The sequence below is a fragment of the Aulonocara sp. 'chitande type north' Nkhata Bay genome, linkage group LG9, assembly GCF_057382095.1.
Source record: "Aulonocara sp. 'chitande type north' Nkhata Bay isolate Kocher_YH1m ecotype deep benthic linkage group LG9, A_spYH_male_GT1.1, whole genome shotgun sequence".
NCBI lineage: Eukaryota > Metazoa > Chordata > Actinopteri > Cichliformes > Cichlidae > Aulonocara > Aulonocara sp. 'chitande type north' Nkhata Bay.
The window spans coordinates 31762076-31814327 of record NC_141352.1 but is presented as its reverse complement, the minus strand read 5'-3'; the positions used below and the strand labels follow the sequence as shown (position 1 = coordinate 31814327).

General features: G+C 40.0%; 1 protein-coding gene across 1 annotated transcript; it reads left to right on the top strand.

Annotated features, from left to right (window-relative positions):
* The first annotated feature begins 23756 nt into the window (after window positions 1-23756).
* olfm3a (olfactomedin 3a) lies at window positions 23757-51641 on the top strand. The gene is made up of 6 exons (XM_086306974.1): window positions 23757-24000; window positions 42448-42591; window positions 42986-43141; window positions 43963-44182; window positions 49488-49594; window positions 49859-51641. The coding sequence occupies exons 1-6, from the start codon at window positions 23881-23883 to the stop codon at window positions 50534-50536; spliced, it is 1425 nt and encodes a 474-aa protein (XP_086163100.1). The 5' UTR covers window positions 23757-23880; the 3' UTR covers window positions 50537-51641.
* The last annotated feature ends 611 nt before the right edge of the window (window positions 51642-52252 follow it).

Sequence of the window (52252 nt, the reverse complement as noted above, 5' to 3'; positions counted from 1 at the left end):
TTGCTGAACATCATCAGGTATGTCTCAAGGTCTGCAGTCTTAATCATGTCATAGACTGACTGCAAAGACAGAACCATGTAGGAGTTTTCTGGATGAGTTTAAGGAGTCCGAGTGGACAGACTGGTATCAGTCACTCTCAGAACATCCTTGGAGAAAAACCTTGGACTGTTATCAGTGATTCATTGAATAAAATGGCCTGAATTGGTAGCTAGTGTATTTGTTCTTGTTCTATATTTGCCTTTTAAAATCCTCTAGTGGACTTCAAGGTCACACAATTAAAAAGAAGGGTATAAAGAAGCAGAGGGAGTGATCAGAGAAGCACCCGAAGTGATTGTGAATAAGCCCTAAGGCAAATGCCAAGGCTCCCCTCGTTAGAAAACCTGAGACTGTCAACGGCACATCCACTGGGAACCATAACAAAGCTCACCCCATGCAATGCTTCAAAGACACACTCTCATTTGAATAAGTTTAGATGAGTTCTGCGCTCCACCCTCTCATTCTATGCACCGGGTGCTGCAGCCGGTGCGTGGCCATGAATCTCGAACAGGACAGCAGGCTCTCTGACCTCACTACCAATAAATTTTAGTACATCTCCTGGGAAGTAGTGAGCCGATACGCTCTTAAATAGCAGGTAAGGGACAAGCGTGAAGATTGTGTTTACCAGCCAAGGACACGGGATTCAAATACCCCAGGCTGGGGGAAGACAGGGCAGGCGGAATAGATCTTGGCAGCACCTGTTAAAACATTTAACAAGTCGACTTTTCAAAAGTAATTTCTTTACTTGAAAGGGCAGGAATACATCTGAGGAAACAAAGGGGCGATACAGAGAGGGAATTGAGGCTCTGCATTTACATTTAATTATAAAGTTGTAATAAAGCTGATGTCAGACAAACAATACCTCGAAGTAAACAAGTTCAGCAAAAACCTGCATAGTCTGAGTGTATTATAAGCATCTTGAGTGAAGTCTGTGGTCTGTCTCTAGGATTACATCAAATATTAACTCTCTGAAAATGCTGCAGTTACTTCTGCTTACTTGGTCAGTTTGTGTGTGTGTATGCGCGTGTGTGTGTTTGTGTGTGTGTGTGTTTACTATACTGTGTCATTAAAACTCACACTACATTATTCCCATCCCTGCTGCATCTCCCTCCCTTCATCTTTGTTCTCTTACTTGGAGCTTTTAACATTCTTTTTTTTCACCTGTTTTTTCAGATTGTTTCCACCTGCTTCCACATATCCTCCCCCCTTTTCTTTATGCTAACTTACACAACTTCTCTCATCCTGTGATCTGGAAAATCATCCTCCATCATCATCATCATGGATAAGCTTTCAGTTTTTTAATTGAACTTCAAGGTGAAAGTAAAGAGGCAGCTTTTGGAGGAGCTTAGAGAATGGGAACACATTTGTATTCTACAGAGATTTGTTATCAAGTGGTGCGCCATGTGACAAAAAGCCACGCCTCCTCAGTCTTGTGACTGGCTGAAGAGCCAAAGTCATTTGGCAGCTTTGGCTTTTCATCTCTTCCTTCTCCTGATTCCAGCTCTCACTCACATATTGGCTAGAAAGAGCTCAAAACTGGAGATGAGAGTCGAGTGAAAAGATTATGTAGACATGTTAGCTGAATTAAAGGCACCCTTCTGCTTAACTGTCTGTGTGTCCTGCATCCTTTCTGAGTGTCTCTTTGTGCCGTCACATTGTCCCCTGGGGGTTTGCTGTGTAGGAGTTACCTAAACCCTAACCCAGCAACTCATCAGCCACCTGTTGTTATTTCACTGTCAACCTTTGTTAGCTTCTCCCACAGACTTTATCCAAGTACCTTTGGTTTATTCTACCTCACTGACTGCTGTTCATCTTTGCAATCAGGTCCTTTTTACTGAACTCACAACAGCAGTTTGTGTAGCAGAATAATACATAATGATACTTTTTTTCCCCCGGTCTAACAAATCATTTTACTCCCCTTCATATATAATTAAATATTGCATTAAAATATTATTTTTAAACTGACTGTCCATTTTTTTGCATGCTTATCAAACATCTGTGTTAACGTTATATGCATTTAATTTGCATATTAACTACTGTTTTTCAGTATGTACTTGAGTGTATTTCTAACAAATTTCCTGATATTATACTTGGTCCTTTCACATTTTTTTTAATTGAAGAAAAAGGTCTGAATAGTTCTTCAGTCACAGGATGGCTGGAAAATAAGAGAAAGCCATGAAACTCTGACAGGATTCACTTTCACATTCACTGCTTCCTTCTGCAAAGAATGCCGTTTGCTTTTCACAGGTAAGAATGTTCTACACAAGGTCGCACATATCCACCCACCACTGATGGATCTGATCTTTAGCGTGCACCTCCTCGACAGCCTTATTCACATCACGACCACTTGAAGTCCTGACGTCCAAAATAGTCTACCTGAAAGACTGACATTTTCATTTGGACATAAACTATACGCCACTGAGATGCTGTCATCCTTTCAGAGCCAGCTGCTTTCTTTGTTTGTCAATATGGCTGTAGATGGTTAGCCTGTTGGGTTCCTATCACTATTTTTTCTTTTATCATTGTTATTGAAATTGTGTTGCTGAATGGTGATGACCTTCAAATGACTAACAACTTTCTGACTCATTAAAATTGGTTTAGAAATCTACAGAAAATCACCCTGGTAAATATCACTGTGTGTTCAACCTGTAATGAAAAACTTGTTTTGAACCAAATCTCTTAATTGAGCCAAAAATTGATGATGTTTCACATCAACAGTCTGAACCTTTGACCTGAGAACCCCCTCCATGGCTGCACAACGTGGACTATATTGTCCTACTTGACAATGCCTTTATGTTTATTAAGTGTCCGCTCTTATCCCTTATGTATTCCTTACATACATTAACACAGAGGTTGTTTTCTGATTTTAAACAGGCCCTCGGTGCAGTAAATGACATGATGGAATGTGGCTGTCCTCATTCAGCCTTCACATAACATAACAATTTTTCCACAACATTCAGCACAGATTGTGTGAGGAGAAAAAAAACCACTGGAGTAGAGGACATTAATGTTCTTGGATATGAAAGCATTTGTTCCTGCATTCAAATGCTGATAGAATTTCATTTTATGTCCATGCAAAGTTCAAAATTAAAGACATCAACCTTGTTCACACATTGCAAATTTCATTTAACAGCCTCATCACCTCAACGGATGTTGATTAAAGGTGGTTGTAAAGAGAGGCAGAGGTTTCAGCCTCTCACTATTACTGCATTTATTGACAATAAATTAAAGTAGATGAAGACCAAAGACAGGAGTAAAGGATATTCTTGCATTTAAATGTGAAAAACTTGGGAGGCATTTTTCCCACTGAGACTTGAAATTAAGACCCTCGGGAATGGAGGTGAATTGAAAGCAATCATTGCTCATTTGACCGCGATCCATCTGGCCTGACATTTTAATGATACATCTCCAGAGCAGTTTCATCTCTGTGTAGCCTGAGCAACAAAAAAAAGTGTCACAGCATTTCTCTTCTCAGGAGGCCGAAGAAAATGAACTGATCTTCACCTTAATCTCACAAACACTTACACATAGGAGAAGATCGTGGATGCTGGAACCTTTGAGATAGGGCATGTTGACATGGAGCCTGACATTTTACCTGGAAAATTACATCTATGGAGCACGCTATTCTGTTCCCTGTAGAAGACAGAGGGGGGGGGAAACGAATCATTTCTGTGACTGTAGCTCAGGTGGTAGAGCAGGTCACCTACTAATCAGAAGGTTGATGGTTCAATCCCTGTCTACTCCAGTCTGCATGACACTTAAAGTTTCGCTCAGAGCGTGAATGTTAGATAAAAGTGCTTCTGTGAATGAGGCAAGTTGTGTAAAGTGCTTTAAAAGCCCAGTTAGAGTAGAAAAGCACTGTACAAGAACCAGCAGTCTTTTATTGTAGTTTAGAACTAATTAGTCATAAAATTAATTAGGTTGCAAAACAATTAGGAGACAGGTAATTTATAAAAATGTAGAAAGCAAATTCATGATTTCTTGCTTGATGTCTCTACTCTGTTAAATCACAGTGAAACAATAATCACAGCTATTAAGAATACTCAAAAGATGGCAGCTGTTGTTAACACAATGAATAGGTGCTAAGAATAAGGTGAAAAATCGTTGCCTTGTTGATGCCACTCAGTTCTCTTCAAACGAACTTTAAGGGGATTTTTTAAAAATGCATGCCTAAAAATTGTATGGGTCTTAGCTTAAACATTCACACACATTTAGCTTTAATACTTAGGAGTTTGTGTGATGAAAAATGTCTAAATTTACTCTGCTGTTTTAGCCCCTTTCAGTTTACTTCCTTCACTAAACCTCTTTTTCCAGAAGGACTTTGAACAATCCCCTAAGAAAAGTCCTTGTTGAATCCAAATTTTGGTTAATAGTACAGCTGGAAAGGAGTGCAGGAGTCATTCACAAGTAAAGGAGTGTGGCAAGATGTGCTCTTCACAGCCGCACAATGGGTCCACATGTTTCTGACAATGCTCTCGAACATTTTGCATTAGATGGAAGCAATTGATACTGAAGATGGGTTAGTGCTGGACTAATAAGCAGTGTTGGGGTGTTTACTCATAAAAAATAATTTGTTGCACATTACTTGTTACTTTTCTAAAAAGTGTTGCATTAAATTACTCAGTTACTCACTGGAGAAAGTACTACTCATTAGATTATATTCGTATTACTCCATAAAAAGCTACAGTCCCAAACACCAATACAGATCCTCCTCCTAATAATAATAATAATAACAACAACGTATACTTTATTGATCACCGTGGGGAAATTCCTCTCTGTATTTAACCCATTCACTCAGTGGGTAGCTATTGGGCACCTGGGGAGCAGTGTGTAGGGACGGTACCTTAGGGTAGCCGTTCAGTGGATTCAAACCCTTGACCTTCCAATCATGGGGCCACCACGCTACCTGCTGAGTTATCCCTGCCCCTAATGAGGACACACTATCTTTCTTTTAGTGCTCACATGTGAACATAATGTTGACAACACAAGGCAAAATTGAAAACCAGCCTAACTAGACTTCAATGCGATCTCCACAGTTATTCTGCTGAGAAACATGAACAGGTAGAAATGAATGCTGCAGGTCTGACCTCTCATTGCTGCCTATTTAAGTTCAGATTCTGGATGTTGGGTTGGGGGTCAGCATACACTCAGCTTGAACATCATTCTGGATTTTTGGCTAGCTTTTTGTTAGCATGCTGTATGTGCAAATGCTTGCAGAGAGCCAAAGTTGTGTTAGCAGTATAATGCCATTGTGTTTTTGTTGTGGTGGCAGTTTGCCATTTACCATTCCACACTTCTTCTTTCGTGCACTAAGAATAAAAGAAATGTTCATATCTTCACTCATGAACAGCTGTAGCCCACACCACCATTTTCCTGCTGCTGTAAGTATCAGCTGATGAGCTGATACTTACAGGAAAAAAAATTAAGTGAACTTACAACAAAATTGTAACTGTAATTTGATTACTGATTTTAGTGCTCTAACACGTTAAATTACTTCATTACTAAAAGATATGACGTCATTACAATACTTGGTGTGCCAAGGTGTACCGTGTACAAAGTAACGGGGTACACTGGACTTTTAACTGCTGCCAGTGTCCCCTGTGTGAAGGCCAACAGCAGCTTTGGTCCATATTTTTATTGTTAATTTTGCTGAATTGTAATCCACACTGATTCAGCAGTGTTTCAGCATGAGCAAGCTGACATTTCCCCAAGACTTGCCAGTCATGCAGCAAGAGTAGTGAAATTACTTGTCCACGCATCTCAGTAGTATACAATATTTCATGTCAAAACAGAAGAAGAAAAAACACAGAGATCTGAAAAGTGGGCTGAAAAGAGGAGAGGATATAGAAAACAAACTAATTATATTTGCAGCAAGGATCCAGGCCACTGTGAATCATTCAGAATCTGGTGAGTAACAGTGGGAATAAATCAATGGAATAATTCACCCATGTCATCAGATATACTCAGGGTGTTCTTTATAAGCGCGATATTAAACTTAAGAGTTCTAGTTGGCATCAAAAAATTGATAGTAGATTCTTATATCCAGACATAAGTCTGCACTAATATTCATAGAGTGTACATATTTTAGTGTTTATTAGCAGTGCTTTGTGATCTCTGTCTCAGGGTTTGGTCTCTCTTCCAAACAGAAAAGCAGCTCTCTTAAAGAAGTGAGTGAGCAGAGATCCACGCCTTTGGTATGTTGAAAGTGAGGCTGCATTGTGTTAGCAGGACTTTTCTTAATATTTACCTGATACCACTATGAATATGTAGGCTATGCTTATTCACTGGGGTTGAATTATTAGACATTACTACCATTTTGGTGGGTGGCCAGTTAGGATCAAATAACAATACAAATAATCCGTTACCATGCACAAGTATTTAGCCACCCCTCATTTTATGGTTTTGAGTAAAGAACCTATATTAAATAGTACGTTTTGGCACTTTGTTGCTGGCGATCTGTTACAAAAACATATCATTTGTTCCCATTTCTTTAGCAGAATCTATTAAAAATGCCAGTGATAACAAACAAGGTGATTAACCAGTTATATGCCAAAAAACTTGGTATGGTGTGCTCTGTGCTCATGAACATTTTAAGGAAATGAGAAAAGTGGGTGACAAAATAAGTAGTAGGTAGATCTAAAACTGTATATGGTAGAAGAACCTATGAATCTGAAAGTCCCTAGGAAATAGGAAAAAAATACAATAAAGACCTGACACAGGTCCTGAGAGACGCAACTGGCTCTTCATTTGATCTGAAATGGCCTCAATGGAAGGGCAGCTGTTTTGTTCTTATGTCAGTAAGTAGTAAAGTTTAATTTTATAGAGCTTTTCAAGAACAAAAGTCACAAAACGTGTTACAATATAAAATGAGATACAACCATTAAGTATGAATAGACAAAACTAAATTAAAAAACTAAAGCACACATGTGCAGGTAAATCTTGGGCTTCTTTTAAAGGTATCAACAGCGGCCACAGAAAGTGCAATGGAAGCAAGGTCCACAACCTGGGAGTCACAACCTTTAAGTCTCCTTGTCTCCACAGTCTTCTTGTGTCCTTAACTTGGACCTGGGCAGCACCAACAACCATTGATGAGCTGACCTTAGACATGGGACCTTTTAGATGACCTGGTGAGAAGCCTTGCAGCAGCATTCTGTAAGTGATCCAGGGATGTTTTCCTTAGGCAAAGGAATAATGGATTGGAATAATCGATGCATGATCAGGTAAAAGCATATATAATCATAATGATAATCTTGGCTGTTTTTTAGAAACTTGTACAAAACAGCCAAGATGCTTATCAAAGCTGAATACTGATCAAAACACCCACATTTTTCACAGGAGGATGAAATGAGTCCATGGGAAAAAAAGCTAAGAGAGACAAAAATGATTTTTTTAAAGAGAAATAATTAGCTGCCATCCAGTTCTTTAGAACATTTTTGTATATTCTGCATGATTTATATAGATGGATATCATCTGTGTAACAGTGGTATGTCATGTCCTTAAAATCATTCAGGATGTCCAAGTGGAAGCACGGGAGTGACAGGGAGAGAATCAATTCAGCGCTAACCCAAAGATGCTGGCAGAAGAAAGACCTAAAAGTACAGGAGCAAAATATTAAACTCTTTGCATTAAATCACCCAAAATTGATTCTGTTCATCTGGATGTAGCGTTTCCAGTGGGAGGAACGTTTTGTCACTCATCCAAGTGACTTCTCCAGTCTCTATGCATTAAAATATATATAAAAATTCCCCACTCGCCCCTGTGGGCGGTCAATCCTTCAAGCTCGGGTCCTCTACCAGAGGCCTGGGAGCTTGAGGATCCTGCGCAGTATCTTAGCTGTTCCCAGGACTGCGCTCTTCTGGACAGAGATCTCCGATGTTGTTCCCGGGATCTGCTAGAGCCACTCGCCTAGTTTGGGAGTCACTGCACCTAGTGCTCCAATTACCACTGGGACCACTGTCACCTTCACCTTCCACATCTTCTGGAGCTCTTCTCTGAGCCCTTGGTATTTCTCAAGCTTCTCGTGTTCCTTCTTCCTGATGTTGCTGTCATTCGGAACCGCTAAATCGATCACTACGGCCGTCTTCCTCTGTTTGTCTACCACCACCATGTCCGGTAGGTTAGCCACCACCATTTTGTCCGTCTGTATCTGGAAGTCCCACAGGATCATATATACATACATACATACATACATACGTACGTATGTATGTATTGTCACGGTCGCAGAGAGTGTGGAGAGTGTGGAGGACTCAGGTGCAGACACAGGCGTGGACACGAAAACTGAGGTCGAACGAAAAGCGAGCCTTTATTGTGGCTGAAGACAAGGAGTGCAAACAAGGCAGAAGCGCAGTGACAAAACTAAACTATAACTAAACTGGGGAAGTGATACCAGGATAAACTATGAAGACACAGGAAACCATAACTATGAATTCAAAAGACTGGCTGTGACAACATGGAGAGTGGGAACACAGACGACGCGACACAGACTACATGAAACACAGAGACTAAATACACATGAGGGATGATCAGGAGAAGTGGCCACACATGGGAGCACAGCTGACACACATGAACCTAACGACAGGACAGGACATTTTTGCACATGTCGAGGAGCGTGTCAGGCTACATTTCACTGTGTGTTATACTTGTATAACTATGCATGTGACAAATAATAAAGAACCTTGAACCTTGAACCTTGAGAGGTGAAACTGAATACACTGACATTGAATACAGACTTTCAAAGTAAAACACGAAACATGGAGATTAGACATGACATGAACTAAACATAACCACGCAGACATGACGCATGAACCAGGGAGACTTAGTACAGGGGGAGATGACATAAACAACTAAGGAACAAGACTAAACAGCAATCTAGAAATTAACTAGGTGAACTAAGCTAGGCACAAATACAAAAGATACATAAAACTCAAACACTGGGTCGCTCGTGATTAAAACAGTGTAGGAGTTCTCTTAGATAATGATGTTTAAGATGAACCTGGAGCTTTCTGGATTTCCACAAATGCTCCACTTTTTGTCAGCTACACTTGAAACAGTCAATACTTTCATTCATCCAGGGTAAGGATTTAGCAGAAGGGCCATTTCTGGTTTTAAAAGGAGCTGCTTCGTTTAAAACAGATAACCTGTAATCATTAAATGACTGGACCATGAAATTTGCATAATTGTTCAGGAAAACAAAAAAGGATAATTGAGGTTAAATACAGCAGAAAATGTATCTACTTAAAGATGATGCGAGAGATAAATAGATGGTAGGATGAGTCAGATCTGAGGAGGAATTAAAAAGAATACATGTGTGTTCAGATATAAAAATAGTCCGTGTTCAGGCCCAGAGAAAAACATGCTCTAAAACATGTTCCTTGTTATGAGTGTGGCCTGCTGCTTGCTGAGTCAGATTAAAAGATTCCATCGAATTAACGATTTTTGCTGTAGATTTATCTGTAGCATCAAATATGTGGGAACTGAGGAGGTCAGGACAGAGGTAAAGCAATGAGTGTTTATAGGTGCCTGTAAGACACAGTGGTGGTGTTGGGGATTTTGTCAAAATGGACTGGGAATGCATAAAAAAGTGTGGTCAGATTTTAGTCCAGCATGCAGTGTTATCTGGAACGTCTTTTTCTGTATGTCAATTATCCCAAACACACTGCCAATGCAGTAAAATCACACCTGGTTAGAAAAACACAATATGGATCAGTAACAGGCATGGACTGACATCCCCAGACCCCGCACCTCAACATTATCAAAGAAGTGTTGATTACCTCGACAGAGAACCGAACCAAAGGCAGTCAACATCCAAAGCAAATCTCTGGATGTATTTGAAGAAGCTGGGAAAAACTATTCCTGAAGACTGCTTAAAGAAATACAAGAAAGCTTGACTAAGAGAGTTCAGGCTGTGTTGAAGAATAAAGATGACTTGGTTTTTTCCCTATATGCTGCATTTACATTTTTGTTTGTGCATGTTTGAATAAATCAATAAAGAAATGAGAGACACAGCAAAACTGAATAACTTACTGTCTGTGTCATAATGAGCAAAGTGCTTACTCTAATTTTATTGTGCATTACTACTCTATAAGTACCACACAGTATACCTTTCTATAATGTCAAATGCGTACATAGTAACCTTTAACCTCAGCATCTGTGGGAAATCCAGACAGAGAATCCTGCATTTCTTTCCCTAAATGCACAGCTATTGGTAAATTAGCTTTAAGTATAATGGAGAAATATATATTCCCTAATAAAATTGGTTTTCAGCTAATCGAACTAATCCTTTGGCTAAATTAGCATAATCTTGTAAATACCAGATACAGGGGCAGAATGCATTACACTCTTAAGTTTGATCTTAACTGTCTTAAATATCAAATCTGACTAACAAGCGAAAACCTATTTTATTATCGTGAGTAATAAAGAGATCTTTATTTGGCTCAAACAAAGGAGGAGTCATACTCAAGAGGCCACTCAACTTCCAGCATTCAAGAGCCAATTATCCAAGTATAAGCTAATTGGCACACTATACATTGTAATTAGCTATGCGCAGTAGGATCAGTGTGTTACTGAAGGTTCTTGAGCTTCATTTGAATAGAAAACACCATTTCAATGAGTCTATTTTATCTCTCACCATGAGAATTTATCAAAACTTCCTTTCATAAAGCCAAGAATGCTAATCAGAGCAGAGAAGAGGTCAAATAAAACATGTTTAAACTTTATTCTCACATAGTGGGTTAACATTAATCTGCAAAATAATGAGCTTTTGATTTTCAAAAAAATAATAAATAAAATATGACAACTATTTCCTATTAATGACATCATCTGAAGCAAAATTAATGACTCACAGTGATAAGGTACACTAATACAGTCCTAGCTTTGCAGCTAAATGCTATTCACTGAGCAGTTATTTCTGCAAATGGACTTTTTTCAGCCTGACATATGAAAGTGGAAGTTTTGTTAATAAAGTCAAACTGCATTAACAAGTAAAAGACTAGCATAGCTATAGCAATGCCACACATCTGTTTTTGATTTGATTTTGATTACAGGAGTGGATTTATTTTTAAGACTGTATGCACGCACAGTGTATGACAGAGCAGTCTACAGGATACACCTTGCTATCCAAGCTAGGCAGCATTTTCGGCTGACGTTGCACTCTTGTCCAAGTATCATCACCTCTTGCTGCTATAAAACAATAGTTTCATACTGTTGTTTTCAAATGATGTCACATAATTAAGGGAAAATACAGCTGAAAGGCAAAATGAGCTCCTATTTGTGCTTTCTAGCTTTTTTATCAGGACTGTCTAGCCAAAATGCTAACAACTGACCACTCAGTCTTTGCACAACAGCTAGGAAAACATAGGGTAAGCCTCTGAATGTGAACACACTGCTAATGCTGTCATGCAAATGCTGTGGCCAAATTCCACAATCCCTCCTCCATAGTATAACAGCCAAGGCTGTTAGTATGTCATTTATTCGTGTTTTGACTAGGTTCATGTCATACAGGGAGTGCAGAATTATTAGGCAAATGAGTATTTTGTCCACATCATCCTCTTCATGCATGTTGTCTTACTCCAAGCTGTATAGGCTCGAAAGCCTACTACCAATTAAGCATATTAGGTGATGTGCATCTCTGTAATGAGAAGGGGTGTGGTCTAATGACATCAACACCCTATATCAGGTGTGCATAATTATTAGGCAACGTCCTTTCCTTTGGCAAAATGGGTCAAAAGAAGGACTTGACAGGCTCAGAAAAGTCAAAAATAGTGAGCTATCTTGCAGAGGGATGCAGCAGTCTCAAAATTGCAAAGCTTCTGAAGCGTGATCATCGAACAATCAAGCGTTTCATTCAAAATAGTCAACAGGGTCGCAAGAAGCATGTGGAAAAACCAAGGCGCAAAATAACTGCCCATGAACTGAGAAAAGTCAAGCGTGCAGCTGCCAAGGTGGAGGTGGAGTACTGGTTTGGGCTGGTATCATCAAAGATGAGCTTGTGGGGCCTTTTCGGGTTGAGGATGGAGTCAAGCTCAACTCCCAGTCCTACTGCCAGTTTCTGGAAGACACCTTCTTCAAGCAGTGGTACAGGAAGAAGTCTGCATCCTTCAAGAAAAACATGATTTTCATGCAGGACAATGCTCCATCACACGCGTCCAAGTACTCCACAGCGTGGCTGGCAAGAAAGGGTATAAAAGAAGAAAAACTAATGACATGGCCTCCTTGTTCACCTGATCTGAACCCCATTGAGAACCTGTGGTCCATCATCAAATGTGAGATTTACAAGGAGGGAAAACAGTACACCTCTCTGAACAGTGTCTGGGAGGCTGTGGTTGCTGCTGCACGCAATGTTGATGGTGAACAGATCAAAACACTGACAGAATCCATGGATGGCAGGCTTTTGAGTGTCCTTGCAAAGAAAGGTGGCTATATTGGTCGCTGATTTGTTTTTGTTTTGTTTTTGAATGTCAGAAATGTATATTTGTGAATGTGGAGATGTTATATTGGTTTCACTGGTAAAAATAAATAATTGAAATGGGTATACATTTGTTTTTTGTTAAGTTGCCTAATAATTATGCACAGTAATAGTCACCTGCACACACAGATATCCCCCTAAAATAGCTAAAACTAAAAACAAACTAAAAACTACTTCCAAAAACATTCAGCTTTGATATTAATGAGTTTTTTGGGTTCATTGAGAACATGGTTGTTGTTCAATAATAAAATTATTCCTCACAAATACAACTTGCCTAATAATTCTGCACTCCCTGTATAACCTTCTCATTTGTCATTATTGCCCCAGAATTCTGAGTAATTTTGATGTTAGTCCTGAGAACTAATCCTGATAATGCTGAACTGTTTATTAACTTACATTAGCTAGTTAACTGGCAACTTTGGCCTGAAAATGAAGAAATTCCTCATCCACGTTACTGACACATCCTGATGTGATACATATAACTGCATATACTTTTGTACACTTTGATGACAGAGTAACCGGAGAGACTTTAAAAGATGTGGCATATATAAACATCGCCAAAGTGGAAATCTGGCAGGCATGTCACTGTTTTTAGTGGTTAAAATACTGCAACAGTCCCAGAGGTGAATTTACAAGTGAATATTGTCAGTGTGCAATTAATAAACTCTATAAAGAATTTGCAGTTTGTTCTCACATATGTGTTGGAACAGTGGATTGCCCACCAGGGCTCCGCACTGGAACTGCAGTTGTGACTTTAAAATAACCTTGTATGATGTCACAGTGGCTTCATCCACCACTTTAATACTATACTCATATTCACAGCCTTCACTGTATCCATTGTATATGTATACATATATTGGCAGATCACTGGTAAAGTTATTGTCTCATCAAGAATGTGGTTTTGGCATCATCCCATAAAACCCAGTATTGTACGGTGGATAACTGCCACAAACTGGTGCTGTAGTAATGTGCACTCCTGTATTAACAGTGTGCTTGTCACTCATTGCACATCAGAAGAAAGGTTATACTTAAATGTACACATCAAATAAATAAATTCAATATTTATTTCATTTTCTAAGTTTTGAAATAATAACTAGCAAAATGTTTAATCGCTAAAAGACAACCTCGGTATAACTCCACTCAAAGTTATTTGCTTTTTGGACCCTGCAGCTCTGCAAAATGAAAAAAGACCCCTCACAATGAACTGCTGTTTCTGCCTCACTATTTTTTCCTGTACCAACAAATACCACTTGATGTTGCTGAGCAACTAATGCCAGAAAAGAGGAAGCAAGCATATGAAAAAGGAATAGCACAGCAGAGGGAATGACAGTAAAAGGATAGCAAAGCAATAGCATATAAGGTTTTTAGATGAGCACAGCAAAAGGAATGCAATTCCTGCAAAATGGTAGGGTGAGAACAGAAGAAAGGGGAAATAGAGGAAGGAGTAAAAGAACAATTTGGGGGAAAAAAGGATATTGGTCTATTAAGCTTTGGCATGAAAAACACAATTCACATGCATACTCACTTTTTGTAGCTTTCAGAGCTATGGATGGTGCACTAATGTCTGCCTGTGTGATGTTTCTGGTAAGAAAAGAAGAGAGTCTTGACAAACTGAAGAGGATGTAAGAAGCATTGTAAGTTTTAATGCTTTTCTCAAATAGGGTATAGAGCACCAAATGCTAAACATGCAGTGCTGAGCAAGTCTTGAGCTAACCTATTTTCTTTATATTTTTATAGAGTTTGCATGTTTTATAATGAGCTTGAAAGTCAACTTTCTTCTTCAACACATCCTGGATTCTCCTAGGCAAGCTTTCTTGTACTCTCTTTAAGTAGTCTTCAGGAATAGCTCTCCAACATAGAAGGACAACCGAACCTCTTTTGTGCCTTTTGTTCTATTCTCTGTCGAGATTATCCCACATTGCTTCAACAATTACAAGATCCAGGCTCAAGTTTTCAGGTTATGGGTCTTCAGGAATTACCTTGTTGGCGAAAAACTGCTATTTTATGCCTGTTAACTGTGTTAGTTTTGATATATTTCATATATATCTAACATATATTAGTATTAACTGTACACACACTTAAGTAGCATCTTTATTGTGGAAAGTTATTTAAAGAAAATCAGTTTATTCCTTATTTCCTCTGATTGGAGATAAACACCTTTAATCAGCTTACAGTGTTTATGCTTGTGTGACATCAATCATGTTACAGAAAAGAACTTCAGCAATTCAAGTGTAAAACTAAAACTAAAGTGTAAAACAGAGTGCCCCCTGGTGACTCAGATGTCCCCCTGATTTGCACAAGTGCTGCTCTTGTGTTACCTTTCACTAAAAGAACACAAGACCCCTATAGATAGAGTTGGATGTCTCGAGACCGGTCTTGGTCTCGGTCTTGGTCTCGTCTCGACTTGGTCTTGGTGTTGTCTTGGTCTCGATACCCTCTGGTCTTGGTCTTGTCTTGGTCTCGGATTAGGCGGTCTTGACTACAAGTCTACCTATAGCTCTATGAGATATCTCGAAACATTTTTATTTTTCATTAATGTGAACAAACACTTTTTTCTGACAGACACTTGTCATGGACAGGCTGTCTACGTCTTTTAAACCAGACTGGAGAAATCCATGGAGGCACATTGTTTTTATGGTATAAATTGGATGCAAAGCACTTTTTTTCAAATATTATGTCACTGTTGCCACTATGACGACAACAAGTTAAAATGTTGCATTGCACAGTAGAACTCTATAACTCCTTTGCATGAAGCAGCACATCATGCTTCGTGGTATGCTTCATCTCTCATGGGTGACTCAGTTTAACAACCACTCATTGATTTCTTGAAAACACATTCACAGGTTCACAGGTGATGAATCCTACAGCCTTTACTGCTCTGCTGACCTTTCCTTTGGCTTCACCATGAGCTTTATGTTATCAGTGGATTAAAGTTACTTATTTCAATTATTAGTCATGTTCATATGGAATCCACACATCGCTTTTGGTGCTTTTTTCAAACTTTTTGTATAAACTGTAATGAAACTTGCCTTGATGAGTAACGAACCTATCTCAAACATATCTTTCACAATTCTTTCACTGCAGTAGAGATCTGGTGCCATGAAATATCAGACACAAAGGATCTATAAAACTGCGGCTCTTATTGTCTGTGTACCATTATATACTTTACATGCCCCGATCATACCGCTGTGCCCTGCTTTGGAGTGTCTGATTTTTGGAAGTGAGACTGGCAGCTTCAGCTTGAACAAGGTAAGTACTAAACAGTTAAAAACACCGTCGACATCAGTGTTTATCTAACAGCCATGCTGCTACTTCAAATATCTGGAGGCTTTACAGATACCTAGTACCTCAGAAAAAACAGTCCATGCTGGAGTGAAAACGTGCCCATACTAAGATGTGTCCATGTGAAGTGCTCACACTTCCTTTGGACTTGGTGTGTTCTTATCATCCACGGCTTAACTATCTTTAAAAGTCGGCCCTTCCATGCTGAGCTAAAGCTCAAGAGTCCCCTTCTGAACAAAACCACTGGGAAAACAAAACAAAAAAACCCACTGTGGCTGCTGGTAAATCTTGTTTACTGAGACTCTGACTGGCCAGCTCCCCAGACTACTTATTAGATGCCCTACAAAGAAAACTAATGTAGATGAACATACACACACACACACACGCATTCACACACAAACATTTATCCCTCAGTGATGCATTAACCTTTAACCTCAGCTTACATCTGGTAAGCACACAGACATATGTGCAAACATGTCAGCTAATGTGAAATAACACTAATGGTGTCTCATACACCAGCTAAACGGCTGATACATTATGGACGTCTGTACTTCTGTGTTTTGCTGATGACCTTTGATAAGTCCAAAATAGAACTGAAGACCACAGGGAGATGAGAAGCAAAGAGAGTGTGAGACTGAGCTGTTTCAAGGTGTAAAAAACAGCGATCGGATGGAAGCTTTAAATTAGCAAAACAAATAGCACTATTCAGAGATGGAGCAATGAATGACGCAAAAGCATTGTACATAGATGTGTGTTAACAGCTTTGCACATGACAAACAGCAGAGCCTGGAGTTCCCAAACACAATCTTCTTAAAGAATATAGAAATAAGCCCATTGCTCTCCGAGCAGTAGCAGGTCTGTTTAATTTTAATTACTCGAACTTAACCGTCTGAACCGGCTCTGTTCTTGCTCCATTAAGACTCCATTATACTGGTGGGAACAGGCATCGCATCACTTCTGGTATTTCTTTTCTGTTCAACTACAGATTTAATTCCTTTAATTGTCCCAGGAAAAAAAAACTAGAGGTCGCATTTAATTAAGATGCAAACACGGATGCAAGCTGCTTTTCCTTTCACTGTCAGTGTTTCTTCATTTAAAAAAGAAGGGCTGAGAAAGTCTTTGTGGGGCTCATTGGTAAGCAGTGTTTATGGTGGTGTAGAGAAAACTGCTTCACTCCCCATTGCTGTAAAACTATGACCAACATTTCTGTCTGCTACTGAAGAAACACTGTGCTGCAGTCTGAATACAGCAAACCACCGGGAACAGCAGACTGCTGAAAAACATCCTTTAAGGAACTCTAAGGAATTAGAAGTAAAATATGAGGGGGTGAATAAGCAAAGGCCACAAAGCACAATGCTAATCTGATCTCACCTGGTGTAATCTAATTGGTTTGGTGGGGAAAACATGATCCAGACTTGTTCATGGTAAAGGTTTTACACATTTATTCTAAGAGCATTTGGGGGCATCACGAGTGAACCAGACACAAGCTTAGTGTCCACCTATGGTGTGTCCTAACTGTTTTGTTTTAAAAGCTTTATAAAGAGTCAATTAATATTTAACCTTTCATATTCCCGATGTTTGCACTTGATGAAGGTGGTTTCAGTTAGTATGGACTTCTCACTTCTTTGAACTACCTTCAAACTACCCTCAAATTACTATATTCCCCTGGAGATCTCAATGCTTTATTGCCTTTTTACCTTTTTTGGGTGCTATCTGTTTAAGTTGTCCTGTTGCTTTTGTCTGCTCAGTGTGTTTTATAAAGGTTTTTCTTTCTTTCTTTCTTTCAGGTAAAACTTCTGAAAACTAGAGTTTAATTTTAATGACACTGCCTCAGAGTATAAAAATGTAATATTTACAGCTTAAAATTAGATTTTTTGTTTTGTCTTGTCTTTTAAGCACGTTTAATAATATAATTCAGAAGTAAAACTATTTTTTCTGGTATTTTTGAAATCTCACTTTGGCATGAGGATAAGGAAACTAAAGTGTGTCTTATTCAGAGAGCTCAAGATTTTGCTTGAATGTTACTGTTGACTAAATCTGGGGGTGTTTTTTCCAGGTGAAAATAACAATAATAACTTTTTTAAGGCTTAGAGCTTGGGAAGTGAATGAAGAATGTTTTCTTCTTTTTATAGACCTCCTTCTATATATGTAAATACATATTAAGATGGGTGAAAGAAAGATAAGGTTGAATTGCATGTCTGTTTGATCTGTGTAGCAAATGAATCAAAATGACCTTATTTTAATCATCATGTACATTAGCCATAATCCTCTGCACAATTCTACTTAGCTACCCCGTAATTCGTAGCAGCATGAATAATAATAACACGATATTGGATGTGGCTTATTTGAATGAATTTCAGAATTAAACATTTCATCAGCTACACCAGCATCTACTGAACTGCATTCTGAGTAGGACAAACTGGAGATTTAAGTTAATTTTTTAAGGATTGACTGACCTTGTACGGATGAAGAGGAAAGGTGACCAATCAAAGTTGGCTGGGATCAACATTTCTAGCACAGAAATAATGTTGAGGCATCAACCAATCATAAGTCCCTGTGTTTACACAGTGTAACACTGCGCATCATTGCACAGTGGCAACAGTGTCACTGGTGACACTTTGTCTTTACTGTATGTCACTTTTTCTATTGTGCTTTCATCCTGGCGGCTCTTTGATGCTCAAAGCGAGCATGTCAGCATGCTTATGTTACATCATCTCTAATTTATATAGATAGCTATAAGATTATATCCCATTATATTTATCATCCCACTTTCGAGTGTTAGCACACCAAGAGGAGTCAATTACCTCTAATTACATAGTGATGTGAATGCCATTTTTATGCCATAAAACTGTGATGCTGCTAATAATTATACATGGCTGAAGTTATTAAAATTTTTCTAGAGGCAATATGCAAATTCTGTGTGAATGCAATGTAATGCTTTTCTAGTCTTACTCTCTATTTAAATTGTTTTAGATCACAAGTCTAGACGCTATACACTAGGACTTTATCCACCTCTCATCCATTACCTAACAGGAGTCACTGTTTACCCTTTCCGTGTCTTTGGACTGTAGGAGGAAACCCATATAAACAACTAGAAACAGGTAGAAAATGCTGACTACACACAGAGAGGACAATTGAAACTGGAAGCTCATTGCTATGAGGTCAAAGTGCTAACCACTGCACCCCCGTTACAATGCCCAGAAGTCTGTAATACTTTGTCTAATCTAAAGATAACATGGACGTGAAGGTTAAACCAAAGCAAAAGCCAGGCTATCACTAAAGTATTTAGCATTCATCACATGTGGACCATGAATGTTTGTGCAAGATTTCATGGAAATCCATCCACGAAATACGTATTAAGATCGGTCTAAGAAAGATAAGGTTGAATTGCATGTCTGTTTGATCTGTGTTGCAGCTGAATCAAAATAACCTTATTTTAATCATCATGTGCATGTACATTAGCCATAATCCTCCTTATTTAAAGGTTAAAGTTTGTACAAGTTCAAGTACAAATGTATTAAAGCATCGAACTGATGACCCTGTGAAGAACATTTTACTGATTTATGCTTTTAGTTTGCTTCAAAGTATGCTTCAGCATTCTCACCATGATCTCCAATTCATAAAATAGCAAGGATGAACTTTTCACTTTTAGTGCTTTGCTTTTTGAAATATTTATCTTAACGTGGGGAGCTGCAAACGTAGAAAGTGAGTGTGTGTAGCTGCTTCAATAAAAAAATAAGAAATTTAGAAATTTGAGAACAGAGCTCAAAAGCTTTCAAACATCCTGAAGAATAAAGGATGCTCGTAACAACCGGCTTGTTGTCTAGAAACATAGATCAGTGTAAGACAGTGAAGAGCGAGAGAAGCAGTCTGGATAGACTGAGACTGACAGAACTCAACGAGAACCCCCAACACAGTGTCACAAACCAGATGACCAGATCATCAACAGCCCTGCTGACTACCACTGCCAGCATGGCATTATATTGCTGCTTTCCTCTCATCACTGTACCCTGCACCAGCATCTCATCTCCCTACTGCTGCTTCAGTTATGAATATCTCAGACATGATATATTCGTGAAACTATATGAATGTAACCACAGAGCTGTGCAGTAACCAACTTTGTAAATAAAAATCTCTCAGCCCAGGTTTTAAATAAGAGTCATAAAGAAACAGAGGCCCTCATCTTCTCAAGAAAATGTAAGGAACCACAGTCTATTCTCAATGATGGCTTTTTATTATTACAAAGCCTGTTTTGCATCTGCTATTTCCTCCCCTAAAGTTTAGTATATCACATACATGCATGAGGTGGGAGAAAAACACCTTCTTAGGCCGGAAAAGCTATTTTGCATCAAGTAGATATACTCTTTTAGCAAAGTCTGAGCCACAGTCTTACAGCCAACACAATACATATCTATTCCAGCATGATTTTTTATACATATATTTTAAGTGTGTGAGTCCCAGCTCTCAAGTATGATACCTGAACCAAAAGAACAGAAGTAGACAGTATGGACCAATACTAAGCTTCTCTTTATATATAAAAATAATTTGCATTATTATTTGTCCTGATGGCATTTAGGTAACCAGTATGGAGACATACTGGTGATACTGGTTAGTACTCATAAACAAATTCTCTGATGTTAGGTAAAATGAGTGTTTCAAAAAACTGTTTCTCTTTCTTTTTTTTTCTTTTTTTCTCAAAAAAAAAACTGTTTCTCTTAAAACACTGTTTCAAGTCAAATTAAATGGGTATTTTCTCATTGAAATCGCTCTTGCTCAAGAGCTATTTTCTAGTAAATCTCCCATTTTACTTTTCTAGTAAAGTGGGAATTTGTTATTTGAACATACAGTTATGTGAAAAAGAAAGTTTTCACAGGAGTTTTATGCATTATTGTGAAAAAGTAAATGCACCCTTGCTCTTTCCATAGTAATTAAAAGTCGCATCAAGTTGCAACCAGGTTCTGTTAATTAAATGCATTTGATTATTTGATCATCAGCAAGTGTGAGCACCTTTTGTTCGTTGGTCTGGAGCATGGAGTGTGTTAAAACAACACCACAATGTTCCCAGGAGTGGACATGCCAGCAATTCTAGCCCAAAGTCAGACCGTGTAGTGTTCTAAATTCAAGAGCTACAGCTCAGATGCTACAGGCATCAGTTAGCATGTTAAACATTAAAGATCATGACAAAAATATTAGAAAAAGACTGAATGGCTTGCTTAGGAGGGTTTCCATGTGAAAGCTTCTTCTTTCTAACAAGAGGATTGTAGGTTTGCAAAGTTACATCTGAACAACCCACAAAAGAATGACCTTTGGACAGACCAGACCAAAGCAGAGATGTTTAGCCGTAATGCATAGCACCATAATTACATATTACACAAACACCCAGCACCAAGTGCCACACACCAGGTAAAGGGTTGATCATTTGGGTGTGTTTTTGCAGCTGCAGGACCCAGGTACTCTGCAGCCATTGAGTTGACCAGAAACTTCTTTTTATGTCAAAGTATTCTAGTGTCAAATGTGAAGCCATCTGTCCAACAGCTAAAGCTTAGCCCAAATTGGGTCATGCTACAGGAAAATGATTCCAAGCACAGTATCTACACAAAAATGGCTGCAAAGGAGAACTGAGGTGCTGCAATGTCCCAATGCTCAATAATGTTGTAAAGAACAGTGGACCAAAATCCCCCCACAATGATGATATAGACAATGATTACTTAAAGCTGTTGTTGCTATGAGTGATTCTAAATCATGGGGTGTACTTAGATTCTCACAGGACTTCACGGAGTCCAGTAAAAACTTTCTTTTTCACTCATAATCCTCCATCCACTATATCCACAGATCTCTAGCTGAACCACATGTGTACAGATTCAGTGCACTGTACCTGAAATATTTAGATATTCAACATGGACAGATTTCTCCATTTACTATTAAAGCTTCTCTCTCTTTCTCATCAGTTCAGTCGTGCATCTGCACTGCTTTCCTCAGCTTTTTATTTTTATTTAATTTCGCGTTTTTCCTTTCAACAAGTGCGCTGTGCACCACAACTGCATTTCCATATATACAGTGGGGCAAAAAAGTATTTAGTCAGCCACCGATTGTGCAAGTTCCCCCACTTAAAATGATGACAGAGGTCAGTAATTTGCACCAGAGGTACACTTCAACTGTGAGAGACAGAATGTGAAAAAAAAATCCATGAATCCACATGGTAGGATTTGTAAAGAATTTATTCATAAGTTAGGGTGGAAAATAAGTATTTGGTCACCTCAAACAAGGAAAATCTCTGGCTCTCACAGACCTGTAACGTCTTCTGTAAGAAGCTTTTCTGTCCCCCACTCGGTACCTGTATGAATGGCACCTGTTTGAACTGATCATCTGTATAAAAGACACCTGTCCACAGCCTCAAACAGTCAGACTCCAAACTCCGCCATGGCCAAGACCAAAGAGCTTTCAAAGGACACCAGGAAAAGTATTGTAGACCTGCACCAGACTGGGAAGAGTGAATCTACAATAGGCAAGCAGCTTGGTGTGAAAAAATCAACTGTGGGAGCAATCATCAGAAAATGGAAGACATACAAGACCACTGATAATCTCCCTCGATCTGGGGCTCCACGCAAGATCTCATCCCGTGGGGTCAAAATTATCATGAGAACGGTGAGCAAAGATCCCAGAACCACACGGGGGGACCTGGTGAATGACCTGCAGAGAGCTGGGACCAAAGTAACAAAGGTCACCATCAGTAACACACTACAACGGCAGGGAATCAAATCCCGCAGTGCCAGACGTGTTCCGCTGCTGAAGCCAGTGCATGTCCAGGCCCGTCTGAAGTTTGCCAGAGAGCACATGGATGATACAGCAGAGGATTGGGAGAATGTCATGTGGTCAGATGAAACCAAAGTAGAACTTTTTGGTATAAACTCAACTCGTCGTGTTTGGAGGAAGAAGAATACTGAGTTGCATCCCAAGAACACCATCCCTACTGTGAAGCATGGGGGTGGAAACATCATGCTATGGGGCTGTTTTTCTGCCAAGGGGACAGGACGACTGATCCGTGTTAAGGACAGAATGAATGGGGCCATGTATCGTGAGATTTTGAGCCAAAACCTCCTTCCATCAGTGAGAACTTTGAAGATGAAACGAGGCTGGGTCTTCCAACATGACAATGATCCAAAACACACCGCCCGGGCAACAAAGGAGTGGCTCCGTAAGAAGCATTTGAAAGTCCTGGAGTGGCCTAGCCAGTCTCCAGACCTCAACCCCATAGGAAATCTGTGGCGGGAGTTGAAAGTCCGTGTTGCTCGGCGACAGCCCCAAAACATCACTGCTCTCGAGAAGATCTGCATGGAGGAATGGGCCAAAATACCAGCTACTGTGTGTGCAAACCTGGTAAAGACCTATAGTAAACGTTTGACCTCTGTTATTGCCAACAAAGGTTATGTTACAAAGTATTGAGTTGTATTTTTGTTATTGACCAAATACTTATTTTCCACCCTGATTTACGAATAAATTCTTTACAAATCCTACCATGTGGATTCATGCATTTTTTTTTCACATTCTGTCTCTCACAGTTGAAGTGTACCTCTGGTGCAAATTACTGACCTCTGTCATCATTTTAGGTGGGGGAACTTGCACAATCGGTGGCTGACTAAATACTTTTTTGCCCCACTGTATATCCTACCGAACAATCATTCCCCCATCATTACTAAACTGATAAACCATTACCTCTTCAGCATTCGGATAATGATCTCACACCTGAAACCTCCTGTCCCACAATGGCCTCATTAGCCATTTAAGACATTATCTGCGTGAAGGTTGTGTAAATGAAAAATCTGGTCGCTTTTCACAAGGCATTCAGCACAGGCAGATAGATAGAAGTGCAGTCACATGGTTGGAGCGCCTCCCCTGCAGCTTGCTGGAACTGAAATATTTGAATATTTCCCCCTGTCTCAAAACTTTTTTTTCCTCGGCACTGCCCTCAGTCGGAGCGCTGTGTGTGATGTCGCTGAACGCGTGGTTGCAGTGCCGCGGTCGGAGCGCTCTCTCTGCGGTCCCACAGCAATAAAAAAAGAAAGAAAAACGCGTGAGGTGAACAAAAGGACAGGAGCTCCATGATAAAGGACTGTATCTTGGAGAAAAGTGGCTGGCCGGAGCCCGTCAGCATGCGGGTCCTGTTGAGCGTCCTGTACCCGGTCCTTTCCCTCACCATCTTCGGATTGTATCCCTCTATGGTGAGTTTGATTTTTTGACACTTGTTCCGTTACAGAGCGAGGATGTCGTTTTCCGCGCACTAGCCTGCTAAGGGGTGAGGATGCACAACCTGTAGTTTCTCCACAGTAACCCTCGCACTGATAGATGCCACAGTTTGTTCTACGATGGTATGCCCAACTTCGCTCTAAAGTCGCAGTGCTTTAACGGGATTTAATGAGGTTCACGAATGTGCAGGAAGTACAGCACGTCGGTTTGGGTTTGGTGCGCATAGCTGCCCTTATTTCCATGAAAACTTTGAATAAATATAATGCCTGGAACCATTCTCTAAAATGTAAACTGAAGCCGTCCCACATTTTTTCTAAATGCAGTGCTAGTTAGTAGAAAATGCGTTTGGCTTATTACCAAATACACCGTGCGTTCTTTTCTTTCTTTTTTTTAAATTCACCTGGGTCTGTTTTCCCAATAAGCCAAAAAACGGCCACGTAGTTAATTTGTTCAATTTCTTTATGAAAATAAAAGGAAATCATTCTTTTGTGAATAATACATTTTGGTTCGTCACCCATCTTGGCCACTTGTGGATGTCATTTCGTTTGAAAGCTGAACAGGTTGTAATGCAGTTGTGAGAGGTGCACAGCATTTCACCGTAAGCTATGGGCTGTTTCCTGTCTAATAGATGTGAAGCTTCAGCCCTAAGCCACCATCCGTGCCCTATATGGTGAATACTTCAGCAGCAAAATCTTCCACAAAGGAGCGTCTCGCTCTTTTGTCAGTGACGCTGTTTCTGTCAGGATTTGTTGGTTTGTCTTTGCGTTTAACCTTCAGAAAATTGGAGGAAAGTAGAATTTCAAGTGTAGTTTTTTTGCTCAAAAATTCAAGTCTGAAGCTCAGTTTATCGAGCTCAAGGTTTTCTGTGGAGCTGTCCACTCTGTGGTGCTGAAACTGTGGTTCTTCCCAACTGGAAAACCAGAAAATCGACTTCATCCAACATTTGTATGCAGTTTCCAAAAGCGCAATAAGAACACTCTATGCTTTATTCATAGGGGTGAGTTCCTTGATCCTTTACTAGTCTTGGAACAATTAGGTGATTAATCAATTAGCGCACAGACAGAAAATGAATAGGTGGCAGTTTTTTTAATGAGTTCATTCTTTATGTCATCAAGATGACAGTGTCTCCTGCATATACGTCCTCAAAATACTGCCTCATTTTTCTCCTTCACATGATTTCATGATTCCTCTGTTCTTCATCTCTAACTTTTATCTGTATACTTTATAAGTTAATCAGTTGATTAGCTCATCCCTGCTATATACTGCATATGTTTTCATTATTTCATCACTAGTGAACTCTGTAAATCTGCTCGTTGGTATTCTCTCTATATTTTAGATGTTTTTTCTGCAAAGGCAGTTGTGGTTTCCTCTGACTATCATTCAGTTCGCTCTCTATCTTTTATCTCTTTGTGATTAAATCGATGAATACACCGTTGCCATTGAGGAGATATTGTGCTTGATCAAGAGCTGCATGCAAATTGCTTGCATGGCCCCAAAGGCCTTTCAGCTTCAGTGTTTAAAAATGATCTGGAAAGGGAAACCTTTTATGGTATTACACTAAGCTGGAAATTATTAAGCTGTCACTCACATGCTTTCAGACCTTATACATAATGCTTTCTTCAGTGTAGTAAGTGGTGGCAGCTGTTACTTCTTGGCATTTAAGTTTATTTGTTCATTCTGCCTTCATTACCCCTCAAATGTTCAGTTGGGCAACTTGAAAATAACCTTTTACAAACCAGACCTTGGACAAAGAGGCTAGAACTAAGGCTAATGGTATGAATTTTCCTTTGTTGCGGAGTGGCACAATCTGGTTTGGCAGATATTACCTCTGCAGTGTAGACAATGGATCCCTAAAGAGCTTTTGTGAGAAAATGAAATATTTGCATAGTGTAGTTTTCCCTTATGGTCTGTGCCAGCCGGGTAATTACACAGTGGCTGCTAACGGCACAGTGTTACTCTCATTATGATCAAAATGATGACTGGGATTTGTGTTTTATGATTACACGTGATAGTCTGCACCCAGAGGACGTATCGATTGAAGAAGAACGAGAGACGTAATTGACCTGAAGAGTCTGACATCAGTCCTGATGCCAAAAATTAAACTGCCCACTTCAAATTCAACACCCATATCTTTCCTCATAGTCCAAGCTAATAGCAGCAATTTTGTCTATAAATAATCACACAGTGCTTTTATGTAAGGTGTTACGTGTTAACATGTTTTAGCGAGTGCTTAACACGATAGGCTTTTTTTTTCATGGCGAGGCTTAAAGTAATCAATGACTGACATGTCTTTTGCGACAAAAGGGGCAATGCTGTTTCCTGTGGAAAGTTTTTTCTTGGTGAGACAAAAACAGCAAATCCCTGTCAGTTTCCTTAGAATAATTAATTCTTCTTTGGATATAAATGACAAATGATGTGCACGACTGCACAAAACATAACTGGTGTGAATAATGTGAATTTTTCTGGGGATTTTGTTACAACACCAGTGGGATGGAGCTTTGTGTAGGCACTTGCCCTCTCTGGTAGCCATTGTGAGTAGGTGGCAGGCAGGAGTACACAACCTGCAGGAACGCACACACACACACACACACACACACACACACACACAGAGTCCAAATAGTCCCTTTTATTAATATAAATGCCAGGTTTGTCAGTTTACAGAGATGCTGTTTTCAGCCTCAGTTTTGGCTGAAATGTTTCAGGTCACTTAATCAGGTTTTGATCACATATGAATAATATGAAATGAAAAATGATCATGGGTGCATGGGAGAGCATACTGTGACTGATCCAACACTGATCATTAATCATCTTAAACACAGAAAGGCATTTATGTAGCTATTGTTTTGCGGGGCTGAAGGAGGCTATCTGTCAGGAACTGATGTTGTCTCTTGCTTGTTTGAAATCAGTTTTTCAGCTTGGATTAGCATTTATATGGATGATACACTCCGGGAAATTTGTTGAGCACAGATGCCATATCAAAAGATGAGAGGTGCCATAGGCACACACCTACTCATATCCACACAGTGGTTAAACAATGGAGGTTTTACACTTCACATGACTATTTCCACCAGGAGCTAAATTAAAAATGACATCTTCTAACTATGTGTCAACATAAACCAACCAAACTGTTAGCCACAAGTCGGCACTCAAAGTCATTAGTCTGATGCTGCTTGTTTCATGATGGAAGCAGGAAGGAGGTTGTCAGGGCTCTTGGACTGGAAATAAAGAAAGCAAGTCACCGATGATGGATGGGGACAGTTTGTGCAAACAGCAGAATAAATATGAGGCACTTTTTGGACTAAGAGATGTTAGACCTTTTGAGTCACTGAGAGGTTGTAATGACTTTTCTGTCAGTTTTTTAAAAAAAAAAAAAATAGTTTTGTACCTGTCTGTTGAGAAGTATGTGGCAGGCTGATGGAAGAATTCAGTTGACCTTGTGTTTGTAGCGGTTGAATTCATCCTTTTGTTTAGCAGCACGGTGTCTAAATACAGACAACTATAGACACCCACAAACAAGCCCTGAAGAAGTTTTTACTTTTGCACCTTTGCTTCTCCCTTTTCTGGCGACTGGCCATCATATTCACTCAAAAACAGATACTTACCAAGAGATTGCAGTTATGTGGGCAATTATCAATCGCTTAAAGTTTCCATCTTTTTTTATATAGGTGATGATTATAACTCTTGAAGTGACATTTCCTCGTTTTATTTTACTTGTAGTTTTTTTCCCCTCTCATCTGAGTGACTGCAGCTTAGTTAATAATAAGTCTAAGCATAATTACAGGAGTTGAAACATGATGTTGAAACTACCAGGGGCATAGTTACAGCCCTCTCCCTGTTCCCTTTTTGATTACTATAATTACAGCCCAAGCGGTCTGTATATCAGCTGCATATTACTGGATAAGAGCTGAAAGGCTTAACATGAGAGGACTGGAAGACCTTTTTAGCCTGGAAAAATGGATCTTATACTTTCAGAGGTATTTAGAGCCAGATAAAGACAATAATTCCTGATGTCTTACTTAGATGCAGACAAACTGGAGCAGAGTTGAGTTTTTAGACTGATGTCAATAATTTAAATAGTCATTAGAGTCAAAGTAAACATGCATCAGAATGCATGAATTTCTTTCTAAGCGGTGTTTACCAGATGTGTTTCTAAAATGGGCCAATAATAGGATTGTTCTTAGTAGAGATAGGCATGTCTCCAAAAAGAACATTTTTGAAAGAGCAGGTTTGAAAGGTTGCCTCTGAACAAACCACAAGATATTTCAAAAGACATTTGGAACAACATCCTTGGGCAGAAAAGAGCAAAGTGGAGATGTTTTAATGTGCACCACCTCATACCAGCTGTCAAGCACCGTGGTGGAGGGGTAATGATTTGATGAGAATCTGGGCATATTGCAGTCGGTGACTAAGCCTTGAACTCCTCTGTATACCAGAATACCAATGCTACAGCCAACTGTGAGGCCATCTGTGACAGTTAAGGCGTGATCTAGAGTGGGTCTTAGAGGAAGACAGTGATCCCAAGCACAGCAGCAAAAATCCAACAGCATGGCTGAAAAAGAGAAGAATCAAAGTGTTGCAATGACCCAGTCAAAGTCCAAACCTCAACCAAACTGAAATGCTATGGTGGGACCTCGAGAGAGCTATGTGCAAACAAAAGCCCTTAAACCTCAATGAACTCAAGCATCCATCCATTCGCTTCCGCTTATCCTTTTCAGGATCGCAGAGGATGCTGGAGCCTATCCCAGCTGTCATAGGGCGAGAGGTGGGGTACACCCTGGACAGGTCGCCAGTCTGTCGCAGGGCCAACACACAGAGACAGACAACCATTCGCTCTCACATTCACTTCCACTTTCACACCTATGGGCAATTTAGGTTGATCAATTAACCTAACCCCACTAATTGCATGTCTTTGGACTGTGGGAGGAAGCCAGACTCAAGCACTCAAGCAATGCTGTAAAAAAAAAAAACAGTCACAACAATCACTTTTAGTTTTTGCTGTTACGTTTAACAGGGTTCTACTAGCTTTTGAGTCAGGGCTTTATTTGGCTTAATATGTTTTCATATGACTGTTGCCTGCTACAACACAGCTGAAACTTTCATGGACCTCAAATGTGCATCATTATAAAGCCACTCATGTGCTTTACTGTCAGTGTTTATTTAATACACTTGTTCACAAGCGTTTTGCCCAGTACATAGGCACTGGAGCAGGAGGAATAAATGTGCCGTGAAATTGGTCTTTATATTTTTGGAACTTGAACTTGAACGGGTGCTAATGTTGGAATCCAACTGGGGACCTTTTGCTTTTTAGGTAGAGATGTAAACTACCTTACAGCCTTTTGTTCAAAGTGCAAAAGAGCTGCAAGATCAGTAACATTACAACAATGAATCTGTACATTCTTTAGTACTGAACAGAAAAGATAACAATCGTTTAAAAGGTATTTCCCCATTCATCAGGTATACGAGTTTGCTCTTGGTGCAGATGCTGTAACATCTAGAATCCAGAATGATGACTCCTTATGCACGAATGGGTCACACAGCAGGTTTCTGTAGTTGCTGTGGTGGTTTGAGTGCAGTTCCAGCTCCAGCATCAAAGATGGAGAAGTGAGGGTCACCGTTGAAGCCTCTAGGTGCCACCTTGTCTTCTGTGTATCAGAGGATTCCTTTCATGGGTTCCTCAGCAGCAGCCTCAGCAGCATTCTTAATGTTGCTGTACTTAGCGGGCTTTTCCAGATAGTGTGGTTGATGACAGACCCTTTGGGAAAAGATACATGGGAATTCATATCAGTCAGTTAACATTCAGCTTGTAGATAACCTTGCCAACAGCTTTGGTGGCTTCAGTGGAGGTGGGAATGATTTTATCGGAGACCGTCTCTCTGTATTTTACCAGATGAAGTTAAATTCCAAGCCTGATTCAGCATGTTTGTTATAGTCTGCAACCAATGTTGTGCATGTAACTGATAACAGATGTTGTAGAGCGCATTACAGCAGACAGGCACACAATCAGTGTTACATGCTTGCTCTTATAATATAATTCCAGAAACTCTTCAATATCAGTGACTGATCTTAGTACAGTTCAGTGTACTCATTTTTAACATGCAACAAAATACAGAGTTTAACAGGTTACGCTATAATAGGACAAAGATTGTTTAGGGTTAAGGTTAAGCAAAGAGTCATTTGAATTAATTGTGTACAAAATAGATCAGTACAAATCCAAAGTCTGAAGTTTAACCATCAGGTATTGCTTTTTTTCTTCAAAATCATTTCTTTCTTCTTCCACTCGTCAGCACACACACCCAGCTTTCATAAGAGAGAATCTCACCAATTCCTTCATTGGCAGTGGCCTCAGACAACCTTAAAGAGTTTAAAAAGTATTTACCAAGCTACATACTGCTATACACTGGCAGTACTGTCCATATCTATATATGCTGCTTTATTGGAGCCAACTAGTATAAGCATATTCCCAAAAAGTTGTTAAGAGACATTTTAAGGAACTCATTAACTGAAGTAGAAATGTTGGAGTTCAGTTTAAGGAAAGTAGTTAGAGCAAATAAATTGCAACACAACTTCAAAGAACCGCCTGAAATGCACTGAACATACTAATATGATGGTTTTTGTGGGTAAAAGGCAGTTTTTAGACTTCGTGCTCTCTTGCTTTTACATCAGGATTTGGACCAGAGGCGGACATTTCTCTTCCCAAGGGGTCACATGAGAAACTGGGAGTGTTATGATGGGCTGCATCAATAAGCTGAACTCAGTTCTGCTCAATGTTAATTTTATCTCTTTATAAACAGTTACTGGTGAGAGTAGATGTTACAATAAGCAAATAAAAATATGAACTAAGCAAAATGTTCAAAATTTTGAAGACTTTTAACTTTATCCAGTGTGCTATTGCTATAGTTCTTGTAGTTTAATTACTTCATCTGCTGTTTTTCAGTTCCCTTTCCTTTGTTACTGAGTAAAATACAGTCTTTTTTGGGACTGAAAAGTTCATTGTCTGAACAATATCTGCCTTCCATTCTGCATCTGAGAGCTCTGGAAATCCATAATTTCTTTCTCACAAAACTGAGGTCCTATGCTCTTTTTAGTACTTTGCCCATCCTGAGCTACCTGACAGATATGTGGTGGCCTATGTCACCATGTTCAATCTCGTAGTGCAACAAAGTATTTGTGATTCTCTTGCCCTGATTAAGTTAATTTGTTAACATCAGCGACATGCACGACACATCCTGGTGTATAATAGAATTAAACAATACCAATTTCAGGGTTCACTTCAGTCCTTTTATCTTCTATTGTATCTGCTTCAAAAGTCCTACATTTTCCAGTCAGATTCAGACACCCAGCAGTTGTAAAACCTACTAGTTTGTCCCATTTCAGCCCAAGCCTGTCCATGCATGCAGTTGAACAAATTACTCCCTGTCCTATTCTCTTTCACTGATCACACTGCTGCTAGTTCTTCCTAAAATCAAATGTTTTATTCTCCTATGTACGAAGATGAGTAACTGGGTTGTGTAATGGACACTACATCACAGCTTTCATCCAGAGACGAGAAGAAAAAGACAACATTTTCAGCTAAAGCTCCTTGGACCACCTTGTTACGCTTTGCCTGGAAAGGCAAATACATTAGAAATTCTTCTTTTTTTTCTATTAGCACATCAGAGTCCACCAAATACTCTTTGATAAATTGACCGCTACATCCCTGCAGTGCAAAGCTTGGTAAAAAAAAAAAAAATAGTGCTTGCTGCTTTTACAGTTTTGCTAGCAAAGATTCAGATCTCTATTTTTGCTCTACATTATTGGTCAACTTATTCTGCTTCTCTGTCTTTAGTCTTGTAATGGAGATCCAGATTGTAAAATCCTTAAACACACAATCACACAGCGTTACCTCTTGCTTCTTTGAGTGAGTACTTAGGCCAGTGTTTCTCAACCACTATCACATAGGTGTGCCATAAGAAATGATCAGGTGTGCCGATGAAGATTGTCTGGTTCCAGCGGTTAGTACTCTAAGCGACCAGTGTGGGTAGCGGGAGAACAATTACATTCTCTACCACTAGAGGGCAGTACAACTACGTGCTCTAATTCAAGGGGATGCCAACTGCCACTAAAACAGAAGAAGAAGAAGAAGACGATATTACATAATTGTCATCCTGTGAGTGAGAAAATACATTATAGCAATAGATAAATATTTGAGAAGAAAAATTAGTCAATATGACCTGGATGACCTGGAAGAAAATTCCGACCCAGATGAAGGCCCGAGCTTGAGTAGTGGTCAGCAGAAAGCAAAAAAGGTACACTGGGGACAAACCGAGCCAATTCCGCTATGCCTGGTGCACGTGGTTTATCAGTATGCTTTTTGTGACATTTTTGTTTGGTGGTGTGTTTTACAAAAAAAGCAGAAAAAAATAGTAAAGCATGTTATTGTTTTGATAAATATGCAAAATTACAGTTATTTGCTTGCATTCCTGATCAGAACCATTTGGGTTAGTGGTTGAATATTAAGCTTGATTAATTTCTGACTTTTTACAGGAATCCAGTGTGGCTGCTCAAATGTTGGTATGAAAACGTAGTTCAGTGAATTCACTTTTTTGTACGTTTTAAATATATTTCAAAATGATTTGAAATCATATAAATTTCTAAAGCACAGTATGGCGAGCTCTCACCTTCAAAATAAAAGCAACATAACCATATTGTGATTGGGATTTTCCACAAAACTGCAAATAACAGTATAGGCATTCTCTGATGGGGAGTTTTTAAAAGAGTGTTTGTTGACTGAAATGGGACAAACTGCTTGATGTATACTTATTTACATTTTAATCCTAATTTTCCTGACTACACACCGACTGGTTATGGAGAATCAGAAGACCAGATGTGGTCTAGGGGCTGCACAGCACCCAGGTCTAAATTTGTACTAGAAGAATCTGCGTTGTAGCTTCAGCATCCTACCCATCCTACTGACACCACCACCACCGTAGAGCATAATTAGGAGGCGAGAATTCAAAGGGTACTAAAGAGCAAGAATTCGTAAAATGTGACCATCTACAGATTCTGTGACATTAATATGGCAGCAGTGTCCTTTTTCAAAGATTCAACCTTCTTATGTAATACTAATGAGCATGCTCTCATTTTTACCCTTAGAAGCTGCCAAGACATGTAATTGCTAATGACACAGATTTGATTTGAACATCAATTAAATGGAGATTCTTTTTGTGGCAGACTGCTTTACAAGATTTACTACACATTAACTTTAAAATAATCCTCGTTGGGTCCTGAGACTGGATGTGAGTGGCATTTCAAAAAGGCTCCATAGCTTTAGCTCTTATGAATCAGCTGAATGTGGACACTCCTGACAAAGACCGAAAGAACAAAGATTCTAGTCTTGGCACCCAGCATCCGCATGCTTTTCTCAGCGTATCCCAAAATAAATTTACATGGGAGATCTCCTTAGTATTCTGCTTGTGTATGCATGTGCCATTCACAGTGGCCTGAAGCTGTCCACTGGCCTTACTTCACTGATAATGTTTGATGACCGTTTCATTATCATCCTCCGTGGTGCCTATGACTGACATGTCATCATATTCAGTAAGAAGACTCATCGAAGTACCCCCCCGGAGAAGAAGCACAGGCGTGTGAACAAGATAATGCTGTGGTTCATTCAGAGACTGTCTAGGGCAAAATGTGCAGAGCGCCTGCAAAATTATCTATTCAATCGTCTCTTCACTGGGGTCAGAAAAGGCAAGAAGGTAGCACGCCTCTAGAAAAAATAATCTCGCTGCCTTTCACTATAGTCACATCTGAGAGAAAAGATGGCTTTTGCTTTTTGCTGCGTCTTCTTTTCCTCCCTTTTTTACTCCACAGTATGCGGCATCTCTTTGTCACTATCTTTCCGAAACCCTTTTTTGGTTTTAGGATTATTGCTGCTCTTTCTCCTGTGTTTTGGGGCGTCACCATTTGTCAGCGCTGTTTTGGATGTCTGCATTAGACTGCTTACAGACTGCACATGCAAGTTCATCTTCCCGTGCCATTAGAGTTAAAATGTTAAGTCATTTAAGCCGTATGATCATCAGTTACAGCACCGACATGCGCATTCCACTCCACTTGCCTCCAATACCCTGGTGGCTTTTTGTTTGGACAGGCTGATAGATGACTGGAGAGATAGCATCTGTTTAGGTCTCTGTCTTGTCGCAGGCAGAACGGCAGCCTTATTGTGATATGAGATTTAGCTTTGCCGGTATCACTGGCAGCTAGATTTGTTTCTATACATATTTACGGGTCTTTTAATGTCACACAATGCCAGCTTTAATCTGAGTTTAAAGACAGGAAATGCAAAGAATATGGGAAACTTTTCAAACATGTATGTTTGCCGTAACTTCGTGGAATTCAAATGTTCGACAACATAATGGACAAAGACGAGCTGTAGTGACAACTAGTAAAGTTAAGGTGTGTGACAGTGAAGGGATTTCCAGTCTGTCACCTTCTTCTGTCAAGACTTCACACTGTGGAGATGGAAGTGCCACTTCAGACATTACCATCTGAGAATGAACCTCATATAGTCATAACTCCATATTTTACAGTACTGTGACAAACAAGTGATGACAGCTTATCAGAATTAGACTATTTGTGGCTTTTCTGCAGCTCTGACTGATACTGTTGAGGGAGTCAGTTACCTTGCTATTAATCTGTATTTATAACGCATTGATTTCTGCTGCTGTCAATGACAAGCTTTTAATTTTTTCAGCCCCAGCATCTCACCTGGTTTATTCCTCTGAGGGGTTGCTCACAGACTCATACTGCTAGAGCGTAGCAAATAGAATAAGCCATAATGAAAATGGCTAAAGAAATTATATCAAGAGACCAAAGCGATACACAGCAGGGGGAAGGGGGGTTCATTTAGTGCAGACAGTCAGCTATGGTATATAGACTTGCTGTGAATCTTGGCAGCGGCTAATACAGATCTACTCAGCACTGAACAAAATCATTCCGCTGCTAGAGCCCTTGAAAAAGAGCTACAGTATCCTCTATCAAGTTATACCTGCTGTGACTTTATAGAAATGCTTGCAAAGAAAAAAAAAGTCCAGAATTCAACGTGCAAATTTATCCGGATAAACTGATCACAACTCACAAACAAGGGGAAAAAAATTTTAAATGCAAAAGAAAAGTGCAAGAGGGCAGAGACCAGATCAGGACAGAAATGCAATCATTAATGGAAGTGATTGAAATCTAATGACTCTAGCTAAGTCTCCCAAATCTTTTGAATTAAAAAGGTTAATGAAGAAACAGTTAAAGGCAAATGAGTAGTAGCCAAGGTGGAGGTTCAGTTAGGTGTGAAGCTGGCAGAATGTATGATTACACTATTCATGGTTATACCAACTAAACTCAAGATGAACTCTGTTAAGATGGAATCAGTTTTGCTCAAAATTATTTGATCTCTTTTTAAGTTTATTGGTCCAACCACAACAGTCCCAGTTTCCCATATGGCACTTGTTCATCCATGACTTGATATATTTACAGCACAAAGGGAGCAAGACAGAAACATTCACAGACAATGCAGAAAATACTTCAAGTAAGACAGGACTATCTACACTGAAGGCTAAATTGAGAAGAGGATATGGGGAATGCAATCAATAAAGTCCAACAGGGAGGTGTGTGGATCTGTCAGTTACCCATATACAGGGGTTAAGGTTAGAGGGTTAGGGAAAAGTGTGGACCGGCTCTCTATTTAAAGGGAATTTCTGATTCCAAGGGGTGTTCTTCCTTGGCAGGCTATGCAGAAACTGGTTTAAGCCAGTGCTAAGGTGAGTCTACCTCTGACAGTCTACCTCTGGATGCTGACCCCGCTAATCTTTTGGCGAAACTCTCCCAGAGTAGCCTTGCTGGTGAAGTCCAATGCATCAGTTCCTCTCCATGGCTGCAGCTCAGGAGGTAGAGCAGCTCTTTCACTATTTGACAGGTTGATAGTTCAATCCCTGGCTGCTCCAGTCTGCATCCTAGATCCTTGCACAATACTGAACTTCTACTGCTCTCTGTTATGTGTATCAGGGTATGAATGTTAGGAAGCAAGTACTTGGGCATTGAAAAAACTGCTTGCATAAATGGGGGGCAATGAAGTATGTTGTATTGAGTGCTTTTTGTAGGATAGAAACGCACAATACTATATGAGAACCAGTGTATTTGGCTAGCTTATTACTTTAGTGGCCAGGAAAAGAATAAGCCCCAGGGATCTGTTTCTTTTTAAAGGGAATCTATAAAGACCATTGAAGATATGTCATAATTATTTGGAATCATTTAACCTTAAAGGGTATCCAAAAGCAAAATGCAAGAGAATACTAAATATTAAAGGAAAACAGGGAGCATTAAACTAGTACTCAAGCAAAAAGTCACAAATGCTAAAAATGAATGGGGAACTCGTTATAAAGACAAAACAGAAGAGAAGCACGTAAAACCAGTCTAACGTAACCTTCGTAATCATAAAGTAATCAAGCAGGAAATAAACAAAAGATAACTGACACCAGAGGCTAACCTAAGAGTGATAACAGACAGTGTCGCACAGAAGACACAAACAGACAAACGAGGCCGAGGAAACACAAATAGGGAGATCTCACAAGGCTCGAATGACAACAAGAAGCCAAACAAACATCAGAACTCAATAATTTCACAAGAACTAAGACTCAGAATCACTAAAGTCAAAAATCATCATTAGAATGACAAACTAAAGCAAGAATCAAAATTCTAAAACTATTTGAAACACTAAATCCACAACTGAGAACCAAACAGAAACCCAAAACTCGAATACAGTGTATTAACCAAGAATCCAACAGCAAAGCCCTTGGACCATGAAAGGACAATACAATTACGCATTTCAACATACAAACTTGATTCTGGTGGTGCAAGGCAACAAACAGGCAATTACTTTTTTTCTCTTTGTGATTTCTCGTGAATTCCCCATGAGGTGTAGAACAAACTGTATGCACTAATGTGAGATGTGACTGGAGGTTTGTGTTGAATCATCTCCTTGTTTACTCACTCACTGTTCTGTATATAATGGACACACATTGGTTCACTCAGCAGCGACAAGTAAATTGAGATGTATTAACCATGATTAGTTTATATCATTACTGTTTGCAATTTGGTGGTCGCGTTGAGCTTTTGTAAAGCACAGTGTATTGTACTGAGGTATTTTAGGCAGATGACACTGACCTGCTTTTTCTGTGTATACATTAACCAATTACTATAAATATAAAGAATCATATTAGAAGGTTGTTGACCAGCATATGTTCAGCCTTTACTGAAAGCCTTGTTTTTCTCAAACTCACAAATGTCAGTCCCACAGTAAGAAAAGGGCAGGGGATCATTAACGTAATAACTAAGATTCATAATCTACATTACATTTTAAGAAATCCCACCATTCTTCCATGAGATTGTGAGATGTTTTGTGCTGAAATTATCAAACCATTGTAATTTCACAGCCCCTTGCATGAGCAGCAAGCTTTGTTTCAGCAGAAGATGCAGCTGTTCAGGACCGCTGGGCAAAAATAAATATTGGTAGCAATATAAGTGATAAACAAGCAGTTACAGTAAACTAGTCAATAAACCATAAAAACAACAGACAAAACAATCAACATGAAGCTGGTGAAATGACATCAGTATTGCATGTCATATTATGTGAGGGGTGCCTCCATTCTTTTCCTGTCATCGGCTTATTGCTTGTTGGCCTGATGACGGATCCAGTACTGTAAATGTCACTCTGGAATTCACTAAGACATAAAAGGTTTAGGGGCAAATTCACTGTTCATTCAGGCAGCCTGACACAAGTCCAACAATAAAGAGGACCAGAAGTGAGACTGATTTTGTGGGCGGCAATAAAAGCAACGAAAACAATTCATTCATTACTTAGGTGTTGTGTAATCTTTGAGTCAGTAAATCAAGACCAGCAAACATTGTTTACATCTATGTTGAATGAACACATTTGTAATAAAAGTTAAAATATTACGAGTTTTGATGATTGCTGATCTGACTTGGAGACAGGTACATAGTTGTTAAATGGGTCCAGTAAAGGTTTGTTCTTTCATTTCACTGTGTTATTATGTCATGATGTGTTTTCTGCATTGAAACACTCTTCTACATGTTGTGTTTTAGTGCAGAAACTTCCAAATCTCCCAGGAAGCAGGAAGCTGTAGTAAACAGTCTAAATCTGTCAGTAGACACAATAAAATGTCAAAAGGGGCTTTCTTTCAAATGACATGAACCGAGATTTGCTATTTATGAAGGACTTTCTTTGGATTTGTGAGGTCACTCAGAGAGTAGGAGGCTATAGAGACAGTTTCATATTGAAACATATTATTTAAAAGCTCAGATATTATTGAAAATCCTCAATCTTAGTCACATAGAAAAATAAATGTTTATAACAGGTTTGTTAAAAATTGAGTGCTTTCACAAAATCGTCTGTGCCTATGTTAGCATGTGTCATAGGTTTTTACTCCGGTTTGTTATAAATCATGGGGAAATAACAAACTCTGGGCTTGCTTGCTGGTTTCGACTGTAAACATATTGAAAGCTGGCACAAAATAGTGTCTGTTGGCAACCTAACTCCAGAAATATTGATGACTGCTGTAAATCATCCTTTCAAAAATCCATGAGTCAAACCTTGGCAAAGACACATAGGGAGATCAAGTATGAGAACAACTGCAGGAAACAGTTGTTCTCATACTGTGTCTTGTGTGCGTGTTAAATACTGCATGTGACCACTCATGCAATTCTGCGCTCATGTCTATGATTCCTGCAAGGAGAGCGATACCTCGCTGGATGAGCGGGCAGAGCTTTCGGCTGCTGGATGCTGTTTTGTAAGGATGATAAATGACTGAGCTTTGGTGTGCAGAGCTGTGAAACCCCATGTAGCCTTGGAGCAAGATCTTCTTGTATTTAGTGTTTTGGAGGAAGAATATATCGGAAAATTAGTGTTTGCCTCATCGGCTACACGGCAGCACAAGTAAAACACAATGTCACTGTGCTGAACAAGCTAAAAACATCGTCCCTTATTAATGATACGGCACCCCTGGTGTCGTTGCCCACCTCTCAATTTTAAATACACGTAGACGTTGAGGCCTATCAGGAGGGGCTATGCGCTTACCTGCTGCTCTCTGGCAGGTAGCTCCATGCGCTCCTGGGTTTTAAATGCACCTTAGAACACACATGCATCAACACTACAATGAGCGGGTGGAGGGAGGTTTGGAGTCTTCACACACCCCCATTCTCTGCGGCCTGCTGGAGCGGGGGGGCTGGGAGGAGGAGTTGGCCATCCAACTGGGATCTGGAGTGTGGGGCCTCCCTGCTGCTGCGGAGTCGGGGCGGTCTGCCTCTCCCCACTGCAGGGAAAAGGGTAACACCACCTGGGTCTGGGTGCAGTTCCCCCTCCAGGGGCAAGGGTACCTAGACCCGGTTCCTAGAGTACGCTTGGGGAGTGTGATCGTGTGCACAGCGTCTCTTTATGTCTGTCTCCACGTTGGTTGAGTGTGGAGTAAGTGCATATGAGAGCATGAGGGTGGGAATGGATGTTTGTATCTGTGTGTGCCTGTATGTCTGTGTCTATATGTCAGGTTGGGTATCAGACGCCACCTCTCTGGGGACACCTCAGGCCCTCCAAGGTATGGAGGCCTATCTCCCCCCACCACCACTTCCCCTGCCGGTGGCAGACGCCCTCAGACATCAGTGCGTTGGTGGTTCTTGGTGTCCGGGGATGGGCGTCCAGGCTCACTCCTTGGTGGCTGCTTGTCGGGGCCTGGAGCCTGGGGCTTGCTCGGGCCACTTCGGGGATGGGGTGTCCTCGGCCTCTCGGCCTGGGGCTCGGTCACTCTGGTGCAGCTGGCTGCCGGCGGAGCTCACGGGCGCGTCACTGCAACTCCCCCTGGCTTCTGCTCCGCGGCTGCTGAGTGACCCCTCATCTGAGACTCTCCTCAGCTCTTTCTGGGACAGTGGCGCGGCTGCCCCTCTGTTGGTCTTCCTTGGTCTCTTGAGTTCTGGGGGCCTCTGGATGTCTGGAGTTTCTCCTCCATACCTGCTTCATGCCCTGGAGGACGGGGCTGTGGCTCCTCACACCCTCTAGCAGATCATTACATGAAGGAACCTTTTAAATACAAGCGCGCTCACGCTCACAGGTGTACACACGGGGACTCACACACACATACACCCTTTTGGGCTCCTTCCTCAAAGCACACTGTGCACTGTCGATCTTACGTGCTGCACAATAATGTTTAATATTTAGTATTTACTGTTATATTCCCATAAATCATCATGATGTTGTTTATTGTATTGCTCTCGTTTTCTTCTGCTTGTTTTCTTTTTTCTTTCTCAACAGGTGATCCAGGTGATTGATATATGGATTTTTTTCTCAGCTTATTCTGTTGGTTTTTGTTTTTTGCCCTTTATCCCCGTCCCTCTTCTCCGCAGTTTTTCCCCCTCTTCCTTTCTCCCCTTTCTTTTCCTCATTCAAGTCTGTCCCGTATCTAGCAAGTGAAAATAAAAAAATAAATAAAATAAACAAATCAAATAGAATCAAATAGACCATCCCAGGCTGGGATGGTCAATTTGGTAAAGTAAATAAAGTAAATCCGTTGGGCATCTTTCTTTGCCTTTAGACAATAATTCTGATGGCAAAAGAACCAAACGGGACAGGCAAAAAAAACCCAACATTTTAATGATACGGCAGTAGCTCGCCAGGTTTAGATATGTACATCGTGTTGGACGTTACTGTAAAAGATTTGTTACACTTCTTTATAGCTGTGCTGTCTTGCATTAGTAGGCAGCTTTAATAAATCAATATTTAGCAATCAATAGTTAAGCATCAGTGAGATGGACTGCACTGCCCTAGTTTTTTAATGTTTTTGCTTTTGCAACTTTTTGCAATTTTCTTTCATTTTTCCTCAGTACATTTTGAATGCCTACCTGTTTATTCCTCATCTCAGCATTTTGTGCTTACTGTACAAAGTACTTCTTTGTCAGCAATGTTCTGTTTTCTTTCCCTTTTTCAGATGTTGTTTACCTACATAACCACCTCTTCAACTCTTCTGTCTATTCATATCCCTCCTCTTCCCATTTTTTTTTCTTCAGATGTCAGATTACAGTGAATGAGAAGGTTTACAAGCACATAAATATTTATATCATTACAAATGCATCTTCTGGCTCCTGTTTGCTTTACTGGAGAGTCAGCTAAATCTCTATAGCTAGAGAGTGCATGGCCCCGAGTCCTATGAATAATTGAAAAAAGGTACTTGAAGCTACGTAAGTTACACACAGTTCAAAGCTGTCAGAGTTTCATAGATGACTTTTAGATCTGTTGTGTTACTTTATTAAGAGTATTTGATTCTGGTCATATATTATGCATTATACTGAGATATTCCCATAGTTTAAACATGATAACATAACAGTTCAGTAAAAACTTACTTAAAAGTTGGGGAATAGTGTCAAAAAATGTATCCACGCAGAGATTAAACAAGAAAAGACCAAAGGGATTGCTGACAAATCGGACAAATCGATGTGTTAGAAGCTATTCTGACAGATGTGGTGAAAAGTATTGCACTCAACACAGGTTAATTGACATCCTTGAATTGCCTTATCCAATCATGGCAAGCATGACAGCAGGCTAGTAAGGGCTTAAGTTTCTCCACACATTGATGTTGACGTGTGCACAGGCGCAGGAGCAATACTCTGAATACTGTACTGTGTGTATAGGAACCTTGCAGAATAGAGGCCTTTCTTGACCTTTCCAAAAAAACAGAGTTGCTATGTGTGCTCTAAATGTAAGTTACTAATGTTTAGCAGTTTTATTTACTAGCTTACTGCTACCAATAGTGACCAAACCCAGTATCAAGATTAATTCCAAAGCTAAACAGCATTTCTTTTTGATTTTCAGGTGTTATTAAATTCAGAGTGGATTACTATACTACACACCAGCGTAGCCAACACAAGCTTTAGGTGTGCGACACCTGCTCAGACTGGCCAGACAAACTGCACATCCCCAAAAAATAAAAGTCACAAATCTGATTACTGATATTGGTCCATAAAATCACAGAAAGTGCAAAAGACTGATTTAGCAGCTTTAGTTGATGAAGCAATGGACACATGCCTCTTAAACTACCTCTTGTAAAATTATAAAGTAATATTTAATATTTTTAGGCTTTCTCTCATTCCCTTTCATTCTACAACTACCTGCACTTGATTACAAACTTACATTTCTATAAATGTTCGTAAAAATCAAGCTGAGCGTCACTTCGGGCAAGTCATGTAGTCATGTATCATATACTGCATGGGACATAGGTAGTTACAACAAGTGAAGGATGTCAGACCTTAGTCTATACATATTCCATATATATACTAGAGTATATGTAATATATTATCCATCCTTAGACTCTACATATATTTGTTGGGTCTTACAGACTATCGGTCCAAAGGAGGGCTGGCAGGTGTACAGCTCAGCCCAGGATGCTGATGGGCGCTGCATCTGCACAGTGGTGGCACCAGAACAAAGCCTGTGCTCTAGAGACGCCAAGAGCAGACAGCTCCGCCAGCTACTAGAGAAGGTAAACACACGATTTTACCACACACCTGCACACACACGTTGTTTTATAAAGGATAGGAATAAAGACGTAACAAGTCTCTATAAGCTTTATTTTCCTTTCATCTCCCGATACGAGGTATTTTATTGTGAAATTTAACTGAAGTGGGGTGCTGCTAGGCCTTTCCAGGATTTTTTTTTCTCTTTTCAACAATAGCCCATTACAAATTTCAGGCACACACAGGCTCACCAGGGAAACCCATCAAAGTGCCTTTCAGTTAGCTGCGCTGGCTGGAAAGAAGGAAAGAACAGAAGAGGTCATATATTTACTTTACAACCATATCATGGACTGTAGCTAGCGTCTCAGTTTGTGCATTGGAACCCCCGTTCCAGTTTTAACGTGGCTTCTTTTATTCTAGGTGCAGAACATGTCTCAGTCCATTGAGGTGCTGAACCTGCGCACTCAGAGGGATTTCCAGTATGTCATGAAGATGGAAAACCAGATGAAGGGTCTGAGAACCAAGTTCAGACAGATTGAGGATGACAGGAAATCCATCATAGCCAGAAATTTCCAGGTGTTTTATTTTTACCTGGTTAATGTTCAGTGGATCTTTGTGTTTTGTTTTCATTTATGTGAATTAGTTGTTTTTATGCCTTTCTGTACCATGAATCTGTTAAAGTGTAAACAGGCTCAGTATCTTTTCTCATGCAAGTCTTTACATAAGTTCAATCTAACAGTTCTTTTAACTTAATATATTTCAAAGAAGAGAAAACCAAGAAATACTAAGTCATGAAAGGGTTTACTAGTTGAGTTAATTGACACTGTGAATAGAAAGCCACTGTTGTCCGAGGCTTAATTTAGTGCAGTTGGCTAATAACTACCCTACAGATTCCCTTGAATTTTTACCATAATAATAAAAATGTATAGCATATTTACCACAAACCCTTCAGAAATCATTCAGAAAGGGTTCAAATCTTAGATTTCTTTTCGCTGCTGTCACTGCCCCGTGTGGATTGTACTGGACAGCTGGTAGGGGAGTAGGATTATTTCTGGTGTGGCAAATTGTCTGACACCAAATGAACTGAAAGATTCGCAACAAGCAGCTGGAAAATCAGAAATTGAGCTGTTGGTTGACCACCAACAAATTCCAATCTCATTGTATCATTGCAAATAGGAAATTGGTCCATTTCCTTGTGTTTAATAGTACTAGATGTCAGTGCTAGCATTACTTTATTCTTTCATGTAAGGCTGACTGTTCTACTACAGTACAATAAAACTCTACCATGGACATTTCCTGACATACAGTAATTTCGTTTCTTCCTAACTTTTGCACCTATCCGCGATCTCCCACCTCTTCCCCTTTGTTTCTCATCTCTGCTGCTGTCATTTCTGTAGGAGCTTAAGGACAAGATGGACGAGCTGAAGCCGTTGATCCCTGTGTTGGAGCAGTATAAGATGGATGCTGCACTCATCTCTCAGTTCAAGGATGAGATCAGAAACCTGTCTGCGGTGTTGACAGGCATACAGGAGGAACTTGGGGCGTATGACTACGATGAGCTTTATCAGCGAGTCCTGCGACTAGACAGTCGGCTCCGCAGCTGTATGGGCAAGCTGAGTGAGTAGTGTGCACTGCATTTTGCTGATAGTACAAAAAGTTTGAATTCTTCTTGTTATCACAATAAACTAAAATAAGAAGCCACATGTGTACTGAGAAAACTGTGCTCATCTAAAAATAATACTACTGTGTGTGGTAAAAACAATGGCATTAGTATGTTGTAACAAGTTCACATAGGAGTATTGATGTTATAGGTGTTGCCATTAGGGCTGCCACAAACGATTATTTTGATAGTCGACTAGTCACCGATTATTTTTGCGATTAGTCGACTAATCAGATCATCATCCATTGGACGTACAGCGTACAGCTTATTGCACCAGCAGCATCTGGTCTTATATAACTATCATTAGCTTACAGCTTGAAGTGTTTGTGCTAACTAAAAATAAAGACAAGATGGTAGTTTATTAATTTTTAATGAAATTTGCAGATTGTTTCGGTGAAGTTTAATAAACTCCTTGCTTTCTAAAATATAACAGGACACCAGAGTATATTCTCCAGCGTCTCACACTTCTGATAATCAGCTGTCTGCTTGACAGTTTTAGCTGTGCAAAAACTATAACTTTAATCTCAGCCAAACCGATTTACTCAGGAACAAATAAAATACTAAAAGCCAAACAATAACATTTTTAAGTTATCTAAGTGACTTATATATATGTTTAACCTGACTAGCGAAAGACGGCGGTGGGTTTGAAAACGATTTGCCGGGAGTCCGGTGTTCTCACGGCTCTAGTTAGCCTTGCCCCCGCCTAGCTAACGAGCTAGTGGGTAACAGACGTCTCCGAAAACGTCGGAGCGCTTTTGAAAATATGTGGTGTCTTGATAAACTGAGCAGATATTTGAGGTTTACACAGCTACATTCAAGCCTGAAAATATGTTAAACGTTTATTTTGTGACCCAGAAAGAATAATAAGAGTAAAGTTAAAACTAACTAGCTGCCGCCATTGTTGACAACTGCGCTGGGCTGCGCTATGAATTCTGGGACACAGCTTCTTCTTCTTCGGGGTTTAACGGCAGCTGGCATCCTTGTACATGCAGTGCTGCCATCTTCTGTTTCAGTCCGTTATTACACTCTTAAATCCTACTACCGGTACTCATTCCTGCGTCCTTTGTGATCTTACAAAGCTTCAAACGATGCGTCGCCTATTAAATTAGTCGTCGACGATTTTAATAGTCGACATAATCCTGACTAGTCGACTAATCGTGGCAGCCCTAGTTGCCATCATGGTGTACTTGTGAGTAATCCTGCTAAAGAAATTAACCACCTAGGGAAATGCACAGTGCTGTGCTTAAGTCTAGAGCCATCGCTCATTTCTGTGTATGTTGCTAGGACAACAGGAAAATAGTGCAGCAACTTATTCAAACATGTGGAAAACAAAAGTAACTAGTTCTATTTGGTATGACCACCTTCATTTTTCATCACAGTCTGAACTGTCTTAGACAAGTTTTATTGTAACTTCTTTAAGTAGTCTTCTTGAACTAATACTGTTACTGTTTATGAGAAAGACCCGAGATGCAAGCACAGGCTGTGATGCGAGTGAACTTTATTCCAAAAGGTGAAAATGCAAGCAGAAGCAGAGAATGTCCAGGACAGAACTAAGAGCACAGCCCATTCTCACTCCTGACGCATAATATACCAACGATTTGTCACATTCCGAGGCGTTCCATGGAAATGCGAAAGGTGACCTTCTGTGTTCCTATGCTACGCGCTGGATTGTGGATGAAATCGAACAGAATGACACTCCCGCAGTAAAACACGTTCCAGCCGTGTAACCCTAACCATAACCTTATCCCTAATCTTAACCACCACATTAATCGTGTTAGATAGTGTTTTCCAAAGTGATTTAAGTAACAGAAACGTAAATGTGTAGATTCATTTCTCTCATGTTTCCTCATTTTTCTGAACTCGTAAAATAGGGACCTGTTGGGTGACCGTAAGCGCAATATACCGATGATTTGTCACCTAGCGTAAAATGTTACGCTTTGGGAGTGAGAACGTGTTGACAGACTGACAGAAATCAGAGACAAGATACTGACAGGGAACAGAGGGAACATACGGGCAGGGATGACTAGACTAGACTAAAGAGAAGAAGCTCAGAACCAAAACCGAAGAACTAGGAAAATTTTACCAGAATACATAACCAGAATAAACAAGAACATTAGATAATGTTAATTAATACAAAACACACAGTTACATTGTGTGTTTTCTTATGCAGACATGCTTTTACAGCAGTTTTAGAATCACTGTCATGTTGAAAAATGAAGCCTTTACCATTTAGATGTTTTCCAGATGGATCAAAATCCAGCATCACTTGCCTGCATCAATGATTGCATCAGTTCTGAAAAAATCCCCAAGACCACTGAAATGCAGCCCAAATGACAGAGCCCCCACGGTGTTTTACAGATAGCTGTACCTCTCTTCTGATCTCCTCCATATATATTGACAACATATTGAACCAAAAATGTGGATTCATCACTCCATCACCTGTTGCGTGAGATTTTCAGTCCAGTTTTTGTGTAACGTGGCATACTGCGTTTTCCTTCATTAAGAAAGGCAGCCACTCTTCCACTGAGACCATTGGTGATGAGGCTTCACCAAACAGTAGATGGATCAGCTGAACTGCCAGACGCAACTTGAGGGTTGTATCCTGAAACCCTAGAAAATCAGTGAGGTGCAGGAAATGGACTGAAAATGAGTGAAAAAAAAACAGCCAATGTCCAAAGAAAACCTCCAGAAGGCTTTAAGAGAATCTGGATTAAATTGTTCAAGATCACTTAAAAATGACACAAACATCTGGCTCTTTGGAAGCAAAATATATAAAAAATGAGCAGGGGCTTTACACTTGCACACAGTTTCACAAAGTACTTTAATATAATATAATTAATATAACCAAAGCTTCAAAATCTTTGAATGTCCAACTTCAGATACTTTTACTATTCTTTGCTTATTTCTTGTTACATCTCAGAGTGACAAATGTTGCTCTGAGATATAACAACTGTGAGAAATAAAAAACCTTGTGAATGTCAGTGTGTTTCATCTAGAATTCATGCTGGTGAAAGACATTTTTTAAGGACTGCTGTAATGTTTGGCCTTTAACATTAAATGTTCTAAAATCTCTAACTGAGGGAAGTGAGAGTAATGTGCCATGCCTAATTTCTTCCTAATGGGCCAAAAAGCAAGCACTTTGTGCCTTTAATATCTACAAGCACAGTTTCTCCCGGGAAGTTAAGCTATTAATTAGTACAGTAGGCAACATTCAAATTACATGGTGACTTTCAGGGATCTGTTTTCTTATGCTTTGAGTGGGGGGCAAAGTGAACAAGCAGAAGATGGATTTCTTAATATGATGGCAATTTTAATGACACTTGTTCCGTACTTGAAGATCAACCATCCATTACTAATTGTGCTTAAATCAAGCCTGTTATAACTTACCAAAATAACAGGTGGAGGAGGTCTGCATAGAGAAAGAGATGTGTACATTTTTAATCTTCAGATACTCTAAAGAACTGTGCACTAGACATAAGTTGAGTTTCCTTTAGCTACAAACCTCTTCAACCTGAGCCTGAGGTTGGGAAGAGTCCCACAGCTCTGGAAAACCTCCTGTGTTGTACCAGTGCCAAAGACTTCACGCCCCAAGGACCTCAACAGCTACAGGCCGGTGGCTCTGACATCCCACCTGATGAAGACCCTGGAGCGGTTGGTCCTGGCTCAGCTTCGGCGCCTAACAAGCTCATCACTGGACCCACTTCAGTTTGCCTACCAGCCTGGCATTGGAGCGGATGATGCCGTCATTCACCTCCTACATCGTTCCCTCGCTCACCTGGAGACCGCTGGAAGCACTGTGAGAATCATGTTCTTTGATTTCTCCAGTGCCTTCAACACTATTCTTCCCTCGGTTCTGAAGGACAAGCTGGAGAACTCTGGAGTGGACCATCACCTCACTACCTGGATTTTGGACTACCTCACCGACCGACCACAGTATGTGAGGACTCAGGGCTGTGTGTCGGACAGGGTCGTCTGCAGTACGGGGTCCCCACAGGGAACGGTTCTGGCTCCGTTCCTCTTCACCATCTACACTGCAGACTTCTCCCACAATTCCACCCAGTGCTTCCTGCAGAAGTTCTCTGATGACTCTGCAATAGTCGGCCTCATCACTGATGGGGACGACAAGGAGTACAGAGGACTGACTCAAGACTTTGTGGACTGGTGCCAGCTGAACTACCTCCAGATCAACGCCAGTAAAACCAAGGAGCTGGTGGTAGACTTCCGCAGGCACAAGCATTCTCCACTGCAACCACTGAACATCCAGGGTATGGACATTGAGGCTGTGGACAGCTACAGGTACCTTGGTGTTCATCTGAACAACAGACTGGACTGGACTCATAACTCAGACGCCCTCTACAGGAAAGGGCAGAGCAGGCTGTACCTGCTGCGGAGACTCAGGTCGTTTGGAGTGGAGGGCCCACTCCTGAAGACCTTCTATGACTCTGTGGTGGCTTCTGCTATCTTTTATGGTGTGGTCTGCTGGGGCGGCAGCATCTCTGCTGGGGACAGGAAGAGACTGAACAGGGTGATCCGAAGGGCCAGCTCTGTTCTAGGATGCCCTCTGGACCCAGTGGAGGTGGTGAGTGACAGGAGAATGGCGGCTAAGCTGTCATCCCTGTTGGACAACGTCTCCCACCCCATGCAGCAGACTGTGACAGCACTGAGCAGCTCCTTCAGTGGGAGACTGCGGCACCCACGGTGTGGGACGGAGAGATTTCGCAGGTCTTTCCTCCCCACTGCTGTCAGACTCCACAACAAAGACTTTAACTGAACAAACACACACATCCACACATGTGCAATAACACTAAGTGCAATAATCTTTTCTGGCATCGTTGTATTTTTACTCAGTTGTATATAGCATTCGTATTCTATTTTTATCTTATTGTATATTTTTATTCTATTTTATTCTACTGTATATAGTATATTATTTTATTCTATTCTGTACAGCTGTGTACTGTATTTATTCTTATTGTATTCTAATTTTTGCGTCATAACTTTTGCACTGTCCACTTCCTGCTGTGACAAAACAAATTTCCCACGTGTGGGACTAATAAAGGTTATCTTATCTTATCTTATCTTATCTTAAAACATCAGTTGTGTAATTCTGTTTTAAGTTAAATTAAGCATCTTGCTTCCACTGCTACCTTAGTATGCACGGAGGGCACACTCTGTGGTGGAACAGGCATGAAATTGGCTTCAGAAATCTAGTTAGAGACAAAAAGCACCACAGCACATCTTATCGCTGCATTTCTTTATTAACAGCGTGTGGGAAATTAATGAAAATCACTGGACCTGTTACAATAAAGACATCTGGAACCCGGTTTGGGGCATGGATGACTGATCCTCTCGCATCAACCAGAAACAACAGGGTGAGTTATGAGAGCATGAGGGTGCGATGCATTTAATATCAGCGATGTGCTCTGTTGTTAAAGTGGGCAGAATATCACAGCAATTTAAGAAGAGGCTTGCATTTATAGATGGGGTTTTGATTTATTTATTTATTTTTGGGAGGGGTGATTTTAAAAAGATGTACGATGTGGGGTTTTTTCATAATATCAAGAATGATTCAGATTTGATTTTGTATTGCTGATGGCTGATTCTAACCATCTGTCCTCTCCATCATCTCTTGTTAGGTTTGGTATATGGACAGCTACAGCAATAGCAAGATTGTACGTGAATACAAGACAATGGAAGACTTTGTAGCAGGGGTGGTTTCTCGAACCTACAGCCTCCCCTTTAAATGGGAGGGAACAAATCACATGGTCTACAATGGATCGCTTTATTACAACAAGTACCAGAGCAACATCATTGTCAAGTATAACTTCGAGACGGGCAGCGTGCTGGCCCAGCGAGCTTTGGAATTTGCCGGCTTCTACAACATGTACCCATATACGTGGGGGGGATACTCTGACATCGACGTCATGGCTGATGAACTGGGAATGTGGGTTGTGTACGCAACCAATCAAAATGCTGGAAATGTTGTCATCTCTCAGATCGACCCTGACACTCTGCAGGTCCTAAAGACTTGGACCACCGAATATTCCAAAAGGAACGCAGGTGAATCTTTCATGATCTGCGGGACACTTTATATTACTAATTCTCACCTGTCGGGAGCAAAGGTTTACTACGCTTACTCTACCAAGACTTCAACCTATGAATACATAGACATTCCTTTCCACAACCAGTACTTTCACATCTCCATGCTCGACTACAATGCCAGAGAGAGGGCGCTGTACGCTTGGAATAATGGGCATCAGGTAATATTTAATGTGACCCTTTTTCATGTCATAAAAACTGATGATGATTCTTAAGTGTGATACTTTTCAACTACAACTACAGCACCATCGTTTGTGATACAAGGACCTCCTTATTGACCATGTTTTCTTCTATTTGAAATGGACTGTGGTTTCTTTACTTCGCATTACTTGAACTTTTCTAATTTTTGCCTCTGGATTCTTGGCTGACTTGAGCATGGACTTTAATGCTTTACTGAAAAACATGCTATACAGTTTATACACATTTCCGTTGCTGCTGATCAGACTAGTATGCCTTATTTGCTAAGTGTCAGGTCTGCCAGCACAAGACGCTTTTGCATGAATGTTAACATTTTGTCCACAGTGATTTGCTATGACATGACTGTGTTTTGTTGCAAAATTGTTACTTGCTTTACATACAGTGTTTGCTTTCTTTGTCTTATTAAAATTCTATTTAAAAGTATTTAAACCTTGAAAGTAACGTATTAATGATTGTAAAATGTAGTTGCCATTCTTTTAAAGATGGCCCTGTAAGATATTATTGTTATGTATGTCTCTGTGGAAGAACATTTGTATTTTTTATAAAACCAAAACCATGAGACGATATCGGCGCATTTTCATTAAAACGAATTATTGTACATTTCATTCAAATTATTTTGTCTGCTAAAAATGAATATCGCCCCTGATCTGATGAAGAAGCAGTCAGCACCCTAGTCTAGTCATTCGGCTTATTCCAATCAGGAAACGATGCATCCCACAGTGGAAGCCATTTGCCTTGTTTGGTTTGTGTCCATCATAGGCATGCAGTATTCATATTAGCATATGAGCACTCATCTAAAAGAGTTTGAGGTATGCTGCAGATGACTCTCCCTTTTGAAACCCAACCTGTATCATCTTAAACAGGACAATTTGATCAAATGACTTCTCCTAAAAGGTGATGGAAAAATAGAAGTATAGTACTGCACACAAGTCTTAACCTTCCTGCCTTCTTGGGACCTTTTTGTGCCACTGCTATGTGTTAAATGGCTGCCATTTCCACTGTGTTCAGTGGAATATAACCAAACTTGCCACAGGATAGTTTTTACCTGTCAATGTTAATATTCCAGTGTGAATTCCTTAAATCAGCCTAAAATGGCTGAGCAGCAGAAATCCCCACACCCATCACCCTGGGGACCATTTTCTGCCCATTGACTTCCATTATAAACGCTATTTTTCAACCCCAAATTATCATCATATGATTTTATTTTTTCTTCTTTTCTTGGATGTCAATGAAGACTCAGGGCCTTGAAGTTTTAATTTTTAAATTGCAAAAAAAATGCAAAAAAAATAATGGCAGGTCAAAATGTATGTTGGTGCCAATCTTTGGTCCATCTAAAGGCCTACTTATAATGACAATCACATATTACTTCAACTGGTTTTTTGTGGAAATATTTAGTTTCGTTTTTTGGTTTTTGGGGCTTATAACACAGGGCGCTCATGTAATAACACTGGGATTTGAAGGGTTAAAACAACAAAAATATAATTAAAACTTTACATGAATATTTCAGGGAGAAGTAGTTTTACAAGGTTGGCTAATTTAAAGTGGAATAAAATATGGATATATGGTCTTTTTATGGCGTGGCTGAGAATGGTCCCTAGGGTGATGGGTGCGAGTTTTTTAAAGGATGGCAGGAGGGTTAAGCCGTACCTCATTTCTTTATACTGTATTTTTTAAATATACATGGAAATACAGAGTATAAGGCAAAAACAGTTTGTACAATTCTTAAAACCTTG

Excerpts from the sequence above, each read along its gene's own strand:
- olfm3a (XM_086306974.1), top strand. The coding sequence starts at position 23,881 with ATGATAAAGGACTGTATCTTGGAGAAAAGTGGCTGGCCGGAGCCCGTC. Across the intron at positions 24,001-42,447 it reads TCGGATTGTATCCCTCTATG|ACTATCGGTCCAAAGGAGGG; the intron begins GTGAGTTTGATT and ends TGGGTCTTACAG. Across the intron at positions 42,592-42,985 it reads TCCGCCAGCTACTAGAGAAG|GTGCAGAACATGTCTCAGTC; the intron begins GTAAACACACGA and ends CTTTTATTCTAG.